At 39.0% G+C, this 72089-nt stretch overlaps 2 long non-coding RNA genes across 2 annotated transcripts; one reads left to right on the top strand and one right to left on the bottom strand.

The window, feature by feature from the left end:
- Nucleotides 1-4588: 4588 nt before the first annotated feature.
- LOC136202284 (uncharacterized) lies at nucleotides 4589-9626 on the bottom strand. The gene is made up of 5 exons (XR_010674398.1): nucleotides 9300-9626; nucleotides 7167-7307; nucleotides 5077-5173; nucleotides 4930-4996; nucleotides 4589-4779 (listed from the first exon to the last, which is right to left on the bottom strand). It is a non-coding gene; the product is annotated as an uncharacterized lncRNA (long non-coding RNA).
- Nucleotides 9627-25021: 15395 nt separating this feature from the next.
- On the top strand, nucleotides 25022-27711 carry LOC136203594 (uncharacterized). The gene is made up of 3 exons (XR_010674913.1): nucleotides 25022-25281; nucleotides 25659-26603; nucleotides 27163-27711. It is a non-coding gene; the product is annotated as an uncharacterized lncRNA (long non-coding RNA).
- Nucleotides 27712-72089: the final 44378 nt, after the last annotated feature.

A 72089-nucleotide genomic window follows, 5' to 3' on the forward strand; every position in this document is an offset into this window, starting at 1 on the left:
TTTTTTATCAAGATTATGATTTTTTATTGGCCTAATACATAAATAACCCCCTGAACTTGTCCAAATGTTGCAACTGTCCCCTCCAACTTTCAATTTTAACAACTTACCCCTCAAACTTGTCCAATTGTAAAACATAACCCTTCAAACTTGTCCAATTGTAAAACATAACCCCTCAAACTTGTCCAAATACAAAATCTGCAACGTTTGTGGAGTGTGATAATCAAATCTTTGGCGTGATACGAATCCGGAGAAACGTTTTTATGGTTGCTTCAAGTACGGGGTAAAGAAATTCCCAATTTGGGGTTATGTTTTACAATTGGACAAGTTTAAGGGGTAAGTTGTTACAATTGAAAGTTGAAGGGGGCAGTTGCAACATTTGGACAAGTTCAGGGGGTTATTTATGTATTAGGCCTTTTTTAGCACGATTAACTATCAATTAAATATAATTGCATAAATCAAGTCTCTATTTATGAAATTACATCAAATTTTAGTTTATTTGAAATTACATATTAACAGTTTAAAAATAAATTTTCATATTTATAATGCAACTTTAGCAAAGCTGTAAAATTTCACTTTGAAATAGTAAAAAATTTCAAGTATAGATAAAATGAGTCACATATTTCTACCGAGAAGTAATTGTCATACTTTTAAAAAATGGAGTTTCGAGGATTTGAACTCTCGACCACTTAGTCTAAGAGGTTCTGATACCATGTTAATGAACTGTTGACCTAAATGGCTAAGCTAATAGGTAAAATGTATCACCAACAGTGTGGAGCTATAGTTTATCAAGAATTTTATGTGTCAAATTGTAAAATAAAGAGGTTATAAAAAAAAAATTAAAATACCAGGGTTGAATTGACTGTAAAATTGTATATGTTAATCTGCAGGATGTTATGAGATTGCCTCATTGGGAAAATTGTCATAGTATAATTTACGTGGTAAAGGGTGAAGGTCATATTCAAGTAGTGAATGATAATGGAAAAAATGTGTTCGACGACATTGTAAAGGAAGGACAACTCCTCCTAGTGCCGCATAGCTTTTTGATGGCGGAACAAGCAAATAGTGAGATATTCGAATACGCTACCTTCAAGACCAACGGCAACCCAATTACGTCTCAGCTTACTGGTAGAAATTCAGTCATTAATTGCTTGCTATTGGAGGTTCTTGTAAATGCATTCGAAATTAACAAGGAAGAGGCTAAGAATGTGAAGTTAGGAAGGAATGAGACATCCTTAGTTAAAATCATACCATAATATACATAATATACCCAAAGAGGAAGACATGTAACCTTTTTCTTGAAATTATGAATAATTTTGCAAATGATATAGATTAATGACGAGTGTTTACTTCATGTTGTAATAAATAAAAATTCTTAATATGTATTTTTGTGAAAAGAAAGGCACATGACCTTTTACTTAACGTAAGTTTTGTTTTTTTATGTCATATTTCCTTAAATTAAATTTTCCCCAAACTTTAAACACATGATTGTAAATAATTCTATATTTATTCTATAAACTTTCAATATGATTAAAACTTAGTTCTCCTCAGAGATAAATAATTCATCAAGTTTAGTAATTACTCATTCTGTTTCACAATACATGTCTTTTAAAGTTAAGGCATAAGAATTAAGAAAAATTATTAATTTTAACTAAAAGATTTTGTTACTTTTGTATTAATTGCATCCGCTAATTATTTTTTATCTATTCTCAAAGTAAAAAGGAAACTTAAATGATGGTATATTTGGACCCTGTTTGGTAAAGAGCGTTTTGGGATAAAAAGAGCGGTTTTGACCAACTTTAGAGGTTTGACCACTGAAACCGCTAATTGGAGTGTTTGGTGAAGATAGTTTTGGGATGAAAACGCTAATTTAGAAAAAGCCCTTAAAATGAGCTTTTTCGATTAGCGTTTTGCAATATTAAAATTAATGGACTTCTTTAACCCTAATAGATAGACTCCCTCTTCTCCTACGCCAAAATTAATGTCCTTATTCGTCTTTTTGCACAAACCGCTATTATCAATCAGTTAATTTTTACCAAACAGGTCTACACAAACAGCTAATCAAATCAGCTAGTCAAATCAGCTAACAGCTAACAGCTAATTCCAAAATAGGGCCTTGGTAAAAAAATCAATTAATGTGCATGGATTGAATCAAAATGATATGTATTATGGAACAAAAAAAATCTCTAGAAAGACATATATTATGGAACGGAGAGAATATATTGTTAAATATTTGTATTTTCTCTTAATTCCCTCTTCAATCTACATGGTTGCCACTTTGTTAAGTTCTAATTCTACCTTAGTAGATGATGTTAAATCTTCATTTAATTAGTTGGATCCAAACACAATAAAAATGTGCCGGTTAGAATAAAAAACATGAAATTAAAGGATCCCAAACTTTGGATTTATTTTTTATGATTCTTAAACTTCAAAACTGGATATCAAAGTCTATGAACTTTTTTCTTCACTAATATAAAGTCTTTTATGAAAATAAACAACCAGAAAATATGGTTGATGATCTCCAATAGAAACATATAAGGATTAAAGTTGTTTAGAGAAAAATCTCTCATACAATCACATTTTTAATTTTAAAAAAGTACCATTTTCATATATTTCTATGTAAACAACATCTTTTTCTATCCTAACCAACCAACAACTAATGGCCTCAAATTAAATTTCCAAAATTAAATCCATGGTTAGGTTTTAATTTAGGAATTTGTGTTTTCATTGATTTGCATATTAACGCATTTGGTTTTTTTATTGCAAAAAGAGAATCGAGATCAATACCCATTTGCAAAACCAATGATTTTTAGATTTACACAGCCAATTTGATGGTTAATAACTTTAAGATATAAAATTTCAATAATTGATGATATTCTATCAATTTTTGTCTTTTTAGTTTTGAAATCATTTATGTGTTGTTTGGTTAGGAGCTATGAAGCACAGATACGTGTACGCGTACGGGTACGGCAAACGATATTTCTAAAAAATATGAGATATAGGTACGGCGGGGATACATAAAATTTTATATATAATTAATAATATATATATCATTTGTAATGAAAAATTGAAAAGATACATAAATATATAAACCGTAAATCACATTCATAAAGTCATTATAAAACCACAAATAACACTCATAAATTATTATAAAACCACAAATAACATTTATAATATTAACTAATAAGTCATTAATTTATGAAAAGCAAACACTTAATTTTTAAACTACTTGAAGTCGAAGTTGAACAGAAGTCGAACAGAACAAGTTATGCAAATAGAATCTATAGGAGATGGAAGTTAAGGTTCGAGACAAAACTAAGAACAATTTGGGTGGGGTTTTCAAAAATTTTATATCTCTGTATGTTTCAAACGGTGAGTGGGTGGTTGGTTAATATTACTTTATCCTGGGCTGATCAAACTGAGTTGGAGGATGGTGTTTTGGATGAAGGTGTTTGGTAGACGGTGGTTCGGAATAAAAAGCACTCTTCGTTACCAGATCCTTTTGACAATTTACAATCTCGCTCTAAGCGAGTCAGCAAACCCCCAGCCCGTTTTAAATGAATGTTCTTTACTGGAACTCCAAGGGTATTCATAATTTGGATACCCAGAGATACATTTTTTTCTTTGTGTACTAGGCATAAACCGGACTTTCTCTGTATTGTGGAACCTATGATTGATTTTTATTTTATTCATTAGTCGTATTGGGATAGTATCGGCATGGTTTTTCTTGTGGAAAATGAGAGGGACCGTCAGACTCTTTGGGTTTTTCAATCTGTAAATTTTACTCTCCCTTCTACAGTTGTTTTATGTCATGATCAGTTTGTTCTTCTCCGCTGCTCTGTCCTTGATTCTGTACAGTTTGTTTCCTTTGTTTATGGTCACTACAAGAAAAAAGGTTTTCTGTGGGGAATTTTTTTGTCACAAAATGTCCAGTTTGCGTCACAAAAGGTTCTAGTGGGGAAAAAAAAATTTGCCACAATAGGTGCGCCAGTAAAGCCTATAATGGGGAAAACTAAATTCGCCACAAATAGGTTATATTTAGTGGGGAAATCGAATTCGCCACAAATGACAACTGCGCCACAACAGATCTAACAACTATGGCGAAAATGGTGCCACTAAACACATGATTTTTTGTGGAAATTTTTTACCCCCACAATAGATAGAGCTAGTGTGGCGAAAATGATGACACAAAAAAGTTATTTCAATGGCGAATTGCACACCATAATAGCTCTTCTCTTTTGTGGCGCATTTATTTGCCACAAAACATATATGTTTTGTGGTGTGAGATGTGCCACAAAAGTGTATCTTTTATGGCGTAAAAATTTGCCATAAAAAGTATATCTTTTGTGGTGTAAATGTTTGCCACAAAAACATATCTTTTGTGGCATATTTTTCGCCACAATAAATTCACATTTTATTTTATGGCGAGTTTACTTCCCCATTAAATATTACATACTTGTGACGATTTAGTTTTCATTAGGTCCTTTAATATTGGACTTTTTGTGGCGAATTCTAATACACCTTTAGTGGTAAAAGATTGACAAAAGAGTTCTATTTATTATCATAAAATTTCAAAATATAAGAGGAAATATTGATTCAGACAAGTTTTTAAACATTGATAATAAGAGTTACAAGTTATATCCCATCACAATCTAGTAGCATAGTGAGAATTTACTCTTACAAAATATTAAGATATTGACAAAGTATATTAAAAAGTTCATACATGTACTTGACCATGTACAAAATTCAATTTCTCAAAGTTGTTCTTATTTGGATAATAACCTGTCAAAACAATTCAATAATTGAAAATTAGAGAATGAAAATGTCAAGTTCAACATAAAAACTTATTGTTTACAACACATAAGCTATATGAAGATTCAAGTAAATGTACAAATTGACAAATTTGTATACAGAAAAAAAAAATTATGTTACCTTAATAAACTAGATATTCTGACTAAGAATTCTCCATCATTTCACAAGCTATAAAAAACAGTCCAGCCTAGAAACAAATAAAAAGTTTAAGGAACTCGTATTGATAAAAATAAATCGAATAAATAATAGGGTATAATTGTAGTTTACTTCATCATTTTCTTTCATTGCAGAAGTTTCATTCACTGCCTTGAATCAGTAATGCCTTGAATCAGTAATGCCTTGAATCAGTAATGCCTTGCTTAATCTGTTCATACAAAAGAGCTTGATTAGTCTGTGTCGTAATGCCTTGAATCAGTATATCCTATTTCCTATTCGGAGTAGTATTGGGTTTCGGATTCCTAGTTGGATTAGGATCATGGGTTCCTAGTTGGATTGGGATCATGGGTTCCTAGTGGGATTAGGTTAGATTGGGTATTATAAATACACATTATGTAAACCTAATCATTGTAATCTGATTTTTCGCCTCCTAATAATACTATTCTCCTTCTGCCCGTGGACTAGCCAACACAACGTTGGTGAACCACGTAAATCTATGTTTTTCGATTGTTTGTTTATTTATCTTTCATTAATTCCGCACAACAGTCTGTTCATACAAAATATAAAAACTAAGGTTGTCCTGTTTATGCTTTTATTGCACAACATGTCTTGTACATCTTTACAATGTTGTCCTGTACCTATTCCATCTATAACTAATGTTGTCCTGTTTTTTTTTTCAATTACAAGAATGCCCTGTAGAAATATAGCAAAATCAACAGCAACCATGCAATTTGAATTGAGAGATCTCATGAAGCTAAGAACAAATATGGTTTGTTAACAGAGTAAAAAAAGTGCAGAAATTATAACTGACATATAATCAAACTATAGAGTAGGTTGTGCATTGGAAGTGCCTTACCTAACAACTTAGATTACTTTGACAATTAGAGTAGCATAATTGACTCATAAAAATTGAGTTGGTTAACCAATATAGCTAATAATTTGGTAATTAAGAATGGAGGATAGAGTAAGAGTGATGAGAACATGATAGAAGGTCATTAATTGAAACAGAGCCAATAACTCTCCGAGTTTATCAAATAGATAATGCAATGGCATGTACAATTAATTAAGGGATAAGGAACCAAAATAGGTCTATGGTTTTTGGCTAAGTATCAATTTAGGCTCCACGTACAAAATAGCACCAATATAGCCTTAACTTTAAAAAATGTATGAATTTAGGCATCGATAACGGATTGGACACATCATTCCTATTACTCCGTTAAGTTCTAATTTCTTCCTTCACGTATAATTAACAGAACTTAATGGACTAATATCAATGATGTGTCTCATTCCGTTATTGATGCCTAAATTAGTATCTTTTTTAAAGTTAAGCTTATATTGGTGCTATTTTGTGGGTGGAACCTAAAATGATACTTCCTTAAAAACCATAGGCTTATTTTAGTACCTTATCTCATTAATTAAATATATGCATGCATGATTTAGGAGATGAAGGATGACTTAATTCATGACATTGTCATGTGCAGGAAGCTGCCATATATGTGATGAATACAAGGAGTGCTATGTATGCTTAATAAGTTTTACATCCAAATCTAACAGGTTGCTATGTATACGAACAAGCTATGGGAATCTGAAGAGAACAAGCAACTCAAGCCAAGTTCATTTTTAGATGAAGCTCCAGCATCAACTATAGGTAGTATAACAAACGCTTTCTCTGACAAATAAAATGAATGATAAAATTAATAAGAGAAGGACTCCTCTATCTCTGTATTTCTAATTAACAGTTTGCAATAATAATACCCAAAACAGAGTTTCGAATCCAAATCCTAGGCAAAGGAGAAGAAGGTGCATCAAGTTCAAGTACCATATTGACTGAAAATGCGGAGGAAGACTCTATATCTCCAGCTTTGCTATCAGATATATATAAAGTATACAAAATGCTTCATCACTTCCTCCCACTTTAGCCATTCAATCTACTGCAATTTTTCTTGATTATACTTAAATTTTTCTGTTAAAGTTTGATGGCTTATTCTTCATCGAAACGGCTCTGGGAGCATCTCAAAGAGCAACAAGAACCCTTTATTTTACACATTTGCATCTTAGAAAGAAGGATGATTATGTCTAACCACACAAAAAAGAAATGCATATGCAATTTGAACAAAAGGCAAATTTACACAAAGAAGATCCTCAAATTAGTTAAATGCAGCCTGCAGGATTTAAACTACCATAAAGTTCAGAAACATAACCTTATATCTAAGCTGGCTAGAAAGCTCGGGGAGATTCGAGGAGCAGAAAGGTGTTCTGAGATAGACAGTTCAGTTGCATATCATGACTTTTCCATATGCGGCATCAACGATTCACTGAACCATGAAAAACAGGCCCTGCACCTTTGGAGGAATTCTCAGAACAATAAATATAGCAGTTCTATAGAGGAAGAGGTAAAGTAGCATCTAATCATAAACATATATCACCAACAAAAACAAGGGTGCCTAATTAACTTAATTTCTTATATGCGCATTCACAAAAACATTGTACAGTGTTGTTGTATGCTTAATAAGTTTTACATCCGAACCTAACAGGTTGCTATGTATACGAACAAGCTACCGGAATCTGAAGAGAACAAGCAATTGCCAAGATCATTTTTAAATGACGCTCCAGCATAAAACATAGGTAGTATGACAAACTCTTTCTCTGACAAATGAATTATGAATGATAAAATTAATAAGAGGACTCTTTGATATTCTCTTAATAGCAATGTCTCTGTGTAATTCTGTCCAATATCCTCTGAAAACTGGACCGAATCCTCCCTGACCAAGCTTATTTTTTTCATTGAATTCATTCGTGGCGCGAGCTAGGACATTGTACGGAATGTCCTTGGCTCCAGTTACCCTATTAAATTCATGGTTCTGGGATTTCACAACGGATGAATATGCATCCGTTTGAGCTGGAGCCGGGATGTTTTTGTCCGGTTTATGACAAAAGTAAACTGTAATGACAGATGCAAGAAGAATCAAACCTGCTGCTGCTACTGACCAACCAACTATCATCAAAGTCTTGAACTTTTTATCATCTGTACTAGATGATGAAGCCGGAGATGGAGAAGGCCGAGAAGGAGAATGAAAATATGAATCACAAGACCACGAATGAATCTTGTGAAACTCAGAATACATTCCTGTTGCAGCTGAAAATCCAATCCAAACCCACTCAGGCAAATAATCTCTTAGATCAATTTCATAACAGAGATTCTGTTGGACAGGAAAACCTTCTTCCACTCCAGTGAAGTAAACACAGATGTTTCGAACTCGAATCATAATTAATCGAAGCATCAAATACTCTTCCTTCAAGAACATTATACCATTTCAGACTTTTGGAAGACTGCAAAGAATTCACATCAATACCAACATGATCATCCCCCAAATCATCCCAGGCGTTATGAAAAGTATCAAACTCCACTGCTACAAACAGATTAGCAGTGGAGTTCAATGTCTGGTTTCCACTGGCAAGACCAATACCACTACCTTGTTGGAGATCAGGCATTTTGTAAACAAATTGAGTTGTACCTCAGAATTATCTTCGTGTTAGTCAGAATTATCTTGAGTTGTACCTCTTCATCGCCTATTGCAGCCAAAGGAATAGAAATTCTAGACTTAACCTCTAATATGAAGACCTTTGACTTCCTGAATCTCAAAGTGTATACTCACCTCATCCACCTAAGTTTGAATACACACATAATAATAACCTTCCTTGCTTATTCGCTTAGTAATTACTTCTCAAACACCTATATTTAGTTAGTTTTAATAGATAGATTGAGAGATTTGGCTTCAACAAGGGCTGCAGTGATATTCACAAACAGTACATATTGCAAGTGGCACAGCATCAAAACACTTTTTTATGAACTTGGAGCAAGCCTTGCAGTTCATGAGCTAGATCGGGACTCAAATAGGAGAAAATGGAATGGGCTTTAAGAGCCCTGGGTTGTAATCCTTGTAGGAATATAAAGAAAGAAAAACCTGGAAAAAGCCCCAATTTTTGGAGGCAAAATGGAGTTTGGACAATTCAGAATCCATGGATTCAGGTCAAGTAAATCCTGAAAATCAATAACAAGAACTTCATATTTATCATGGTGATGTATATTTAGTTCCAAAACAGAGAGAATATCTCTTTGAGGGACAATACCCAAAGAGTCCCTAGGTAATTCTTCAACACACGGAACCAACAAAGAGCTACATATCGCAAACATGAAAACAATAACTCAAAGCCCGTGAACGTGATTCTAAATCAGAAAAGTTCAATAAAAGCATCACGTCTAATGTAAACAATCAAATCCACGAAAGCCAATTAAACATAGATTGTAAAGGAAGAAGAATGCCAAAATATACCTAGAACTGTTTTGGGGCCTTTCACCGCACTCAAACACCAAATATGGAAGTTGTTGGAGCAGAAATTCTTGATGGCTTCTTGGAGGTCGGAACCAAAAAAAGGAAGCGAGATGAACAATAATTAAGAGAGGAATTCAGAATCCATGTTTAGAGCCGTGTAAATTTGAAGAGCATATATTTAGGGTTTAGAGGATATATCATGGCACACAAGAGGAAATGAAGGGGTTTTAGATGATTTTAGGTTTTTTATGCAATTCAAAAAAATTTAGGCGCAAAATGAATTTTGGTTTTGGCGCATTCTTATTTTCATTCTTTTGTGGCAATTTAATTCAGATCCCCACTATTGGTTCAATATTTTTGTGGCATATCCATAATTCACCCCAATATATTGTATTTTATGTGGGGATTTCATTAATTCACCACTAATACATCACTTTATGTGGCAATTCAAAAATTCGCGCCACTGACAGTTTAATATTTGAGGCACATTATTTATCTGCCACAATTATATTGTATTTAGTGGCGAATTTTAATTCCCCACTATTTTTTCCCCACTAAAGACCCCTTTTGTTGTAGTGGGTAGTGTTTGGGCCAATCGCCGACTTGCGTTCTTTGATTGTATTTCTCAGGCTTTTGGCGAGTCCCCAGGTCAATGGCTTATTATGGGTGATTTTAATGCCTTGCTTGGTGCGCATGAAAAAACTGGAAGACCTCCAGCTTTGCATCCCTGCTGTGATTTTCGTTCTTTCATGGATTGGGATAATTGGGTGGATGTTTTAGCTTCAGGACCTCAATTTACCTAGAGTAATGGTCGTCAGGGTGCTGCTCGGGTGTATAGTCGACTTGATCGAACATTGGTCTCAGAATAATTTGCTGCTTTTTGGAATTATAGCAGCTCCGTGTTAACTAGGCACCATTCTGATAATCATCCCCTCCTATTCCGTTTTCACAAGGGTAGGCCGCGCATTTCTAGGTTTAGATTTTAGAAAATGTGGATCTCGCACCCGGGGCTACGACAGGTTATTCATGACTTTTGGATGGGTGCTCATCTGATACTTGCTCTGATGCAGTTATTATACCATAAGTTAAGGGGCCTTCATCCGATTCTTAGGCAGTGGAACCGAGAGGTTTTTGGGAATTTGGACACTAACATTTCTATTTGTGAAGCAAAATTGCACAATATCCAACTTGAGATATCTTCAGTCGGGTTCTCTCAAGAGCTTTATGATCAAGAAATTTCTACTCACGGGGAGCTGGATCGTCATCTTTTGCAAAAGGAGATCTATTTGAAAGAGAAAAGTCATGTGCGTTGGCTTGAGGTGGGGGACCGGAACAACGAGTTCTTTCATCGTTCAGTCGCCCGTAAGAAAGCTTCCATCGGGATTTCAAAACTAGTTGTTGATGGTGATTTAGTTACCGATCCTGAGCAAATTTCTGAGCATATTGTCTTCTTTTACTCTGATTTATTCTCCAATCCTATGGATCATCCTAATCTTTCTCGTGTCCATGACATTATCCCCAACCTTGTATCTGATGACGAGAATGACCTCCTTACACGTCGGCCTCATTTTTCTGAAATAAAAGAAACGGTCATGGCAATGGATCCGAGTAGCGCCCCGGGGCCGGACGACTTTACGGGCCAGTTTTTCCAAACTTTCTGGATATTGTTGGTTTGGATGTTAGTCATATGGTGCTGTGGTTTTTTGATCATGGTTCAATCTCTTCGAGTCTCAACTCAAACATCATGACGTTGATTCCTAAGGTTAATGGAGCAATTAAAATTGATCAATTCGGCCCTATTGTTATGAGTAATTTTTGCTATAAGATCATTGCTAAAATTCTTGCAGACAGATTAGCTCAGGTGGCTAGTGAGATCATTTTTGAGAATCGGTTTGGGTTTGTGAAAGGTCGTAATATTCATCATTGTATTGATGTGGCCTCTGAAGGTGTGAATTCTATTGACAGGCGTTGTTTTGGGGGAACATGGCTCTAAAATTTGATATCCAGAAGGCTTTTGATACTCTTAATTGGAATTTTCTTCTTGAGGTTCTTCAAGCATTCGGTTTTTCTATGAAGTTTCAGGATTGGATTCTCAACCTTCTCTCCTCAGCTCGTATTTTTATTATGACTTCATCTGGCTTGCAGGGTTACTTTTCCTGCTCTAGAGGTGTGCGTCAGGGGGACCCATTATCCCCACTTTTGTTTGGGATTGTCGAGGACTATCTTAGTAGATTGATTACTTCTTTGGTGACTTCGGGTACTTTGGTGCCTATGAATTATTCTCGTTCCTCATAATTTCCCACACATCTCCTATATGCTGATGATGTTCTGATCTTCTGCAAAGCCTCTATTTCTAATATTAAAATTCTTCAGGAGACCTTTTCTCTCTATGGATCTCTTTCTGGTCAGCATGTTAATTGGTAGAAATCTGAGTCCTTGTTTAGTAGTGCCATCACAGACAGGAGGCGCTCTCGTCTTATTGATATATATGGTATTCGGATTGGTTCTCTACCATTTCGCTATCTTGGTGTTCCGCTTTTTCATGGTGCCCCGCGACTTTCTCATTTGGCGGGTATTGCGGATTGTATTTCTGGGAAATTCTCGCGTTGGAAAGGCAAATCGCTCTCCATGGTTGGTAGACTCACTTTGGTTAATGATGTGATCACTAGTTCTTTGACTCACTCTTTCATTGTGTACAAATGGCCTTCAATTCTTTTAAAGCGGTTGACTCGTCAAATTAGAAACTTCATCTGGACTAGAGATATTTTGGAGCAAAAATTGATAATTGTCCCGTGGCATACCTGTATCCGACCGGTCTCTGATGGGGGCTTGGGGGTGAAGGATTTATTCAGATTAAATACTGCTTTGATGGGTAAATTAGCTTGGGGATTTCTCTCATCTTCCTCTTATTAGTTCTCTTTGCTTCGCACCCGTTTTTTGGAGACTTCTGGTTTACCTCGTGGCAGGGTTGTCAGTTCTACCATTTAGGGATCGGTCCGTGCTGTGTATAGTCTCATTAGTCAACATTGTATGTGGTGGATTGGAACTGAAACGAATTTGAATTTTTGGTCTTCCGAGTGGATTATTCCAATTGTTGCGGATCGTCTTGGCCTCTCTCCTTTAGTTCAACGCCGGCTCTTGGATCCGGTTGCTAATTTTTTGCTTGGTGACACTGATGCGCCTACGTAAGAAGGCTCACTAAGGGATAAGTGTACCCCGTCGTTATCAAGTAATAAAATCTGGACAAGTCCAGGTATCGAATCCACATGATTTATTCCTGCAAATATCGAGCTACTTGGTCTCAGGTGTTATCTAGGCTGTGTGGGTTTTGAGTTGGTTTTGTTTAAGTTAATCTACTCCTAGTTGAATTACTCTACTCCTAGCTAAGTTATTCTAATTCTAGCTAAGTTATCCTACTCCTAATTAAGTTATTCTACTCCTAATTAAGTTAAACTACTCCTAGGTGATCTTTCACTAATGTAGTTACCCGAAGGAACATGGTATGAACGATAATAATGAAGATAGATTATTAGGTCAATTGATTAAAAACCTAATCTAAGTCACTTGTATTCAAGGCGATTAACCCTACTTACCCTCCTGAAGTCCCTAGTGCGTGATTCCCTTATAAGGCCGAAACTAGGTCTAAGGCTCAGCAATTTGGGCTTAATCAACTAAGAGGTCGTTAATCTCCTAGGCTCTGACTAGGTCAGATTCAGCTCACAATATGTGCCAACTAGATTTTGGGGCTTTTGAATGAGTTAAACCAATTGAATAAAGCGTAAGACAAAGATTAAATAAATAAATCATTGAACAAAACAAGAGCTAAATATTATTAAAGATGAAGAACATTGTCACGGGATACAATTAGCCTAGGATTCATAAACTGTATCAAAGGGTACAAACATAGTTAGATGAAATGAGATAAGAAAATCCCTTTCAGGGAACCTGTCTACCCTGCGGCCGGCTTCCTATGACTTAAGGACGGACCTTGAATAATCATCGATGAACGGAGCTTCGAAGGTGCTTCAATGGAGGTTGAAGGAGATGGAGGAGGTGGAGAGGATTCTTCAAGGGTGAAGGCTAAAGTAATTTACAATAATGAAAGATGTCTAATTTACAATTGCGAAATCCTATTTATAGACGCAGTTCGGGCCCTCTTTCTGACCTAATTCGTATCCTTATGCAGGTGGGAAGTCGTGGGGTCGATCGTGGCTTCGTGGGATCGGGAATCAGTCCGTAGGGCAGCTCGCCGAGCTGGCATCCAGGGGCCAACTCGGCCGAGATGGCCCTTTAAAGGCCTGCTCGATGGGCTGGCAGTGCCAGCTCACCGATCCGTCCCCAAAAAGGCCATTTCGACGAGCGGGAATGCCCAGAATGCCTTGTGCGACTACTGGATGTCCCGAAACGCAACTTTCACCCGAACTCGTTCCTATTTTAGCCTGCACATGCACGAAAACTCCAAATAACATTAGTTCCGATGCTAAATTGACCCGCCAATCGCTCATTTTGAGTAAACACTCTATTTGGTGTGACTCTTGGCGGATCAATTAGCTATAAAAGATAATGGAAATTTAACGCACATGCCAATTTGGCCATATTTGCCTAAAATAACCAAAAAACGAGCCTACAACGAAAATTAAATAGAACATATACAATTTCTAACTAACTCACATAAAAGCATATAAATGCGAGAATTGCTCGCTTATTCATAAAATAATGCTAAAACCGTCCTAAAACCGTACCCAAAGATAGGGGTTTTTTACCCCTATCAACCTCCCCGCACTTAAAACTTTACTTGTCCCAAGTAAACTAAAAACTAAACCTGCAATCACAAGCAAGCTAGAAAACCTCCTGGTTTGACTAGGTGTTTGACACAATTTCGAGCATCTGTAATTACATGCATTCGGAATTACAAAGTAGAGACACGATATCCAAAAGCCGCATTTCAATTATCACAGGTCATATGTTTAAGAAAAAGTACACATGTTCAATTAAACGAGCTTAAGGGGATAGCTAAGTAAAACACCTCACTATAGGTAGTTCACTCAATTCACACAATTTTGGTGGCTAAAGTGTTTACTCTCGGCTTATGTTCTTGCTTAGGATTACGTTGACTTTGCACGTTCATCCGAGTTCCTCTACTATACTATATGACTCCGATGATATCAAAAACAGCCTCGAATTGGGGTTGTAATGTGGTTAGAGGGTTAAAGGTACAAAAGGTTAGGAGTTCTAGCGCTAGAAAAACAAAGTTCAAAATGGCTTTAGCAAATTGTGAAGTGATTGAGCTTTTTATTCATATATATTTTTTCTGAGATGTTCTAATTTTAAGAACTGGGAGATAGAGTTCTCCCTTTTTTGTTTGTCTCTTTTCTTTTCTTTTTCTATTTTTCTTTTTCTTTTGGATAGTAATGCTCATTCACTTCTTAGCCTTTTGGCTTGCTACTATGATGCCATAAACAAAGATAAAGCACTAGAGGAAAACAAAGGCTCAATGTGAGCTTTGCAAAAACTCGGGTTAAGTAACAAACTAAGTGATAGTTTGCAAAAATTGGGTTAGAACGAAAGAATACAAAATACAAAATACATGCTCAAAGGGGCTTTCTAGAGTAGATGAAAAAAAGATAAAATAAGGTAATGAAAAGGTTGATTCTAATGAGGCTGATTCATCGTTTATCATCTCAAATCAGTGCATGCAGGTTCAACTCAGTATTAGGTGCAAAATCTATAATCTTTCCACAAGTCAAAGCATTCACACAAAAATATCAAGAAAAAGAGCTTTTTGATATTCGCTCTTAGGCTCAAATTCAACTCACAATTCTTTGGGTTTCAATTTTGTGCTTATTAGTTCTCCCCAAATTCAAATTTAATATCACATGCATTCAATCCTTAAGTTATCTACCTAAGTACTGATTTTAGCATTTCTTCAAAAGTATGGTCTAAATGCAATCTTTAGCTCATGCGCTTACAAATACAAGGATTGTGTCCTACACCTAAACTAGTTATCATGCAATTTTAGATTCGGTTCTCAGCCCCTAGAAACAAATAATGAAGTTTAGATTCGAAGGAAGTTCTCGGTTTTAGGTCCTAAACATGCACAAACATAAATAAAGCATAAATAAAACCTAAAATCGCAAAACTAAACTAGACATGACGCAACAAAAATTAAATTTTTTTACAATTTTTGTAAGTTTGTCTACCCCTCCTCCTCACACTTAAATCATACAATAAGTTCCAACATTGCATCTAAAAACCATAAAACACATGTGCAAGAAGTTAGGGTGGAGAAGACAACTTACTGATTACCTTGCAATTGCCAAAACTTGATTATTGGCGCTGCTCGTTTTTTTTTTAGTTCGGAGATTTTTTTTCCCAAACTTCGCCCGTCTCGGTCGAGCTGGCCAGCTTGGCCGAGCAGCTCGGCGAGCTGGGCGGTAGTGCCCAGCTCGCCCGAGCTAGGTGCCTAGCTCGGCGAGCTGGGCACCCCGGGGACGAAAACATGATTTTTTTTATGAAGGTTAAAAGCAGAAATCTATAATTAAATTAAAAAGAAAACAAACCTAGAAAAAGTCAATCCAGAGTTGGGTTGCCTCCCAAGAAGCGCTACTTTATAGTCGGTTAGCTCAACATAGAGTTCCTTCCTAGGTGTAAGCTTCTACTCACGTTAGGAACTTGAACTCCTTAACAAATAACCCATACCTACAAAACGGATTAAGAGCCTCAAATAAGTTTAATGAAAGTAGGAGGCCGAATTTAAACATATTATGAAAAAGTTTGGTTTGCTCCCTTTGGGATTCTCTTGGTAGGTCGAAGAGAATGAAAACTTCTGAGCATGAAGCAAACCTAAACTTTTCTAACTTTTGAGGAAAATGTAGTTGAGATACACAAGTTTTGATTTGATCTTTTATCTCTATCACATGATTTAGAATTTCAGATTTTGAATCGGGGTTGCTTACCGCTTCCGGTTCCTCACTTACCTTGAGTGATGCATGTGACAGTGGACTTGGTTCTACCTTTTTGTCATTCCTCAAAGAGATGGCTTGAGCTGATTCCCTTTGTGGGATTTCTATGTTTTCCTTCATGCCTAGGAGAGCATCTCGGGATTGCTTTTGCATCTCATGGTTTATTTGAGCCAATTGATTGCTCAAGTCCTTGCAAACCTCCTCATTGATTGTAAGTCGGGCCGATATTCCTTTCAAAAGGGACAACACCTCATCTCGTGAGCTAGAGGGTTGTGGAGGATCTTGGCTTGCTTGTTCGTAAGGAAACATTCCCAATTCATTTTCCATGTGCTCATTAACAAACCTATTTGGAGGCCTCAACATGTTAGGGTTCCCGTAGGACAGATTTGAGTGTTGAGGTCTCCTCCAATCACTATCATAAAAACTGTAAGAATTGCGGTTAGAATTGTACCTTTGGTGATTACCTACAAAACTTATGCTTTCATTGGTGTTGAGGCTCAGTTTCGCCATCAAGATATCCATTTTCTTATTTAACTCGGCCATGGAGGGATTGGGAGCCTCATTCTCCAAGGCATGAATGTACTGTCTTGATGGGATAGTAAACTTTTGAGCTTGCCACTCGACTCTTTCTTGCCAATTCATTGATCAGAGAATGCTGAGAAAAAGTGAAGTTCTAGCACAAAAGTTGATAAGTAAAAGTGTACAGTTATGAAGAAATACAAAATATATGAACAAGTATAGAAAAGTATAAAAGATTATATATCAACAAGTATAGATAATTATATATAAACAAGTATAAACGATATAAACAAAGATATTCACAAACGAATGCATAAACTAACAAATCGACCTTTGGTTCGATATTGCAGAAGAAATAAATCCCCGGCAACGGCGCCAAAAACTTGATGCTCCTCCGTAAGAAGGCTCACTAAGGGATAAGTGTACCCCGTCTTTATCAAGTAATAAAATCTGGACAAGTCCAGGTATCGAATCCACAGGATTTATTCCTGCAAGTATCGAGCTACTTGGTCTCAGGTGTTATCTAGGCTGTGTGGGTTTTGAGTTGGTTTTGTTTAAGTTAATCTACTCCTAGTTGAATTACTCTACTCCTAGCTAAGTTATTCTAATTCTAGCTAAGTTATCCTACTCCTAATTAAGTTATTCTACTCCTAATTAAGTTAAACTACTCCTAGGTGATCTTTCACTAATGCAGTTACCCGAAGGAACATGGTATGAACGATAATAATGAAGACAGATTATTAGGTCAATTGATTAAAAACCTAATCTAAGTCACTTGTATTCAAGGCGATTAACCCTCCTTACCCTCCTGAAGTCCCTAGTGCGTGATTCCCTTATAAGGCCGAAACTAGGTCTAAGGCTCAGCAATTTGGGCTTAATCAACTAAGAGGTCGTCAATCTCCTAGGCTCTGACTAGGTCTGATTCAGCTCACAATATGTGCCAACAAGATTTTAGGGCTTTTGAATGAGTTAAACCAATTGAATAAAGCGTAAGACAAAGATTAAATAAATAAATCATTGAACAAAACAAGAGCTAAATATTATTAAAGATGAAGAACATTGTCACGGGATACAATTAGCCTAGGATTCATAGACTGTATCAAAGGGTACAAACATAATTAGATGAAAGGAGATAAGAAAATCCCTTTCAGGGAACCTGTCTACCTTGCAGCCGGCTTCCTAGGACTTAAGGATGGACCTTGAATAATCCTCGATGAACGGAGCTTCGAAGGTGCTTCAATGGAGGTTGAAGGAGATGGATGAGGTGGAGAGGATTCTTCAAGGGTCAAGGCTAAAGTAATTTACAATAATGAAAGATGTCTAATTTACAATTGCGAAATCCTATTTATAGACACGGTTCGGGCCCTCTTTCTGACCAAATTCGTATCGTTATGCAGGTGGAAAGTCATGGGGTCGATCATAGCTTCGTGGGATCGGGAATCAGTCTTTTAACTGATTCCCGCAAGGCAGCTCGCCGAGCTGGGAGAGCCAGCTCGTCGCGAGCTGGCCATGCTAGCTCGGCCGAGAAGGCATAGCCAGCTCGGCGAGCTGGCCTCCAGGAGCCAGCTCGGCCGAGCTGGCCCCTTAAAGGCCTGCTCGACGGGCTGGCAGTGCCAGCTCGCCGATCCGGCCCCAAAAAGGCCATTTCGACGAGCGGGAATGCCCAGAACGCCTTGCGCGACTGCTGGATGTCCCAAAACGCAAATTTCACCTGAACTCGTTCCTGTTTTAGCCTGCACATGCACGAAAACTCCAAATAACATTAGTTCTGAGGCTAAATTGACCCGCCAATCGCTCATTTTGAGTAAACAATCTGTTTGGTGCGACTCTTGGCGGATCAATTAGCTATAAAAGATAATGGAAATTTAACGTACATGCCAATTTGGCCATATTTGCCTAAAATAACCAGAAAACGAGCCTAAACAACGAAAAGTAAATAGAACATATACAATTTCTAACTAACTCACACAAAAGCATATAAATGCGAGAATTGCTCGCTTATTCATAAAATAACGCTAAAAATCGTCTTAAAACCGTACCCAAAGATAGGAGTTTTTGACCCCTATCAGACACCTGGACGGGGCTGCCTGATCTCCCACATGATGTTCATAGTGCATTCACTTCTATCCGAAGGAGTCATGAGTCTTCGGATACTTGCATCTGGCGACCGTCTGAAAATGGAAATTTCACTGTTAAACTATTTTATTCATGGATGGGGCAAGCACCTTCCTCATTGGCAGTTTATCGCTTTCTTTAGAAGAAATTTATTCCTCCGGCTCGCTCTTTCTTGTGTTGGCGTGCTTTTTTTGGCTTTTTTCCCACTCATGATGCCCTCAAGGCTCGCAACATTAATGTGACCTCACGGTGCTGCTTGTGCCTTGATCATATGGACTCGTTGTAGCATATTTTTATGGATTGTAGCTTTGCTCATGCTCTTTGGCATAGTGTGTCCTCCTTATTTGGACGTCGAATTGATGTTTCTATCTCTCTTGTAGATTTGCTCTGTTGGGCCGTTGCCCAGTGTTTTAGTGGCCAAATTTATGATTTATGGTGCAGCACTATTCTTTATGTGGTTTGGGTTATCTGGCGAACCCGCAATGATGCAACTTTCTCAGATACGACTCCTAGCATTCATTCGGCTTTGCGCCTGTTATGGTTGTAAATCCGGCAGGCGGATCTTTTATCATCTGGCACTGTCTGGAACTCTACGGTGGAGTTGCAGATTTTAGAGACGCTTAATATATTGCTTCGTTGTACATCAGCTCCTCGGATTCTGCCTATTCGTTGGTCTGCGCCTCCGCATGGTTGGATTAAAGCCAATTCTGATGTATCAGTTACCCCGGTGAATTCTGGCTGTGGGGGTGTTTTCAGAAATCATTCTGGCCACACGATTGGTTCTTTTTCTTTCCCTTTATCTTGGCGTTTGGTGCATGTTGCAGAGCTTTCTGCTGCTCTTTACGCGATTCGCACGGCTTTCAACCTAGGTTGGTGGCACCTCTGGTTCGGGAGTGATTCCAGGTATGTGGTTTCTCTTCTTCATGACACGGGTATCACGGTTCCTTAGGAATTACGACAAGATTGGATCGAGTGTCGACGTATGATTTCTGGAATGCATTTTACAGTTTCACACTTCTACCGTGAAGGGAATTCGGTTGCTGACGCCCTGGCAAACTTTAGTAGGACTTGCTCTGATGCTATGTGATGGGACTCTTTTCCGATTTTTTGTTTTAGCTTTCTTTGGGACCATTTTAACGGTCGAGCCTTGTATCGGTTCGCTTAGTTTGTGGGTTGTTTCTTTCACTCTATTGACTTTATGTGAATTTTTCTAACTTTTAATTCGGGTTTGGGTTTGGAGGCTTAGGTGATGCCAACCTTGTTGGGATTCCTGGGTCTTCTTCCTTTGTCCCCCACTTTCAATCAAAATTTTTTTTTATCATATAATCCTTATATTTTTATTTTATTTTTAAAAACCTTATAATTTAACTAATTAATTATGAAAAGTATCATCGGCGTATCCCCGACGTATCCCCTGACTAAAAAAGAAAAAGAAAAATTGGGATACTTCCTAGCTGTATCCCGTAAGTATCTCGCCCTATTCCCGTATTCGGAGTATACGCGTTTGTTCACCTCCTAGAAGTCTTGGTTTTGTAAATGGGCGACAACCTCATTTTTTTCTTTTTGCAACAAGAAAAAACCCACAAACACTCATTTATAAATCAACGCAAGTAAATAGGTTATTTTTAGAACTATCCCTTAATTTTATTCATTTTAAATAGATTTTTCATTTTAATGAAAATAAAATTGTAAAATGATTGAAGTTTGAAAAAAATCATTTCGAAGTTAGGCTGAACTAAAATTGTAAAATGGTCCGCTGGTGTTTAAAGACGAGTCTGAGCCTATTTCTTTTTTTTTTTAAGAAGGGGAGTATGATGAAGATATATTTTCAGCAAGTTCCAAGCCAAGGTCATGGAAGTAGTAAGGTAACAAATTCTGTCAAATATAGGGGGAAGTAATTCAGAATAGGAGAAAGACACACCTAAAAGTTCCAATATATCTTTTTCTTTTGGGTGTATCTACTTGGACGGATCTACTTCGATGTATCTACTCGACAGATCTACTTCCAGTATGTACCTGGATAGATATACTTCGATGTATCTACTTTGACAGATCTACTTCAACAGATCTACTCGATGTATCTACCTGGGCGGATGTACTCGACGTATCTACTTCAGTGTATCTACTTCAAGTATCTACTTGGACGTATCTACTTCAAGTATCTACTTGGGCGGATCTACTTTGACGTATCTACTCAACTTATCTACGTATCTACTTCAGTGTATCTACTTCGACGTATCTGCTCAAAGTATCTACTTCAACGTAACTACCTCAGCATATCTACTCATTGACGTATCTACTTAAACGTATCTACTCCTAGTATCTACTTCGACATATCTACTTCAGTGTATCTACGTCAATGTATATATTTTGATGTTTCTACTTCATTATATCTACAATGGCATATCTACTCGTTGTATCTACGCCGTCGTATCTACTCATGGTATATATGTCGGTATATCTACTCGTTTTATCTACGCCGCCGTATCTACTCATGGTATATATGTCAGTATATCTACTCGTTGTATCTACGTTGGCATATCTACCTGTTGTATCTATATCGATGTATCTACTCGTTGTATCTTCGTCGGTGTATCTACTTGTTGTATATCTACGTCAGTGTATCTACTTCGACGGATCTAATTGTTGTATCTACTTTGACGGATCTACTCGATGTATCTACTTTGGTGGACCTACCTATGCGTATCTACGATGGCATATCTACTCATTGTATCTACTTGTTATATCTCCATTGGTGTATCTACTCGTTATATCTCCGTCGGTGTATCTACTCGTTATATCTACGTCGGTGTATCTACTCACTGTATCTACTTCGGCGGATCTAATCATTGTATCTACGTTGGCGGATCTACTCGATGTATCCACCTCAGACGATCTACTTTTGTGTATCTATCTGATGTATCTCCTCATGTATATCTTTTGGGGTTACTTACCCACCAAGAAGACTTCGGATTACTTACCCACCAAAGAGAATTGGGATTACTTGCTCACTAAAGGGGAACAAGTCTGACACCACCCTGCCCACTATATTTACTGTTTTGCATTAATAATTTGTTGTTTTGCCATTAGCTCTTATTTACATAGTTTGCCATTTGTTTTCTCTTACCCCACCTTACCTCTTTAAAGTTTATCTATTTAGCTATATGTATTTACCCTTTATGTCATTTCATTTTTAGATCTTAGGATGATAATATTCATCCTTTTCATTGTAAGAAGATCAACTTTTATCAATCAAATATAATTTCTCTTTGAGAGTTGTTTTAGGGTTTATCCCTCTTACAATAGGGATTTCTATAATTCCTACAAGTTTTAACTTGTAAATTTGGGGGTTTCACGGTTCCTTCAAGTTTAGCTTAAGAATATCTTTGATAGTTTACGATTGAAAACTATCACCCGTTACTTGATCTGTATCAACTAACCAAACAAACATGGTAATAAACTTCAATTATAATATAATGTACCAAACAAAGGCATGACACATAGTATTTTCTTGATGCATATAAATAAGTTGTTATTTATAAGAATTCTGTAAAATATTTACGGTTTACTAATGATGATGAAACTCCTCCTTCCTATAGAAAACACATAATAATTTAGAAAATATCATTCAATTAATGTCCCACCTAACTTTATGAGACAACTAACAAGTTTGTTGTATAAATAATTAATTATGAGTATACTGAGTTTACTCAATCAATCATGGCTAATTACATTTATTTACGAGAGAGATTTGAAGTAAAATTAGAGATTTAGACTATTTTTAAAGGTTTTGACTAGTTAAATCTATAATAGAGTGTTTAAGTAAGTTCCCTTTAAAATTTAATATATACATTAGCACTTGCATTTGAATTCAAAATTCTTAATCTAAACGATTTGATTTGAGACTTTTTTAACTGGCCAATCTCAATTGTTTGTTTGGATCAATTTAATTATTAGAACTTATAGAGTCCTATGTCATCTATATCCATATGCGTATCGAGTTATTAAAAAAAATAGGCTTAATAGACACCCAACCCCCTAAACTTGTAACTTTTTTTCACCTGGCTCCCTCAACTTAGGGGACAACCTCTCAACCCCTTCAACTTTTCAAAAACATCACATACAGTCCCTTACACCCCTATGTTCGGTCAAAATATTGACCCGTGTAGAAAACGCGCTTGACTGTTGACCACACCAATGTCACGTGTCATTTTTTTATTAAATTTTTCCAAGTGATTATTGTATGCGAGGTATTGTCGCTATTTGTCGTTGCAACCTTATCGAGGTGCTGAGGTTGGCAGTAGTGGTCGTCGAGGTGAAATCACTTGGAAAAATTTAATAAAAAAGTGACACATGGCATTGGTGTGGTCAACAGTCAAACGCGTTTTCTACACGGGTCAATATTTTGACCGAACATAGTGGTGTAAGGGGTTATATGTGATGTTTTTGGAGAGTTAAGGGGGTTGAGAGGTTGTCCCCTAAGTTGAGGGGGCCAGGTGAAAAAAAGTTACAAGTTTAAGGGTTTGGGTGCCTATTAAGCCAAAAAATAAGGTGTAAAAATGTCCATATTTGTATGGTTAGGAACAATTTTACCTTTAACATATAAAATGGTACAATTTTATCCCTAATATTATAAAGTTGGGTAAATCTGAGAAATAATTCATCAAACTATCTACTCGGTCATAAATCTTGTCATCTATGCTTCACATGGGAATCATTTTTATTACTCATTAGTAACAGATCATTAACATATGATTAGACGTGAATTTTAAAAAAAATTAAAAAATATACTATCTATTGTACGAATTGGACAAAAAAATTAAAATATTTCACTGAATTTATAAATATTGATCTCCAATTTTATTATTGAATCACAAAAAAATATGACTTTTTTTTTAAAACGAACTGATATGCAGTTGGTGTAGAATAAGGAACAAAATATCTGTATTTTATAATAATGTTTGAAATTGATCAAACTTGTCAATTTTAGGAATAAAATTGCTTTTAACTACCAACGTTATGGGTAAAATTGTTAGAGGTAAAATTACTCCTAACTGTAAATGTTAGGGTTTTGTACCTTATAAAAAAGGTAAATATTAATTTGGAAAGAATTTATAAACACGAAGTATAGTATTGTCTTGATAATGAAATATTATGGAAAGAATTTATAAGCACTGAATTTATAAACATTATGATAAAGAATTTATTAAGTTGCTATTTCTAAGAATTCTTTTAAACATTTATGGTTTACTAATGATAATGAAACTTTTCCTTCATATTGAAAACACATAATAATTTAGAAGTCTCATTCAATCACAATGTCCCACCTAGCTTTATTACAGGGTATTTGTTTCCGCCTCTTGTTGCCTTTTCATACCTGAAAAGTAGCATTTTACAAAAGCATGAATCCGTGTTTTTCCAACAGCAAACGGCAGTTAAACCAAACGGGTCCTAAGGGTGTTTGTTTTAACTTTTCGGGAGAAGCGTTTAGCGTTTCACTCCAAACCACATTAAAATATAGCTTTTGATTAGAGTTATACAACAACAACATTTAGTATTTTTTTTGGAAACAGAAACTTTTTAGAGCTTTTCACAAAAAAAAATTAAAAATGAGCTTTTCGTGAAAAAAAAATTATTTGATATTGACAAAAAAAATTATCGAAAAAAATAGTTCCACAAAACACATTTCTTCTTTAATGCTTTTTTCTATTTCTATAATATTATTGTCGAAACAATAAAGTTTTACTTCGTTCAATAAATAATTATTTTTAATTTTTAGATTGTGTTTGGGTTTAATATTTTGTTAACACGGACCCAAAAATGAAACTACACAACACGAATACGATAATTACCAGGTTTAAGATTCATACGGGAACCAAATGACCCCTAAAAGTATAGTATTGTCTTGATATGTATGCTATTTATACGAATTGTTTTAAACATTATGGTTTACTAATAATCATGAAACTCTTCCATCCTATTGAAAACAAATAATAATTTAGAAAGTCTCATTTAATTATAATGTCCCACGTACTTAATTACGATTTAATTATAGCTTTATGAGATGTTGTATAAATACTTAATTATGGTTTAATTATCATATCCAAGTTCCAAAATCATGGCTAATTATGTTTCTTCTATTGGTCTTCTTCTTCTCCTTCTCCTTGCTATTAGTTCTAATACTAATTGCCAAGTGATCCCTCATCTCTTTGCGAGGGAACCTAGTACGAATACTCCTACAGTAGCTGGTTCTATCGAAATCTGGAATCCAAACACCGACTACTTTCAATGTGCTGGTGTACAGGCTGTTCGGTACACCCTTCAATCCAATCGCCAAACGTTTCCATTTCACACCAATACTAATAGACTGTATTACATCGTTCAAGGTTATTAAATTAATATATCAAATTAGTTTTAACGTTTTTAAGTCTGAGTTTAGCCTGAACAAATGTTGAGTCGCCAGGTTCGGTTATCAAGACTAAATTGGTACCATTTTACAAACATTGATGTTAAAATAGTGTTATTTTATACATTGGGTTCAAAAATATTGTTTAGTTTCAATATTTCGAATACTACCTTATTAAAATTTCTTTTATTCAACAGCTCCATTATTTAAATTACAAATTTGTGATTTACTCATTATGAGTAAACTATATTAATGTGTAAAATCCAATATACTTGGACAAATCAAATTTAAATATCAAATTTAGAATTTATTAAATTTCTCTTACTTGTCATAAATATTGTATTTTTGAATATACAGGCAATGTGATAATTGGTCTGACAATTCTTGAATGCTCTCAAAAATTAGATGGTAAGAAAAATAAGTGTCACCAGATTCTTCGTGTTCACAGTGGTGACGTGTTTTTTTCTCACGCTGGAGAAACCATTTTATTCAATAATGATGGAAATGAGAGTTTGATTATCATTGGTATCTCTCGCATCTCCAACACTGACCCCTACCGAGTAAGAAACAATAATATATCAAATTTACAAATTATCACTAGGATAAATAATTTAAAGAACACATATATGAACAAAGATTGTCATCGTTTTATAAAATAACTTATATTTTGTTTTAAAATTCTTTTATCTATTAAAAATGTTTATTTTAATTCGTCATGAAGTTAATTTATACACTGTGAAATACTAAAGAAATATATATAAAATCTGATATATATTTAAAGAATCTTATAAGTTACGAACAAAATTTATTATATCTAAATATAGGATATTCCTTAAAAGTAGAAAAGATTGACTTACTTTTTTTTTTCTTTTCAGTTCAATGCATTTAACTTTTTGTCTATTTAATGTGTTATAGAGGTTCTCCCTAGGAGGTCTCACAAATATCTTAGCCGGATTTTCTTCAAAGTTTATCACTAAAGCTTTCAACGTTACTCATGAGTTGGCTAGGAAACTTCAAAGGCAGATTGACCTTAGGGGTAGCACCAAATATATGACTAGTGGTGGATTTCATTTATCCAGTTCAACAACTGCCCCATCATCTTCAAAACAAGAGCGAAAAGGTCCCTACAATGTCAATGATGAGTCTTTATGCAACATTAACACGAGGATAGCAAAAATCTCTCATCCTTCAAGGGCAGATCTTTTCATTCCAGGAGTTGGGTAATTGACAACCATCGACGTCCACCAACTCCCTATTCTTGAGTCGAGCCAACTCAGTGTTACCTACACCCTTCTTCTAAAGGTGAGAAAATTTCTATTATGGTTTTGGACCTAACTGTTCATGGACTATTTTTGGCGTATTTGAGGACATAGTTTAGGAGCAACCGGTGAAAAAACAAAATCTAAGGATTCACGTTTTTTTTATCAAAATTTTTATTCTTTTATTTTAGTACGATTAACTATCAATAAAATATAATTGCATAAATTAAGTCTCTATTTATTAAAAAACGTTAACGGTAAACATCAAAATTTAGTATATTTGAAATTACATTCTTAACAGTTTAAAAATAATATTTCATATTTATGATGCAACTTTAGCAAAACTGTACAATTTCATTTCAAAAAAATGAAATTTCAGGCGTGGATAAAATGAGTCACATACTTCTACCAAGAAGTAAATTTGTCATACTTTTAATAAATGGAATTTCGAGGATTTGAACCTTTGACCACTTGGTCTAAGAGGTTCTAACTATGTTAATAAAGAGCTTATAAAAAAAATTAAAATACCAAGGATTCATGATGTCTTTTCCCTTAATTATTAGAATTGAATTGACTATAAAATTGTATATGATAATTTGCAGGATGTTATGAGATTACCCCATTGGGAAAATGGCTATAGTGCAATTTACGTGGTGAAGGGTAAAGGTCATATTCAAGTAGTGGATGACAATGGAAACAATGTGTTCGATGACATTGTAAAGGAAGGACAACTGCTCCTAGTGCCGCATAGCTTTTTGATGGCGGAACAAGCAAAGAGTGAGATAGTCGAATACATTACCTTCAAGACCAACGGTAACCCAATTACCTCTGAGCTTACTGGTCGAAACTCAGTCATTAATTGCTTGCCGTTGGAGGTTCTTACAAATGCATTTGAAATTAACAAGGAAGAGGCTAAGAATGTGAAGTTAGGAAGGAATGAGACATCCTTAATTAAAATCCTACCATAATATATCTAAAGAGGAAGGCGCATAAGCTTTTTCTAGAAATTATGAATAATATTGTAAATGATGGAGACTAATGTCGAGTGTTTTTACTTCTTGTTGTAATAAATAAAAATTCTTAATATGAATTATATTTTTACGAAGGGAAAGGCATATAACCTTTTGCTTAATGTAGGGTTTGTCTTTCTGTGTTACATTTTCTTACATTATATTTTCTATAAACTTTTAAAGGAAAATTATAAAATTGGACTAAATGAGAGATTCGTTACATATTAAGATCCATTTGAAAAAAAACAGATATGCCCTTACGTCAAATAAACCCACAAAACTATCTTTAAATTTTTCACAAACCTGCAATTATACCCTAATCTAACAGACCTGTTTATTTAGTATAAACCGCATTTGGTCTATTTTTAGATCTTTTCATCATCTGCTCTTTACCTTCTTCAACCTCCTTATCACTTCCTTTATTAGCAACCCTATCTGTCTCTCAAAAATCATTTTTTTAATCACATTTCACTCTCTTCTTTTTCTCCCCAAATCTCATAAGCAATCATAAACCGCGTTGGACATCATTCCGGTCAACTCTTCTCACGAAGGGAATCTCTCATTTTCCACCGCCCCTTTCTCCCTCTTCCCCCACTTATGCGGTCAGTGATCTTTTTATCCTAATTTACATGAAATTGATTAATTAGTTAATTAGCTTTTGTAAATTCTCTGGGCAGTAGCAACTTCATCTACTTTTTCGACCTCCTTCTTTGGATACAAACCACCTCTAGAGTATGTGATTGGTTAGTTATTAATGTAATTAATTAAGAAAAAATGAGGGAGGGGCAGCGACGGTATCTCCTTAGAAGAGTTGTTGAAATTTTAATTAATTAAAGAATTACTCTTGTTTATAGATGTTGTCGAAGTTGCTGAGGGAAGCTTTGAGTTTGAACTAATATAAGGGCAAATATTTGTATTAACCCTATATAGTTATATGTATAAATATAAATATAAATAAATATATTTTTATGATAACACAAGAGAAATTCTGATCGGATCACGTCCTTGTGAGGCGCCGTTGGGATCGGCCGGGGACACTCCGATGCCAAAGTCAGTAGAATATAGGGAGAATAAACTATATTGACGAAGCTTAGAGAATATAAAAGTAAGTGTACTTTGATAGCATGGAAAGGTAGGCTATATATAGTTGAGGAATTCGTAACCCCTAGGTAACTAGAAAGCCTCCATTAATGCTCATTTAATGGCGGTTACAAGTTACTCTTAATTTGGCGGTTTGAGACTATTTAATGATTCATTTAATAATCATTTATGGCCGAGACGGCGGCCAGCCGTTATCTAGGTAAATGGAGAGATTCGCCTAAGAGATCCGCCGACGGATCTCTTAGAGCTGATCTAGGATGATCCGCCAGACGGCTTCCTTTGCTACATGGCATATCTTAAGGTAATTACCCCTTTTGGTCCTTATGATTATATCCTAATGTTATCAGAAGCCCCCCCAAAAATGCCTTTAAAGTCCTTTAGGGCTTTTGGACTTCTGCGCGCCGTCTTATGCTTCCGCATTTAATGTGCACTCTGTTCAACGTCCTTTGATGATCGACACGTGTAATAGCACACGGCCCTAGGAACATTTCAAAAACCATCTTTCATCTTCCGGAGTTTCTCTTCCTTTCTCATTTTCCATCTCCTCCCGTTTTCGAAGCTTTTCCTCAGAAACTTCAAAGATCCTACTCAAGCTTCTACATTTCCATGTAAGTGCTTTTTCTTTTACTCTGAATGTTTAGAAGTTCATCTTCATCCTCTGGGTCAACTTCCGAGCTCTTTAATTCGACGCCTTCTCCCAAGATTGAACTAGATTTTAGTTGGACCACATCCTAGTCGGAAAACTCCCAATCTTCTGTCGGCGAGATTAATTCTGGTTCAACTGAGTTCAATAACTCGGTGCGTAACCCTTACCAGACTCGTTCCACCGGAAACCCATCTTTCTTTTCCGGTTTTACCCCGGCCGGTTCCCATAACCGGTTTCTGGGTTTAATGGCCTCTTCTTCTGTTCCTGTTAGAAAAAAGAATCCTCGAGCGGAGTCTACTTCGTCTCGTATGAGTGCCACGGATTTGGCGAGTCTATCGGATCGCTTTCCGTGGATCAAAAATTACGAAACCCAACTCCCAGCTTCTCATCAACGCCCCTCCAATCCGCCGGTGGGCTTCTTTACTGTATTTTGTAGTCATATTGAGAGAGGGTTTCGCCTTCCTCTTCCTCAGATGTTGGCGGATATCCTCTCGTATTTTGACATCACCGTCAGCCAGCTACACCCCAACGGCTGGCTTGACATGGCGTTAGATTGTTATCTTGCGTCAAATTTAGGTGTAGTGTATAATGGCCGAATCTTTAGAGCTTTTCACAAACCCTCCAGGAGGAAGTCGGAGTCTTATCTTACATTTGCTAAATTTGGTGTTTATTCGCCCTTTTACGACAAAATGTCCAACGTTCATAGCTGGGACGAGAGTTTTTTCTACGTGAAGATAAAGGAGGATGACCCGTTAGGTTTTCCTTCTGTCTGGAATTCTCGTCCGCTACACATGGCGGGCGATATGCGAATCTTAACACACAGTGATGAAAAGGTGGCGGATCTCATGAAGCAAATTAAGGCGGATGCATGGACGTATGCGGATGCCTTAGCCTTCATGATGAGTGACATTCCTCTGATCCGCCGAGTGGAGGATCAATTCATTTATTCAAAAATTACTCAGTTTGATCAAGGTACTTTGTATAATTCAGGAGCTTTAATTATTCTGATATCTTCTTTGACAGGGGTGTGTCTAAGGCAAATCGTGCTCTTGCAGAGACGCGCAGGATCTTTCAAGAAGAGGAAGCCCGCAAGAAAAATCAGGCGGCTAACCCTCAACCTGATACGGGCAAACGCCCTATGGAGATGGCTATCGATCCGCCGCTGAAGAAGAGGCGGCCCAATAATGTTGGGAGTACCAAGATAATGGCAGACGCGATTAAATCCGCCAAACCTACTGAGAAAGTGGCTCAGGTAATTAGTCTCTTGATTTTGTTTCCTGCTCATCTGATTTTAAAGCGGCGTATAATTTTTCCTGTTTAAGCAGATGGCGAAGCCTGATATCGACGGATATTGGTCCGCCAAGTTTGGGGTTCAAGGAACTTTTGAGAATGAATCTCTCTTAAATGACCTGGACGAAGCTTTAGGGCAGGTGGGAGAAGTACAAAAGGATTATGACCAAATTCCTGAATCGATCCACGTCCATAAGGGAAAGTCTGAGCTTCTTTCGGTGAGTTTTTAAAAGAATGTGATGATTTGTTTCGTTCTTAGGCTAAATCCTTTTGTTTTTTCTCAGCTGTATGCTCGTTTGCGCACTCTGGAGAATGGAGTTCTTCAGAATGTGGCGAATAGGGCAACTATTGAAAAGCTAGAGAAAGAGATAGCAAATGCCAATTCCACTATTGCCACTGCCAACGCGAACCTAGCCTCCGCTACCGCTGCTTTAGTCCTCCGAGACGAGGAGATACAAAACCTGAAGGCAAAAATAGCTTCTGATGCTAAAAGCCATGAAGATGCTCTTGGGGAAGCGGAATACATAGCGGGCGAACATGCCTTCTTTTATGGAGAGATGCTTATGGCGTACTTCTCTTTATCCCATCCTGAAGTTGATTTCACAGATCCTGAGTTCGCTGTCCCCGAACCGGAAGATGTGGCAAGGTTCAAGAAGATGCCCAATGCCAAGGAGTACCTTCGCAACTATGTGCGAAAATGGATGAAGGGAACCCTGCCGGACGTCAAACCTTCTACCACAGTTGCGCTGGATGACCTCCAGGAGATGCCGTCCAAAGCTGATTCTGAACAAAAAGGGGATAAGGAAGTATCTCTTGAAGGCGGATCCCTGACTGTGGAGAAGAAAGACCCTCAAGTGAGCGTTGGGGGCGAAGGAAGCACAAAAGAAGATGCCCCTATTATCATTTAGTTAACAAGTTTTTGTAAAAACTTTTCAAGCATAATTCCAAACATTGCTATGTATAAACATTATGCTACTTCTATCCTTGCGCAGGACAGTGTTTTTTAATGTGAGTATGTTTAGGATTTTTGTTTGAAGTAGGTGGCCAGCCATACTTCATTATATGAACCTTTGTGAAGGTTTGGAGCTGTTCTATTCCTTCTTTAGAGGAAGTAAAGCTGCCCAGGGGTTCAACTTGCTACCTATCTTTGAGGTGAAGTGAGCCGCCCGTAGGACTTGTGAATTCCTTTTTGAAAAGGATAAGAGAGTGTAAAGACCTTGCGTCCAAGGATCGTTTTAACTCTTATTGAAGATTGGGATCCGCCCAGAGACGGATCCGCCCATAAGATTGATCCTCTTATGTGCTTTAAGATAGCGATATATTGCGAATGTGGAGAACGTTGGGTGCCTCCCCTTTCTTTTTAAGACTGGAATATTGATATTGCAGCAGTAAATTATAAAAAGAACATGAATAATAAAACCAATGATATTTATTAATGGGATGAACACCTTATTACAGCGGACAGGTCTTTTATAGATGAGCCTCGTGAAAACCTTTAACAAGAAAAACCCCATGGGAAAAAGCTTGTTAAAGGAAAAAGAGTACTCAAGACCACACTTTATTTTCTAACAAAGTATTTGCGGAGATTTTGGAGGTTCCAGGTGCGTGGCAAGGTGTTGCCCTCCGTATCTTGTATTTTGAATGTGGCTGGTCCCACCTTCTCCACTATCTGGTATGGACCTATCCAATTGATCCCCAACTTGCCCTTGCCTTCTCGAGATTGGACTTTATCAGCCTTACGAAGCACAAGATCTCCTATCTTTAGATCCACAAGCTTGGCATTTTTATCATGATAGGATGCGATCCGCTGTTTATATGCTGCCATGCGTACATAGGATTGATTCCTGCGATCCTCAACCTGATCCAGACGCTCCCTTAATCGCTTATCGTTGTCTTTTTCACAGTAAAAGGCCACTCGATCACTGGGGACTTGTATTTCAACGGGGATTACGACTTCCACTCCATGAGAAAGGGCGAATGGCGTTTCTCCCGTAGCAGTTCTTGGGGTGGTGCGATAGGCTCACAAAACACTTGTAAGCTGGTCCGCCCATTTTTTGTCGTGTTCACCCAACCTCTTTTTTATCCCTTTTACAATCGTTCGATTGGTCACTTCGGTCATTCCATTGGACTGGGGATAATAAACGGAGGCGAATCTGTTCAGGATGCCCAATCCCTCACAAAAAGCTTTGAATTTGCCACAGTTAAACTGTGTCCCGTTGTCAGTGATGATGGTATGTGGAATGCCATATCTTCCTACGATGTTATCCTTGACAAACTCCACTATCTGTTCTGCTGTAATGGAGGAAACGGCCTCGGCTTCTACCCATTTGGTGAAATGGTCCACTGCTACTATTACATACCTCTTTTGCCGACGAGTTGGAGGAAACGGGCCAACGATGTCTATTCCCCAAAGGGCGAACGGACGGCCTTCAATAATTGGTCTCTGAATGTGCTTGATAGTGTGTGACTCATTCGCATGAATCTGACAACTGTGACAAGATTCCACCAAACTTTGGGCATCTAACTCAGCTGTGGGCCAGTAGAAACCTGCTATCCTGGATTTCCTCAAGATCGTGGCGGATGCTTCATGCGACCCACAAGATCCTTCATGCAGCTCCTTGAGGATCTGCTGCCCTTCTTCTAGTAGAATGCATTTTAGCCAAGGATGACTAAAGGATTTTCTGTAAAGACCATCATTGATCAAGGAGAAGTAAGCTGATCTCCTGACAATCCTCTTCGCCTCTTCCTTGTCTTCAGGTAATGTTCCATTTAGTAGATATTGGCGGATGATTGTCCTCCAATCATCTTCCACCGCTGTGAGTACGGACACTTCTTTAGTAGCGAATGCTGGAGCCATTTTTACCTCGAAGGGACAATCTGGATCCGCCCAGTTTACTTCACAAGAAGCCATTTTGGCCAATTGATCAGCCTCTGTATTGGATTCCCTTGGTATGTGAACCAATTCCCACTTAGTTTCTTTAGCTTCAAGGTTATCTAGAATCTTTTTGACTTCTGCTACATACTTGGCTAGAACCTCGTCCTTCACCTCGTAATTCTTGATCACCTGGTTGACCGTTAGTTTAGAATCGCTGTATATCACGATCTGTTCCGGGGTGATTTCTTGAAGTAGGCGTAAGCCCAATATTAGAGCCTCGTACTCAGCAGCGTTATTAGTAGCATGGAAATTTAACTTTGCTGCGTATCGCAATCTTATATAGTGGGGACCTTTGATCACAACTCCTACACCAGCTCCATCTGTAGAGGAAGCTCCATCGGTATACATCGACCACTCTTCTAATGGAGGCTTGGGATGAGATATCCCCTCGTCAGTGAATTCATTCACGAAGTCCGCCAGGACCTGACTTTTCAAAGATGACCTGCTTTCATACCTTACATCGAATTCGCCCAGGCGAATCGCCCATTCCATCAACCTTCCCGAAGTGTCCGGCTTCTATAATACCTTTCTCATCGGTATATGGGTTCGAACTATCACGGTGTGCGCCTGAAAGTATGGCCTAAGGCGAATTGCCGTGGTTACGACAGCCAATGCCATTTTGTCCAACTTCGAATATCTGGTTTCAGCATCTTTCAAAACCTTACTCACGTAATAAATGGGGAATTGTTGGCCATCTTCTTCTCGCACCATGACTGTGCATACGGCTTTATCCGTAACTGACACGTACATGTATAGATCCTCCCCCTTTAAAGGTCGACTCATCATGGGTGGCTCTGTAAGGAACCGCTTGATTCCTTCGAATGCATTTTGGCAATCTTCATTCCACTCAAACGCCTTTTGTCCCTTGATAACTTCGAAAAAAGGCTGACATCTATGAGCTGAGCAAGAGATAAACCTGCCCAAGGCTATGATACGCCCATTGAGGCGTTGTACTTCTCTGATATTCCTAGGAGGTTGCATTTCTAGGACTGCTTTGACTTTGTCAGGATTTGGGCTAATTCCTCTTTCGCTAATTATGAACCCTAGAAATTTGCCATATGTTGCCCCGAAAGTGCATTTCTCTGGATTCAACTTGATGTTGTGGTGGCGAAGTACGTCCAGTACCCCCCTTATATCCTCTGCATGCTTCTCCACAGTTGTACTTTTAATGATCATGTCATCTACATAGACAGAATAATTATCAGTCTTACTGTCTGCAAATATCTTGTTCATCATCCTCTGATAGGTAGCTCCTGCGTTTTTGAGCCCGAAGGGCATGCCTTTAAAACAATAAGTCGCTTGATGAGTTACGAACGAGGTCTTGATCCTATCTGAGGGCTCCATCGGGATTTGATGATAACTTGACTTTACGTCAGTAAATGAATACATTGCGTGACCAGCCGTTCCATCTAAGCATGTCTATGCATGGCAAAGGATAATTATCCTTAGGGCAAGCTTTATTGAGATCCGTAAAGTCAATGCACATGCGGTAAGATCCGCCAGCTTTCTTGACTAGCACTACGTTCGCCAACCACTGAGTGTAAAGTACTTCCTCAATGGCATCCGCCTTTTGGAGCTTGGCGATTTCTTCTTCTATCGCTTTTTGCCTTTCTGGACCATGATTTCTCCACTTCTGAGCCACAGGAATTGCATCTTTATCGATTTTAAGCTTGTGGGTGATCACATCTGGGCTGATTCCCGGGAGAACTTCGTCCTTCCATGCAAAGACATCTTCAGCTTCACAAAGTACTTTGGTGATCGCATCCCGGATCTTGCCCTGTAGCCCCTTAGCTATTCGTACCTGCTTCTCTTCTGCCACAAAGTACATTTCGGTTTCACCTAGGGCCATTGTGACACGCTCTTCCTCATCTTCTTCTTTAGATTGAGGGCGAATCGTTAAGGATGCCGTATATGTTTCTTGGGCTACCTTTTGACAACCTTTGACCATCACACCTCCCTTGACCGTGGGAATGTAAAGTGTCAAATGGCGAATAGAGATAAGAGCTGCAACTTCGGAGATAAAAGGTCGTCCAAGGATAATGTTATAAGCTAATTGTCCATCCAAGATCGAGAACTCCAAATCTCCTCTCCAAACTTGATCATTATCAGCAAGCTCACAATCCAAAGTTACTTGGCCTTTCGTCTAAATGGTATGACCTGTCACTCCCAAAATGTCAACCACCGTTGGCTCCACCTGGACGGGATCAATCCGGAGTTTGGCGAATGCTCCTCGGGTAATGACATTACATGAACTTCCCGTATCGATCATTACCCTCTTCATCTCCCAACCTTCGACCGTCATAGTGACGACCAGTGCGTCCGCATGGGGTAAAATCTCAGGACCCGCATCCGAGAAGGGGCGGTTTAGCGATGTCCTATCAAGGGTGGTTGTCTTCGCCTTTTTCAATGCTGGCTGATAGCCAGGTCCGCCTGCTATGACATTGATGGTACCCTTTCCTTTCTTCTTTGGGTCCTCCTTGGATCTATCATCTTCCTTTCCTTCTGTTTGGATGAACCGATCCAACTTTCCTCTTTCAATGAGTCGCTCAATTTCTCGAGCTAACTCCCAGCAAGCGTCTGTATCATGGCCATTTTTCCTGTGATACTTGCAATAATTTTTAGGATTCTTTCCTTTATTGGTGTATTCCCCTCCTTTTGGCTCGGGGTATGAAATGCTCCGTTTGTGTTGACTATTCTCGATCCACATAAGAACCTCGCTCTTAGAAGCATTGAGAGGTGTGAAGGAAGTGACAAACGTCGATTTGTTCCTAGAATCCCTTCGTTTGCTCCGAGAAGAAGAATCTTGACGTTTGTCTCTGTCCCGATCTCGGGGACGAGATTCGCGTTTGTCTTTTTTTGGCGATGATGGAGAACCTCGGTGAATATCGTCAACCTCTATAAAGTCTTTGCAACGCTCCATCAACTCTGCCATGCTGGTAGGCTTTTTGCGGATGAGGTCCTCTTGTAAACTTTTACATGTAGTGTTTCTCACGAAACATTCCACAGCTACGGAGATATCGACATCAACTATTTGTATACACAACTGGTTGAAAGTGTCCACATAATCTCGGAGGGGCTCATTCGCCTTTTGCTTTAATTCGAAAAGCTTTCCGGATTTCACCACTGCAGGGATGCATCCAGCAAATTTTGCACAAAATTCCCTGCTCAATTGATCAAGGCTGTTTATTGAGCCTGGAGGTAAAGATTGAAACCACAAATAAGCTGGACCTCCTAGTGTGGTGACAAACATTTTGCAAAGCACGGGTTCAGTAGCTCTATTGAGTCTGGCTAAGATTCGATATTTTCGAATATGAGCCTCCGGATTATCTTTGCCTGTGTATATCGCAAGGTTGGGAATCTTGAAAGCTCTGTCGGTTTCCTCTGCCTCGATCCAGGCTGCAAAAGGCGAATCCCTATTGGCGAATGGATTATGCCTAGCATTTTCTTCGTTCATTTGGAGTACTAGGGCCCTCACCCTATCATCAAAATTCTTCGGATCCGCCCTGGGGCGACCCCTTCGTGGCGATCTACTTGGAGAAGAAGAAGAAGAAGAACTTGACTCAGACGATGGATCTGATGGCGAATGTCTTCCTGCATTACCACGTCCGTTCCCTCCCCTTCCTCCCCCATCTCCTCCACTACCTCCTCTGCCTGGTGGAGTTGGACAATTTCCTCCTTGCTGGCCTCCTGACGAGGTGTGTCCAACAGTTCCCGAAGATGGATGCGGTGGTGGTCCACCTATATGAGATGTTATTTCTGGCCTTTTACTTCTTCTATGACCAGTAGATGGAGGAGATCTGCCACGGCGTGGGGATCCTGCTCGCTTATTTTTATTCTTTTTATGCTTTTTACGCATGGGCTCCTTGAATCCGCCAAGAGACGAATTTGTCCGTGGATGCCTGGGTACATTTGGTCCATCGAGACTAAACCTTGGAACCCCCGATCCGCCAAGAGGGACCGTATCATTCCTTCGACTTCCCTCGCCAAGAAATAACTCCCTGTTAACCTGTCGTCCGTCACCTGGTGCCGTAGTGGTTATTATAGAATCAATATTATGAGCTTGAAGGAATGAAGAGCCATGGGCACCCGGTCCCAGACCAAAGTTTAAAGGAGGTAAGGATGAGACAGATGTCGTAGATATTGTACTCCAACGCGGAGGGATAGTCATGGATGCCCGTAGGCGGTTCCCTATCTCAAGTCCATATCGTGCCTCAATATCCTGAACACACATATCGATGAAAGAGGCAGTGGGCATATTTCCATCAATATTTATTATAGGAGCAGTTGTGCTTATGCGTCCAGCACTAGATGGTGTAATTATCGGTGATTCAATCCCAGAGGAGGGATTTGGTCCTTCATCGGTCATGATGTTTCATTGTGAACGAAAAAATCCTTTATTTGATCAAGGATTCCACGCTCACCGCACCAATTGATAACACAAGAGAAACTTCTGATCGGATCACGTCCCTGTGAGGCGCCGTTGGGATCGGCCGGGGATACTCCGATGCCAAAGTCAGTAGAATATAGGGAGAATAAACTATATTGACGAAGCTTAGAGAATATAAAAGTAAGTGTACCTTGATAGCATGGAAAGGTAGGCTATATATAGTTGAGGAATTCGTAACCCCTAGGTAACTAGAAAGCCTCCATTAATGCTCATTTAATGGCGGTTACAAGTTACTCTTAATTTGGCGGTTTGAGACTATTTAATGATTCATTTAATAATCATTTATGGCCGAGACGGCGGCCAGCCGTTATCTAGGTAAATGGAGAGATTCGCCTAAGAGATCCGCCAACGGATCTCTTAGAGCTGATCTAGGATGATCCGCCAGACGGCTTCCTTTGCTACGTGGCATATCTTAAGGTAATTACCCCTTTTGGTCCTTATGATTATATCCTAATGTTATCATTTTATATATTTAATTGATTTCGGTTGGTTTTGGTTAACTGTAGTTTTTAGAAAAGAAAAACCGTAACCATAACCATTAACCACTATTTTTAAAATTAAAAACCGTACATTAATCCATTGATTTCGATTAACCTTATTTTCGGTTTGGTTTCTCGATTTTTATGTGCACCCCTAGTTACAGTCTAAGGAACAGGTAAAGGGTGATAGTAAAGGGTAAAGGGCTCATGCCATATGTGAACTAACGTGGCTCAGTAATATCCTACTTGAGATTAGAGTAAGCACCGAAAGTGAAATGCATTTTGTACAAAATAAGGTTGATAACATCCAGATATTATCTACGGGACTAAAAAGGAAATTAACCAAACGACCGCATATGAAGGCAATCGGAAAAAATATGGCGTATCAAGCAAGTTACCGAAGTGGCGGATCACCTAGATTCTTCCACACGCTATCCGTAGTCAAACCTATGGGAGACCCGCCATCTCATCTCGATCTGCCCCTAGAATGGCTGAGCCGATTCCCGATAAAGGCAACTGATAAACTCATTAATAAGCTAACGGTCACCCTTGAATGAGATCAGTAACCACTATTAATGAAGCATTAATGGAGACTTTCTAGTTACCGAGGGTTACAACTACATGATTATAAATAGCTTGCATCCCAAGCTATTGAGGTACACATTCACGCTCTCCTTAACTCTATCTTGTGCTTTCAGTTTACTCTATTACCATATACTGACTTTAGCATCGGAGCTTCCCCCCGCCGATCCCAACGGCGCCCCCCACAGGGAAGGACACCGGTCAAGAATTCACCACCAGTCATCAATTGGTGCGGTGATCGTGGAAGTTCTAATCCAAAAAAAAGGACTTAGTTCACAATCACAAACATGGCAAGCTGCCTTTTATAGACCTGGAGCCTTTCATGATTCGGCGTACTTGCTCTCTCAACCCACAGATTCAATGGTCGTTAATCTAGAGCTCGCAAGTAATATACCAATAAACAAAAGGTTATTTCCGGACATACCAGAGGGAAGTCGAAGGAATGATCAAGCTCCCTCGAGGCATACTGCAAACCCAGGAATCAATATTGGCGGACCTCGAGTTCCTTCGGTGCAAACTGGAATGCAGGCGGGTCAAGAACAAATTAATGAGATTGCAGATCATGAGCACCCAAAAGGCGGACATGACGATCGTAGACATAGAAGGCGAACCAGATCACATGAGAGAAGACGATCCAAATCCCGTTCTCATCACAGACGTCGAGCTGGACCACCCCGACGGGGAAGATCGCCTCCACCTCCAGGGCGAAGGGAGGACGGACGTCGAGCTGGGTCACCCCGCCAGGTCATACCACAGTCGCCACCAGATCAAGGAGGAGATGGACGGTCCAAGAGGGCGTGGCAGAGGTGGAATCAGGTCACCATCAGATCCTTCGTCAGAATCCAGCTCCTCCTCCTCACAGCGGAGTAGATCTCATAGTAGGAGACACCCAAGAAGGAATCAGGGCTCTATGGCTGATCAGATCAGGGAGGAAATACGTAGGCAGAATGAGGAGAATGCAAGGCACAATCCTTTCGCCAACCGAGAATCGCCCTTCACAAGGCGGATCGAAGATGAGGAAACTTTCAAGATCCCAAATATACCAGGCTACTCTGGGAAGATAATCCTGAGGCACGTGCAAGGAAATATCGCATGTTGCTTGGACTTAACCGCACCAGTAAAGCAGTGTTGTGCCGAATGTTTATAACCACGTTAAAGGGACCGGCGTATGACTAGTTCTAATCTCTCCCGTTGGGATCGATAGATAGCTGGGATCAATTGAGCAGGGAATTTTGTGCGAAGTTTGCAGGGAGCATCCCGCCAGTCGTTAAATCATGAAAATTGTTCAAGTTGAAGCAGAAGGAAAATGAATCTCTTAGAGATTATGTCAATAACTTCAACAAGTTATGCATTCGCATGGTAGATGTGGACGTTTCTACATCCGTTGAAGCAGTGATGAAAAAATACGACCTGCAAAAGTTTGCAAGTGGATCTAATCAGAAATAAACCAAAAACCATAGCTGAGTTGATGGAACGATGTAAGGATTTCATAGAAGTCGATGATATCCGAAGAGAATCTGCTTCTCCTCCCAAGAAAGGGAAAGGCGAATCTCGAAAGCGGGATAAGGAAAAAGAAAGGCTCCCCGATTTATCCTCCAGAAATAGGCGGAGAGGCTCCAGGAATAAATCAGCATATACGCCATCGTTTACGCCCTTAAACGCTTCCAAATGTGAAGTGCTGATGTGGATAGAAAACAGCCAGCACAAACGGAGCATTTCATACCCCAAACCAAAAAGGGGGGGATTACACCAATATGGAGAGAAACCCCAAAAATTATTGCAAATATCACATGAGAAATGGCCATGAAACAGACGCATGCTGGGAGCTGGCTAGGGAGATTGAAAGGCTTATTGAGAGAGGAAAGTTGGACAGGTTCGTCCAGAATGACAAGAAGGGAGATGGTGATAAATCAAGAGATGATCCGAAGAAGAAGGCTAAGGGGGTCATTAACGTCATCGCTGGCGGACCAGGGTATCATCCTACAGTAAATAAATCGAGAACTACCGCTCTTGATAGGGAGTCACTTAATCGCCCATTTGCAGACACTAGCCCAATGATCCCCCCCCCACATGCAGATGCTCTCGTCATCACCATGGTGGTAGAAGGATGGGAAATGAAACGAGTGATGATAGACACTGGAAGTTCATGCAATGTTATCACTAGAGTAGCATTTGCCAAACTTAAAATTGATCCTATCCAGATCGAGACCACCATCGTAGACATCCTGGGAGTAACAGGTCACACAATCCAAACGAAGGGACAAGTAACTCTTGAATGTGAGCTGGCGGATGAGGATCAGGCATGGATTGGAGATCTTGAATTCTCCATTATGGATGGATAGTTAGCTTACAATGTCATCCTGGGACGCCCTTTTATCTCAGAAGTGGCGGCTCTAATATCGATACGCCATTTGGCAATATACATCCCTACAACCAAAGGAGGAGTAATGATCAAGAGGAATCAAAAAGTTGCCCAAGAGACATACTCAGCATCTTTATCAATCGCCCACAGTCTAAGGATGCTGAAGAGGATGAGCTTGTTACAACGACCCTTGGAGATATGGAAATGTTCCTCATTGTGGATGGAAAACAAGTATGGATCGCCAAAGGATTGAGAGCTGAAATCAGGGATGATGTTAAGGTTCTCCTTGAGTCAAAGGACGTGTTCGTATGGAAGGATGAGATCCTCATAGGGGTCAGTCCAGATGTGATCACTCATAAACTCAATATCGCCGAAGATGTGGTTCCTGTAGCTCAAAAGAGAAGGAATCATGGTCCGGAGAGGCAGAAAGTGATCGAGGAGGAGATATCTAAACTAAAAAAGGCGGACGCCATTGAGGAAGTAATTTATACATAATGGCTGGCGAACGTGGTCCTGGTTAAGAAGGCAGGCGGATCATATCGCATATGTATTGATTTCACAGACCTTAATAAGGCTTGTCCCAATGACAACTACCCTTTACCTTGCATTGATATTCTAGTCGATGGAAGTGCAGGACACGCCATATATTCCTTCACAGATGTGAAATCAAGCTATCATCAGATCCTCATGGAGCCATCTGACAGAATCAAAACTTCCTTTGTAACTCACCAGGCAACCTATTGCTTTAAGGTTATGCCTTTTGGGCTCAAGAATGCTGGAGCTACTTACCAGCGGATGATGAACAAGATATTTGAAGGAAGAAAAGGTGATAACTTCTCGGTGTATGTGGATGATATGATCATTAAAAGCACCACCATAGAAAGGCATGTCGAGGACATAAGAGAAGTCTTGGGAGTCCTTCGCCGTCACAACATTAAGCTAAACCCGGAGAAATGTATTTTTGGGGCAACTTATGGGAAGTTCTTGGGATATATGATCAGCAAGAAAGGAGTAGGCCCTAACCCTGACAAAATCAAAGTTGTACTGGGCATGAAGGCTCCGCAGAATATTAGAGAGGTGCAACGCCTCAATGGGCGAATCATAGCACTTGGCCGATTCATCTCATGCTCTGCTCGTAGATGCCAGCCCTTCTATGAAGTGATTAAAAAACAGAAAGCGTTCGAGTGGAATGAAGATTGTAAGCAAGCCTTCGAATGGATCAAGCGCTTTCTCTCAGAACCGCCTCTAATGAGCAGGCCTCTAGAAGGTGAGGATCTATACATGTATGAATCTGTCACTGACAAGGCAGTCTGTACTGTCATGATAAGGGAGGAAGATGGCCAGCAATATCCAATCTATTATGTAAGCAAAGTCCTAAAAGATGCCGAAACTCGGTATTCAAGATTGGATAAGATGGCATTGCCTGTGGTCACCACCGCGATTCGCCTTAGACCCTATTTCCAGGCTCATACAGTCATCGTTCGCATAAACACACCTATGAGGAAGGTATTACAAAAGCCAGAAACTTCAGGAAGGTTAATGGAATGGGCAATTGATAGGGGTCAAAAACCCCTATCTTTGGGTACGGTTTTAGGACGATTTTTAGCGTTTTTTCATGAATAAGCGAGCAATTCTCGCATTTATATGCTTTTGTGTGAGTTAGTTAGGAATTGGAAATGTTTTATTTAATTTTCGTTGTTTAGGCTCGTTTTCTGGTTATTTTAGGCAAATATGGCTAAAATAGCATGTACGTTAAATTTCCATTAACTTTATAGTTAATTGATCCGCCAAAAGTCACACCAAATGGAGTGTTTACTCAAAATAAGCGATTGGCGGGTCAATATAGCCTCGGGACTAATGCTATTTGGAGTTTCCGTGCATGTCCAGGCTAAAACAGGAACGAGTTCGGGTGAAAGTTGCGTTCTGGGACTGATGGGTGCCGAATCTGTTGGTCCCTTGTTTAGTTGCAAGTATAGTTCCAAGGGGGGGGGGTTAGGAACTATTTAAACTTTTTTCGCAATTTAGGCAGACTTCTTTTTCTAAAGAAAAAGGTTTGAACAGCGGCGCTGAGTAAACAGCAAGATACTGGCTTAGTCAACAGGTGACTAGGTCAGTTCCTCAGCTTGAGTCAGGAGATAGCACTTGGAGTCTATTCCTGAACTCAGACGTTCAACGCGCACAACTCAACTTGACCTCTTTACTTGGTCAGTTTTGATTATTTAAAGCAAGCAATATAAATTAGGAGTTAAGGTTTAGAAATACTTCACTCAGCAGATTTATCCAGGTTCGGCTTCTTCTAAGCCTACGTCCTGTCCCCGGAACACTTCCGAGATTTCGAATCCTCTACTGAGCTCTTTAAAGGTAGAGCCTCAAACCTTTTACAATATCAGCAATTGAGTATGACAAGAGTACCTTCCTCTATACTTCTACTCAATCCTAATCTCTCCGCTGAGTACTTAAAACCGAGTACTCAGCCTCTCCTTTCTACTTCTAGAAATGATAAAGATTTTGTCCTAAACAACAATTGCTAGAACACCTTAGATGATTGAAAAACAATCACTCTAGACTTTTACACAAATGAATAGACTTTGTAGTGTAAGAACTTTGCTTTGCTTCTTGCTTGCAGAACTTGTAGAGATTTGGTCAGCGTAATGGCTTGATCAAGTTCTGTGTATTGTGAAGCTTGTGATGGCACTATTTATAGAGACGTCTGGTCATTCGGTCATTTCGAATTTCGAAATAACCGTTGGAGGGGAAACGGCTATATGTCGTTCTCATCCTGACTTGCACAGAGCTCTCAGCCAATCATAATCGTGTATCTTCTGTCCTCGGTCAGCACAGCAGATGGTCTCTCCTTTTATGGTAAAGTCAACTGGATAGCATACTGTGTCGTCTGAACTTTGCCAAAAGAGGAAACACTTTGTCTGGAAGTTTTCCTTTGCCAGCTGCTGTCTTGTACGCTTTGTCGAGACTACTCAGCAGCTTCATCTTGAAGTTGTTCCCGAAGGTCTTTTAGATCCTTCCGATTGCTGAGTTGCGTTTTGAACAAAAACGGCAGCGTCTTGACATACGCGGGCCGAGTGTACTGAATTGTTAACTTGGGCCTTGGTTTCCGTATTGGGCTTGGGCCTTCCAATCCTTATGACTTATAACATTTATACTCAACATTGAACAAACACATTAGTAGAATAAATCAAAGCACTTAAACTTAGTGTGTTTAGGATATGTGTTATAATTTATATTTAAACAATTTTGTCAAATCAAAATTATGTGGAAAGGTATTTCAACAGAATCCACCAAAAATAATCCCAACTTTCCTAAACGAAAAATTTGTAATAGAGCAAGTAGAGGTCGAACCCAAGGGAATAATATTGACTTAAAACGTCTAACGACCTAACAAAATAATTAAATGGGGGGTTGAAATTGCGAAACTTATTAAATTAAAGGTAGCAAGTAAAAGATATGGCAAAAACAAAACAGAGCTTGAATATGGTTTGTGAATAATATTTGGAAAAGTTCAGTTAAGGGGAATCCCAGGGTGCTTCATTCGTTAGCGATTATTGACAGATTAGGTTATATTCTCATGTTTTTACCGGGTCAGTTTGAATGTTCTTCCTTAATAATGAACTAATTAAGCACGACAAATAACTTGTTCCTAATCAACAAACAATCCTATCTCAGCGCCTAGGATTAAATTTACTGACAGCTTTAAGAAATAGAAGAACCTGATCTTAGTTAATCGTCTCTCAGCGTCGGCGATTATAAACTAACTTATCTGTTCATTCGACTTAGATAAGCCTAACTTGATTCGTGTTAATGTCACGTGGAATACGAATTCTGGTTTGTCAGATTTGGATCCGTTCTTCCAAACACGAACCTAGCTTGGTTCAAATAGTCAGTAGCTACTTAGTTCGGTTGTCCTAGGTGAAACTCTAATAAATCAAATCATCCTTATGATTATTCAATCTAATAAACAATCCTGCAGTAACCATTCATGGAACAAATAATCAATTGAGAATAATACTCTGAACACAATGAACAAATAAACGACTTAATAAATGAGAACAGTGAAATACAACGATCTCACGATAACGGAGAAGAATCCCTTGAACTATCCCTTAACCGAAATTAAAAAGTTAGCTATCAATAGCCATGAAAAGTATGTGTAATTCTGCTGGAATAAAAAATGAAAATGTAAAACTCCACACTCGGGTTTGGAAAATCTGCCTTTCTTATGTCTCTTATGGCCCTCAAAATAGGGAACTCAATCCCTTTCAATTTGCTTCAGAATCTTCTTTCAAATTTGAAGTTAATTGCCTCCTCATTTGTCTCCTACAATTTCGTGCTTCAGCTGAAATTCTTGTTCTCAAATTGTTCAATCCGGATCAGGAAAGCAATCCTACTCGAACCAGGAAACTGTCAGCCCGTAACTGCCTTAGTCTTGTGCAAGACTAACTCTGACTCAGACCAATATCTGCCCAATCAGCTCCGGATCACGACCCGACATCAGCTCGGCCCAAATTGAGCGCAATTTATCTCTTTTTAGTCGTCATTGGCCTGTAGAGATGGAAATACCAAAAACAAACAATAAAACCCGCAAAAATAACAAAACACGACAATTATAAAGCACAAAAGCGGGGTAGTTTATTGTTGAATTATGCACTTATCAAACACCTCACACTTGCCCAATGCTTGCCCTCAAGCATACCAGATCATGGCATTAACTCCGCATACTCTTAAGTTGCCTTGTCATTCGTTCCTAATTCCCCTAAGCATTATAAAGACATTGACTACCAATCATCCAAGTCAAGAATCTTTCGAATTTTAGAATACTTCTAACTCCCAAAACGTCTCAACAACACTGCACGTAATGTGTAAAACAAGAAACTAGAAGCAACAACACCCTCACGTGATCACTCTATGCACTCTTGTGTTTAGGCTTATAATTCATTTTTGAGGATTCACTCAAGTCACAATCATAGAATGTAGTTACCATAGGCTTGCCAATCAATCAAACCTCCACCACATAGTATGAATTCAAACAGAAAATCAAAGGGACTTAACAAGGGTGTAACGTAGGTTAGGCTCCTGGGTTGGAAAAGAGAGAGGGGAAACAAAAACTTTAGGGGATCCGAGAGTAGTAGAATAGTGCAAACTACTCCAAACTAGGCCAAAACGAAAGTAAAACTGCATATTTGCAAGTACGAGGTTAACACAAAAGACGACAAACTCATAATCTCACATGAATATCTAGAAAACAATCCGAGATATTCATGAAAACTAATGAGAACATAAACAAAAGAAACTAAGACAGTAAACGAACTAGGACAGGAAAATGTCTGTAACCTATTTATTCTTTTCTTTTCTTCTCTTTTTTTTCTTTTTCTCTGTTTCTTTTTTTCTTTGAGGCTTTTTCTTTCTGTTTTTTTTTTCATTTTTATTTTTTTCTGCCTCTATTTTCTCTTTTTTTTTTCTTTTTTTTTTTGTAACCACAATAAGTAATTATAGAGCACAACAGTTTGTTGTCTCTTCTTTGAAGAACTGGTGGTTCAGAATATGACGCGAAACACAAAATCAAACGACCCAACACTTTGTACAAACTTCAACTGGACTATGAAGGTTTAAAACTTATCCTTGGCCAAAGGAATAAACAGGGTATCAAGAATGGGGAAAAGGCTCAAATTGGCAGTCTAAAGGCTGGTTAAATTTTTTTTTCTTTTTCAGGGTTCAAAAGTGTGGAAAGGTTAATAACAAAAAAAACCTAATGCCCTTATCATTTTAACAGTTCGAATTCATCAATCGGGTCTTGAAATGTATATCATGGCAAGTTCTAGAACTAACATACTATGCGGACGCACTCAGAAAAGAAAATAGAGCAAATGCGTGATGTGTTTGCTCTTTTCATTAGGCTCAAATGCTTATCAAAAATAGGGTGCAAAGTGGTGTTGCTGCTTCTAAGTCAGCTTATTAAAACGGTTTTCATGCAATGTTGGAAACAATTCAGTTCGTCAGCGTGTAAGCAAAGCATTTACTTGACTCCGACTATTCAGAAAGGTGTTCGCAAGACTCGATAATACTTAGGGGGCTCAGTACTAAAACAACAAGTAACTTTGTCAAGCATTTGGAAGGTAATGAGCTAGCAATGGTAAAATCTCGAAGGGACAAGGCAAAGGGTAGCCACCTCACACTGTTCTAGACTTATCCCAACAGTTGCACAATTTTCAGCTTAAAGAATGTGTTAAACATCGCAAAACTACTAACAAAATAGACATGGACAGCAAAACATCTACAGAAAGCAACAAAAAACAACAACCATATTCACACGAAGGCACTTCTAGCATATCATCCCTCCCCCTCTTTTCTCCTCGCACCGTCCTCGGTGCGGAATTCAATCAAATAGGGGCAAGGGCAGCAATCTCAACAACCAACTAAATGAAAAGATAAAATATTAACGAGTGATTGAGAAGCTTACTGCCCTTTTTTAGGGGAGGGGACCCCGATCCTTAATCTTTTCGAGGGAAAGGTGGGTCAAAATTGACAGTCTTGAAATAGGCCTCTTGGTTAGCACGCATTTCCTGGATTTCTTGTAGTATACGCTCTTGGGTGCGTTGAGATGCTTCCACGGTGGTTGTAGAATCTTGAACGAGTCCTCCTAAGGTTTGTAATTGCCTTTGCAGAAACTGAAGCTCCGGAGGGGGCAACTCAGTTGTGGCTTTCCTTGCTACCGCTGCCTTGGTGAAACGAGGACGTTGGCTTGCTGTCCCATCAGTACCATCATCTGGCTGTAGCTCCTTATCTGTTGCCAATTTCCCTGCATCCACAAACACAAAATTTTGCCCTTCTCGGCGTAATAACTGCATGTTCTATAGAACTTTCAAGTTAAGAGGTGGTGTAGAGCATGCAATGTGTTTGTCAGTGTGTGCAACATCAAATCCACATAGGTGTACAGCCAACGATGTTATCAAGTGTCCTAAATAGATGCACTTGGGTTTTTGGACTAGCTTTTGGAATTTGTCGGCTAGCCAATAACCCAAGTTCACCTTTTGACTTGTAACCATACAGCATAAGAAAAACAACTCAGCTTTTGAAACTTTGGTTGAATCCCTATTCCTGGCCGAGTAATTAACCGCCAAAAACCTATGCATCACCCTAACAACGGGGTTGCGAAAGTAGTGGGCCGAGGTTTTAGAAGGGACAAACTCTGGTGCAGACTCAATCGTGTACTCATTAAAGATGTGTGCATCATCAAAATTCAAGGGATAATCACAAAGCAAGTCAAGGTAATCATCGGAGGCAGCATAAGTGGCATCCATAAGTCCTAATGCAACATTGAACTCGGTTATGGACAAGTGGTGTTCTTTATCTAAGAGCCTAAAATGAATGCATTTAGAGTGTATATCTAACCTCCTCGTGTCACAATGAAATGCGTATGTGCTATATAACTCGTGAACCAGATCAACAAACACAGGAAATGTCATGGCAAATAATTTTCTCCAACCAATCCCATCCATTAATCCATAAAAGTTATCATGCATTTTTAAATGAGTCAAGGTGTCTTCATCAACACTGTAAGCATGGACAATTTGTAGGGATTTTAGAAATTTATACCTGGCAGTGTGTTCGGAGTTGGAGAACTTCAGGTCGCTTACGTACGGAGTGGTGAGGGAACCATATTTGCTCTTTCCATGTCCGAGACGAGCACGTTTCTTTGATGGGACTTTTAGTTCGGGACTAGAGCTGTCCGAGCCGTCTGAACCCTCTGAACTAATCGAAACTTCTGCGGTTTCGTCGTCTGAACTCGAAGCTGGAGCTGGAGTTTTCGCCTTTGGTGGCTTTGACACTTTTGTTGTCGTCTCTTTGCCGGACTGAGATCTCGTAGACCTCCTAGTTGTTGTGGAGGGGGCGGGGTTCGACTTCTTTTGTCTTAAGGTTGCTGTGGTTCGAGCAGGAGGTTTTCTTTGTGTTTTTGCCTTCTCTGTAGTTGTTGCGACTTGAGCAGGGGGCTTTCTTCGTATTTCAGCCTTCTCTGTTTGAGTTGGTAGAGTGGTCGGCATTTGAGAAGGGCCAACGATTGGAGCAGGTTCGATAAAAGCCACCATGCTCGAGTTCGCCGGTGATAGTCGTTCAGGTGACAGTGGCACTATCGACAGAGGCGGCGGTTGGTCCTCCATTTGACGTTGACGGTAGTGATCGGAGGAGCGAGGTGGAGATGGAGGAAGCTTAGGGTAGTGAATGGATGAAATGAAGGAAAAGGAAAAATTAGAATCTGAAGGAAGTGGCGATGGTGATGATTTGAGGAGTGAATGGAGTCTTGAATTTGTGAATGGCGGAGTGAGTGAGATGGTGGTAATTCGAAGGTGAGTGAAGGAGGTGAAAAGAATTTAAAAAGTGGGGGTGGGTGAGTGAGATGAAATGGAGTCAGGAAGTGGGTGAGTAATTGAATGGAAACGGCGGTGGTAATTGATGAAAAAGGGAATGGCGTAAATTTGAATGGGAGATGAGGGGTTAAGGAAGGTTCTCTTTTTATTTGGTTTGGTCAAAAAGGTTAAGTGAGCCATTGACCTTTTTAGCCCTTATTCTCTCAATGTTGGGTCATCTCCTCTTCATTAAACTTAAACCACCTCTTAGCCCATATATTTAAATCACCATTTTTAACCTGCAAAAAAAATTATCAAAGGAAAGACAGAGCCCACTGAAGAAGAAGATGGCAGTTAAGTTAGTTAGTCTAAAATTAATAAAAATAAAAATAAAAGTAACAAAAGAAACAAGAACAAAGGATACGTGTTAGTCTTGAGCAAGACTAACTCTGGGCTGCCTCCCAGTAGCGCCTTTAGTTAATGTCTTCGGCTAGACACATCCGAGCACTAAGGCTCATCTCCTGGGTCAATGTACTGCACTGTTTCAGGGACTCCAACGGTGATGTTCTCGTAAAATAATTTGAGTCGTTGACCATTCACTTTCTGCACTTTCCCATTCTCCAAACTCTGAATTTCCACAGCTCCATGTGAATAAACTTGGACAACTATGAAAGGCCCTATCCACTTTGATTTTAATTTCCCGGGAAACAGTCTCAATCGAGAATGGTATAGTAACCTTCTGTCCTACCTGAAATTGTTTCCGGACAATCATGTCATCATGGAACTTTTTAGTCTTCATCTTGTATATCCTTGAGCTCTCATAAGCATCATTCCTCAACTCTTCGAGCTCCTGAATCTGAAGTTTCCGGGCTTCCCCTGCTTCATCAAGGTTCATATTACAACGCTTTATTGCCCAGAATGCCTTGTGTTCGAGCTCAACTGGGAGATGACAAGCTTTCTCGTATACTAGTCGAAACGGAGTGGTTCCGATGGGCGTTTTGTACGCCGTCCGGTAAGCCTATAAAGCTGCTTCTAGTCTGGTACTCCAATCCTTCCTAGTGAAATTCACTGTCTTTTCCAGGATGGACTTCAATTCTCTGTTTGACACTTCCGCTTGGCCATTAGCTTGGGGGTGGTAGGCTGTTGACGTCCTGTGTTGTACGCCATATTTCTTCAAGAGGGATGTCATAATCCGGTTACAGAAATGAGTTCCTCTATCGCTTATGAGTACTCGAGGCGTACCAAACCTGCAAAAAATGTTAGCTTGAACAAATTGAATCACCGTTTGAGCATCATCGGCCCTGGTGGCCTTGGCCTCGACCCACTTAGACACGTAATCCACAGCAAGCAATATGTAAAGATTACCAAACGAAATGGGGAATGGACCCATGAAGTCTATTCCCCAAACGTCAAAAATTTCACAAGAGTAAATCGGTGTAAGTGGCATTTGATCTCGTCGTCCTATATTTCCTGTTTTTTGACAACGAAAACAAGATTTGCAAAATATGTAAGCATCGCGGAATAAATTAGGCCAAAACAAACCACTATCTAGTACTTTGCGAGCCGTTCTCTTTGGGCCAAAATGGCCTCCACAAGCCTCTGTATGATAGAATTTCAACACTGATTCCACCTCACTTTCAGGAATGCACCGTCTTAACAACTGATCCGAGCAGTGTTTCCACAGGTATGGGTCATCCCAAATGTAATATTTGGCTTCAGCTCTGAGTTTATCTTTTGCGTGCCTGCTGAGATCGTCTGGTACAGCACCTGTAGCCAAATAATTCACTAAATTAGCATACCATGGGGTTATTTCACTTACGCTAAATAAATTCTCATCCGAAAATTCTTCACTCATCGGTGGTGCTTCTTCGCTGTTGGGTAAATGACTTAGGTGGTCCGCCACAAGATTCTCGGACCCCTTTTTGTCTCTAATCTCGACGTCGAACTCCTGGAGGAGTAAAATCCACCGTATTATCCGAGGTTTGGACTCTTTTTTCTGCATTAGGTACCTAAGTGCTGCATGATCAGAATAAATTATGACTTTAGTACCCAATAAATATGAACGAAATTTTTCTAAAGCGAAAACCACGGCTAAGAGTTCTTTCTCTGTTGTTGAATAATTGCATTGAGCATGATCCAAGGTTCTCGAAGCATAGTAAATCACGTGTGGACTCTTTTCGATTCGATGCCCTAGCACGGCTCCTACCGCGTAATTACTTGCATCGCACATGATCTCAAAAGGACGATTCCAGTCAGGTGGTTGGATAATCGGTGCTGAAACCAACTTGTCTTTCAACAAATCAAAAGAATCCTTACATTCCTGGTTGAAATCGAATGGTACGTCATTTTGAAGCAACTTACACATTGGTTGAGTGATCTTCGAGAAGTATTTTATAAACCGCCGGTAAAAACCTGCATGGCCAAGAAAAGAACGAACTTGCCGAACACTAACGGGGTAAGGTAAAGTTTGGATAACATCAACCTTTGCCTTATCTACCTCAATTCCTCTTGCTGAAACAATATGGCCTAAAATTATTCCCTGATCGACCATAAAATGGCATTTCTCATAGTTCAAAACCAGATTAGACTCTAGGCATCTTTTTAAAATTTTAACGAGGTTAGACAAACAGTGATTAAATGAGTCTCCATATACTGTGAAATCATCCATGAACACTTCAATTATTTGTTCAACATACTCAGATAAAATACTTACCATGCATCACTGGAACGTCGCTGGTGCATTGCAAAGTCCGAACGGCATCCTCCGATACGCGAAAGTGCCAACGGGGCAGGTAAAAGTGGTTTTCTCCTGATCTTCCGGTGCCACTGGAATCTGGTAAAAACCCGAATAACCGTCAAGACAACAATAAAAACATTTTCCGGCTAAACGTTCTAACATTTGATCAATAAATGGAAGCGGGAAATGGTCTTTTCTAGTTGAAGTATTTAGCTTCCTGTAATCGATACAAACCCTCCACCCATTCTGAACTCGGGTGGGAACCAATTCTCCTTTTTCATTAGCAACCACAGTGATTCCGGTCTTCTTTGGTACGACATGTACCGGGCTTACCCACTTACTGTCGGATATCGGAAAAATTACACCGGCGTCGTACATCTTCTGAACTTCTTTCTTAACAGCTTCCATCATAGGCGGATTCAATCTTCTTTGTGCTTCCCGTTTAGGCTTTGCATCGTCTTCGATGTGAATTTTGTGCATGCACGTAGCGGCGCTGATTCCTTTAATATCTGCTATGGTCCACCCTATAGCCTCCTTGTACTCTTTCAAAACTTCAACCAGCTGCTCCTCTTCATTTGGCTCTAGTTTGTTGGAGATGATAACTGGAAGAGTGTTCTCGCTGCCCAAAAATGCGTATTTTAGATGGCTGGGCAGCAGCTTTAATTCCAGCTTTGGCGCCTGCAAAATAGAGCGTAAAGGTTTCTCGTTAGAGGCTGCTAACTTATTAACTTCATAAATCTTACCATCTTGTTTCAAGGCTGCCAATTCATGCATAACATCGCATATATCTTCTCCCATCTCAAAGTTGATTTCACTCTCGATTCCAATGCTTTCTTCGATGACCGCCTGCAACTCATCTTTACAAAAAAACTCAAAAGCTCGTTGGGTTATTGGTTCGAGGATATCTATGCCACAGACTGAAGATACTTCACTAGGAAATCTCATAGCATCATAAACATTGAATTGAACCACCTTACCATCGAATTCCATAGTGAGGGTCCCTTTCTTAACATCAATCTTTGTGTTAGATGTCTGCAGGAATGGTCTTCCCAATAGGATCTCTGACGACTCCGATGAACAGCCGTCATCTTCCATATCGAGAACAAAGAAATCAGCTGGGAAAATTAACCCGTTAACCTACACCAAAACATCCTCTAACAGCCCCTCAGGGTAAACAACAGACATGTTAGCAAGTTGAATAACGACTCCAGTTTTTTCAAGAGGACCAGCATTTAAAGAAGAATAAACAGACTTAGGCATGACATTTATAGACGCTCCTAAATCACACATCGCCCTTTTAATACTAGTATTCCCGATTTGACATGGAACAGCAAACATACCTCTATCCTTACTTTTTTGGGGCATTTTTCTTTGAAGTACAGCTGATACATTGGCACCCATGGTAATCTTTTCACACCCAACCCTTTTAGTTTTATTAATGCACAAATCTTTAAGGAACTTAGCATAGCGAGGAACTTGTTTAACAATATCAATTAATGGAATATTTACCTCGACCTTGCGAAATACCTCGAAGATGTCCTTCTCTTCCTTTTCCTTCTTTGATTTGTCAAACCGATTCGGGTAAGGTGCTGGAGTAACTAAAGGAGGGACTCTATCTCGCTTTTGCGCTTCTTCTTCAAGAATTTTATCCTCTTTGACGATGTTCTTCTTGATGGCCGGTTTGTTTAAAATGGGCTGTTCTATTTCTCTTCCGTTACGAAGGGTGATTACGTTCACGCTTGGCTTTGGGTTGTCCACCGGTTGAGAGGGCATCTTACCTTGAGACTGAATTTCACTCAGAGCAGTAGCTATTTGAGCCATCTGTTTCTGAAGTTCCTGCACGTTAGTTGCGAGATTATGGACAACATCAGTTAAAGGCATACCTGAGTTTTGGGTGGATTGGTGAGGCCGTGGTTGATAGTTCTGCTGTGATTGATAATTTTGCTATCTTGGTCCGTAGCTGAGGTTTGGATTATCACACCACCCTGGGTTGTACGTATTAGAGTATGGATCGTGCTTCCTTTGATTCTGCCCTTGGTACCCATTAAGTGCATTGGCTTGTTCAGCATTATCTTCATACAAAATAGGGCATTCATCAGTGGCATGTTCAGTGGCAGTACAGATCCCACACTTTTTCACCTGAGCCGCCTTTCCCATAGCTAAGTTCTGCACAAGACTAGTCAGTCTATTCAAATTTTCTTCGATGTTAGAACTGCTTGCCTCATACGCCCTATTGGGACCTTCCTGAGATTTCCCAAACTGTTGAGAAGTTGCTGCAATTACTCTGATCAATTCCTTAGCCGCGGTTGGCGTTTTGTCGAGGAAACATCCCCCACTTGCTGCGTCCACCATTTTTCTTTCCATGCTAAGCATCCCTTCATAGAAATATTGGATTAAAGAATTTTCAGCTATCCCGTGTTGAGGGAAATTTTCACATAACTTCTTGAACCTCTCCCAATACTCATAAAGTGACTCCACATCCTTTTGCTTGATTCCACTGATTTCCATTCGAATTAATGCTGCTCGGGAGGTGGGAAATATTTGTCCAAGAAAGATTGTACCATCTGATTCCATGTAGTAATGGTTCCTGATGGCAAATTTAAAAGCCAATCCTTGGCTGCATCTTCTAATGAGAATGGGAATGCTCTCAACTTTACTTGTTCTTCCGTTACTCCTTGTGGTCTCATGCTTGAGCACACCACATGAAATTGCTTAAGATGCTTGTGAGGACTTTCACTTTCCATGCCGTGAAACTTGGGCAACAAATGGATCAACCCGGATTTCAGCTCAAACGACAAATCCAAGTTGGGATATGTGATGCAGAGGGGCTGATTATTGACTTCCTGTGCTTGAAGTTGTCTTAGAGTTCTGTCTGCCATTGTCTCTTCTTCGGACTGTTCACTTTCGTCACTGGAGATTTCTTCTTCTTCACTAGAACTCGAATTCCTGGCACTTTGTAATTTCTGCAACCTTACTTCTTTGCGAAACCTCCGAGCCAGTAATTCAATTTCTGATTCAAAAAGAAGTTGTTCTGAATTGTTAGACCTGGTCATAAAAGAAATCAAATCAGATTAGATTACTCCCCGGCAACGGCGCCAAAATTTGATGGGTGCCGAATCCACCAAAAATAATCCCAACTTTCCTAAACGAAAAATTTGTAATAGAGCAAGTAGAGGTCGAACCCAAGGGAATAATATTGACTTAAAACTTCTAACGACCTAACAAAATAATTAAATGGGGGTTGAAATTGCGAAACTTATTAAATTAAAGGTAGCAAGTAAAAGATATGGTAAAAACAAAACAGAGCTTGAATATGGTTTGTGAATAATATTTGGAAAAGTTCAGTTAAGGGGAATCCCAGGGTGCTTCATTCGTTAGCGATCATTGACAGATTAGGTTATATTCTCATGTTTTTACCGGGTCAGTTTGAATGTTCTTCCTTAATAATGAACTAATTAAGCACGACAAATAACTTGTTCCTAATCAACAAATAATCCTATCTCAGCGCCTAGGATTAAATTTACTGACAGCTTTAAAAAACTAGAAGAACCTGATCTTAGTTAATCGTCTCTCAGCGTCGGCGATTATAAACTAACTTATCTGTTCATTCGACTTAGATAAGCCTAACTTGATTCGTATTAATGTCACGTGGAATACGAATTCTGGTTTGTCAGATTTGGATCCGTTCTTCCAAACACGAACCTAGCTTGGTTCAAATAGTCAGTAGCTACTTAGTTCGGTTGTCCTAGGTAAAACTCTAATAAACCGAATCAGCCTTATGATTATTCAATCTAATAAACCATCCTGCAGTAACCATTCATGGAACAAATAATCAATTGAGAATAATACTCTGAACACAATGAACAAATAAACGACTTAATAAATGAGAACAGTGAAATACAACGATCTCACGATAACGGAGAAGAATCCCTTGAACTATCCCTTAACCGAAATTAAAAAGTTAGCTATCAATAGCCATGAAAAGTATGTGTAATTCTGCTGGAATAAAAAATGAAAATGTAAAACTCCACACTCGGGTTTGGAAAATCTGCCTTTCTTATGTCTCTTACGGCCCTCAAAATAGGGAACTCAATCCCTTTCAATTTGCTTCAGAATCTTCTTTCAAATTTGAAATTAATTGCCTCCTCATTTGTCTCCTACAATTTCGTGCTTCAGTTGAAATTCTTGTTCTCAAATTGTTCAATCCGGATCAGGAAAGCAATCCTACTCGAACCAGGAAACTGTCAGCCCGTAACTGCCTTAGTCTTGTGCAAGACTAACTTTGACTCAGACCAATATCTGCCCAATCAGCTCCGGATCACGACCCGACATCAGCTCGGCCCAAATTGAGCCCAATTTATCTCCTTTTAGTCGTCATTGGCCTGTAGAGATGGAAATACCAAAAACAAACAATAAAACCCGCAAAAATAACAAAACACGACAATTATAAAGCACAAAAGCGGGGTAGTTTATTGTTGAATTATGCACTTATCAGGGACATCCAACAGTCGCGCAAGGCATTCTGAGCAATCCCGCTCGACGAAATAGCCTTTTTGGGGTAAGATCGGCGAGCTGGCACTGCCAGTCCGTTGAGCAGGCCTTTAAGGGGCCAGCTCGGCGAGCTGGCTATGTCAGCTTGCCGAGCTAGCCCTCATGGGCCTGCTCGAGCGAGCTGGCCCTCAGGGGCCAGCTCGGGCGAGCTGGAGGCTAGCTCGTGACGAGCTGGCCTGCGCAAGGCCAGCTCGGCGAGCTGCCCTGCGGAAATCAGTCAAAAGACTGATTCTCGGCCCCACGAAGCCACGATCGACCCCACGACTTCCCACCTGCAAAAGGATACGAATAAGGTCAGAAAGAGGGCCCGAACCGCGTCTATAAATAGGAATTTCCAATTGTAAATTAGATATCTTTCATTCTTGTAAATTACCTTAGCTTTTCACCCTTGAAGAATTCTCTCCACCTTCTCCATCTCCTTCAACCTCCATTCAAGAAGCTCCGAAGCTCCATCCACCGAGAATTATTCAAGGTCCGTCCTTAAGACCTAGGAAGCCGGCTGCAGGGTAGACAGGTTCCCTGAAAGGGATTTTCGTATCACCTTTTATCTTATTATGTTTGTACCCTTTGATACAGTCTATGAATCCTAGGCTAATTGTATCACCGTGATAATATTTTTCGCCTTTAATAATACTTTAGCTCTTATTTTGTTTTATGATTTATTGTTTAATCTTTGTCTTACGCTTTATTCAATTGGTTTAACTCATTCAAAAGCCCCAAAATCTAGTAGGCACATATTGTGAGCTGAATCTGAACTAGTCAGAGCCTAGGAGATTGACGACCTCTTAGTTGATTAAGCCCAAATTGCTGAGCCTTAAACCTAGTTTCAGCCTTACAAGGGAATCACGCACTAGGGACTTCAAGAGGGTAAGTAGGGTTAATCTCCTTGAATACAAGTGACTTAGATTAGGTTTTTAATCTGTTGACCTAATAACCTAACTTCATTATTATCGTTCATACCATGTTCCTTCGGGTAATTGCATTAGTGAAAGATCACGTAGGAGTAGCTTAACTTAATTAGGAGTAGAATAACTTAATTAGGAGTAGAATAACTTAGTTGGAATTAGTATAACTTAGCTAGGAGTAGCATAATTCAACTAGGAGTAGATTAACTTAAACAAACCAACTCAAAACCAACACAGCCTAGATAACACCTGAGACCAAGTAGCTCGATATTTGTAGTAAATAAGTCCTGTTGATTCGATACCTGGACTTGTCCAGATTTTATTACTTGATAACGACGGGGTACACTTATCCCTTAGTGAGCCTTCTTAACGGAGGCGCATCAAGTTTTTGGCGCCGTTGCTGGGGAAAAGTAGATTAATTCTATAAATACCCGACAACCGCCAATAATCAAGTTTTTGGCGCCGTTGCCGGGGAAAAGTAGATTAATTCTATAAATACCCGACAACCGCAAATAATCAAGTTTTTGGCGCCGTTGTCGGGGATTTATTTCTTCTGCAATATCGAACCAAAGGTTGATTTGTTAGTTTAGGCATTCGTTTGTGAATATTCCTTGTTTATATCGTTTATACTTGTTTATATTTATTACTTGATATCATTTATACTTGTTCATATTTATACTTGTTTATATTTATACTTGTTTATACAAATACTTGTTGATATATTGTCATACAATCGTTTCATACGATCCGTAGTATTATACTTCTTATATACTTGTAAAATCTTTCTTTCAGCGATTATGGACAACAGAACTCCAAAACCGTCCATGACTGACCTCAACAAGAAAATGGATTCCCTTGTGGCCTCCTTTGGCCGTAACAACCAAACAAGGACAGCATTTTGTGCAAGATGTGGCCAGAATCACCCCGGTGAGGTATGCCATGTCAACCACCATGTACCTAGAGGTGAGAATGTAAGTTATTTGGGTAATCGTCAAAGGTATAACTCTGAACCCCCAACTTACGACTTCTATGATCGAGAGCACACACGATATCCGTCAGGGCCATACGTGGCACCCATGGATAACCTTCCATATCCCCCTTCTAATTCTGATTTTTAAGACAGGCAAACAGAGCGCTCAGAAGGAATAATGGCTCTCTTAAAGGAGATATCCGTCCGACTTGCAGCCAACAAGGAGGCGTGTAGAACCCTGAGCAACCAACTCACTGTGATCAGACAAGAGGAAAGGGAATGCCAAGAGGCGTTCCTCTCACGAGAGGAAATGGTTCAAGCCATCGCCTTGAGAAGTGGCAGGGAAGTGGACACACTCGTACCACCCCAATCACAAACACAACCGTCACCTCAGGTAAGTAAGGAACCGAAAGTGGTAAGCAACCCTGGTCCCGTGTCTGAAACTTCAGCTCCTGGAGTAGCTGTAGAAAAAATAGTTAGGCCTTATGCACCAAAATTACCATTTCCCCAGAAACATAAAAAGGCCAACTTAGATAAGAAATTTGCTAGATTTTCGGAAATCCTTAGTAGATTAGAAATCAATATTCCATTAATGGAAGCACTAGAGGAAATGCCAAACTATGCAAAATTTCTTAAAGACATGTTGTCGAAAAAAAAAGTTTGGGGAAAATGAGATAGTAGCCTTAACAGAACAATGTTCGACCATAATCACTCATAAATTTCCCCCCAAGCTTAAAGATCAAGGGAGCTTTACCATCCCGTGCAGGATTGGCAACATGCATATAGATAGGGCACTATGCGATTTAGGAGCAAGTATTAATCTAATGCCTTTATATATTTTCAGGAAATTGGGACTCGGAGAACCCAAACCAACAAATATGACATTACAGCTAGCGGACATGTCAATCGCACGACCTCGGGGCATAGTTGAAGATGCATTGGTAAAGGTGGATAAACTGATCTTCCCGGTCGATTCCGTGGTCCTCGACATGGAAGAAGATGACTCTGTCCCTATTCTCCTCGGGAGACCGTTCCTTGCAACTGGTAGGACACTGATAGATGTCCATGGAGGTAAACTGGTCTTAAGGGTGCAAGACGAAGAGGTAACATTTAATGTTTATGAATCTATGAAATTTCCCCAGGAGCATTCCAAAAGCTGTAATTTTGTAGATGCGCTAATAGACGAATGTGTTGAGGAAGTTAACCATAACATGAGAGAGGCCTCTTTAGAACTTGACTTAGGTAGTGAGGAATGTGAGAACTTAAATGAACCATTCGAAGACCTCCCACCTGAAAAATGTTATTGGGTAAAGGGTAGAAAAGAGGACCTTGATCGTGAGATCAAGCCTAAACCTAAAAGCTCACTGGAGGAACCTCCAGAACTGGAGCTCAAGCCCTTACCCAACAATTTAAAATATGTTTTTCTTCAGCCTCCCACAGATTTACCCGTTATTATCTCTTCTTTATTGACAGTTGAACAGGAAGTAAGATTGGTGGAAGTGCTGAAAAAACATAAAGGAGCCTTTGGATGGTCGATCCATGACATCAAATGTATCGAACCCAAAATCTACACACATAGGATTTTTCTTGAGGAAGAGATCAAGCCATCTGCTCAACCTCAACGCCGGCTCAATCCTAACATGAAAGAGGTGGTAAAAGCCGAGGTCAAAAAACTCCTCGATGCAGGTATCATCGTTCCAATTTCTGACAGCCAATGGGTAAGTCCGGTGCAATGTGTGCCCAAAAAGGGGGGAACAACGGTAATGGAAAATGAGAAAGGGGAATTAATCCCAACTAGAAAGGTTACGGGTTGGCGTGTATGTATTGACTATAGGAAATTGAATGAAGCCACCCATAAAGACCACTTTCCTTTACCATTTATCGATCAAATGTTGGAACGTTTGGCAGGGCACGAATTCTTTTGCACCTTAGACGGGTTGTCCGATTATATGGAAATTCATGTAGACCCTTTGGACCAAGAGAAAACCACATTCACTTGTCCCTATGGAACTTTTGCATATAGGCGAATGCCTTTCGGATTATGTAATGCTCCTGCCACATTCCAACGCTGCATGATGGCTATGTTTTCTGACATGGTTGAAGAGTTCCTAGAAATTTTTATGGATGATTTTAATGTTGTAGGACCTACTTTTGATCAATGTCTTGAAAACCTGGACCAAGTCTTAGAACGTTGTAAAGACAAGAACTTGGCACTCAATTGGGAAAAGTGATAGTTTATGGTCCAAAATTGTATAGTGCTAGGACACAAGGTGTCGGGAAAAGGGATTGAGGTCGATCCGGCAAAAATTGAAGTGATTGAAAAACTGCCTCCTCCTACCAATGTTAAATTAGTTAGGAGCTTTTTAGGACATGTCGGGTTTTATAGGTGATTCATAAAGGATTTCTCAAAAATCACTAAACCCCTCACTCAATTATTGCTAAAGGATGCTGATTTTAATTTTAATAAAGAATGTATGTCTGCTTTCAAATTGTTGAAAAAGAAATTAATTGAAGCACCTGTTATGGTAAGCCCGGATTGGTCCCTTCCCTTTGAATTAATGTGTGATGCCAGCGATCTAGCTGTAGGAGCCTGTCTTGGACAGAGGGTGGATAAACTTTTTCGCATAATCTTCTATGCTAGCAAAACCTTAAATGATGCACAACAGAATTATTCAATAACTGAAAAGGAATTGTTAGCTGTAGTTTTTGCCTTTGATAAATTTAGATCGTATTTGGTGCTCTCTAAGGTGATTATTTTTACTGACCATGCAGCTTTAAGATATTTGATGAGTAAGCAAGATGCAAAACCTAGGCTGATCCACTGGATTTTACTACTCCAGGAATTTGGCATCGAGATCAAAGATAAGAAAGGAGTGGAGAATGTGATAGCGGATCACCTATCCAGGTTAGAGTCAGATCAGCAACCCTTAGAACATGAGGCAATCAAGGAGGTATTTTCGGACGAAACATTATATTCGGTAAAAACTCTCCCCTGGTTTGTAGACATCGCGAACTACAAAGTCGGTAACATTCTTCCTCCTAATTTAGATACAAGCAAAAAACGTAAGTTTATGTTTGAGAACAAACAATATTTTTGGGAAGAACCGTATTTATTTCGATTTTGCACTGATGGCATGATTAGGAGATGTATACCTGAAGAGGAAGTAGATTCAGTGATTAATATGTGTCATTCTAGAGAACCAGGTGGCCACTTCGGGCCAGATAGGACAGTGGCAAAAATCCTCCAAAGTGGGTTTTGGTGGCCACAAATGCATAATGATGTTAGTAGCTATATTAAATATTGTGATGCATGTCAGAGAGTAGGGAATATCTCTAGGAGAAATGAGATGCTTCAACAAGGCATACTCGTATGTGAGCTATTTGATGTTTGGGGCATAGATTTTATGGGACCCTTCCCCATGTCGCACAACAACCAATACATTCTTGTAGCGGTTGACTATGTCTCCAAATGGGTAGAAGCTGAAGCTCTACCCACAAATGATGCTCGAGTGGTGCTGAGATTTCTGAAAAAGAATATTTTTACCAGATTCGGCACCCCTCGGACCATCATCAGTGATGGGGGATCCCATTTCCGCAATAGGCAATTTGACATGTTGCTCCAAAAGTATGGCGTAGCTCATAGGGTTACAACACCCTACCACCCTCAGACTAGTGGTCAGGTAGAAGTGTTAAATAGAGAGCTGAAACGTATTCTTAAGAAAACAGAGGGAATGCTAGAAAAGATTGTAGTCTTAAGCTGGATGATGCTCTTTGGGCATACCGGACAGCTTTCAAGACTCCCATAGGAATGTCCCCCTATCGTTTAGTTTTCGGGAAATCTTGTCATTTACCTGTTGAACTAGAACATAAGGCCTATTAGGCACTGAAATATTTAAATTTTGACCCTAAACTTTCAGGTGACCTACGGTTAACTCAGCTGCATGAACTGGATGAGCTCCGGTACAATTCCTACGAGAATGCCAAGCTATACAAAGAACGAACCAAAAGGGTGCATGATAGGAAAGTACAAAAGAAAACCTTCCTTTTAACCATAGGATCCGTTAATCGTTATTTCATATAAGGAGGGATAAGAAGATATACCTTTCGATGATCAATCTACCGTTGCAAACGAAGTGCCCACAACTTCAAAGGAGACGTAAACTGTTTACCAATCTGCCCCTATTCGAAACAGACCTTCCAGACCTCCGAACGACAATCCCTTCGGTGGAAACGTAGAAGAATATGTCTAGAAGCTACTGTCCAAAAATCGCAACGATCCGACAGTTCAATCTCCGGGAATCCTCGAAATAGTGAACTGACCTGATGTAGGCGAAGAAAAACGAATTTCTCCCTTTTGATTGTTTTTCTTCTTTCGTGAACACGGTGAGGTTAAATTAGAATCAACCCTTATGAGATGTAACCAAAATAGATTACCTCTAATTAACCAACACAAGATCAAGGAGAAAGAGGGATGAATTAGATTAATCAATCGATGGAATGCCGAATGAATTCTTGTCCACGAACTTGGGGATGGGAATTCTTTTCTCTCTCTAACTAAGCAATTTCGAAGGGGGGAGGAATTAGTGTGTCGAAATTCATTAGGGTAGGGGTATATATATTAGGTTGTATCTAAACCTAGTTAGATAGGAATAGGTCACTTAATAGGAATCCAATTCAGAATAGGATTTCTAATTATTATCTTACTATATGTCTAATATAATTAGGATAATAATAAGTAACCTAGTTAGATAATAATAGGAGCATATTAATCTAATTAAAACTCCTACTTTAATTATCTCTTAATTAATTTAATTCATAATCCTAATCAAATTAGGATTAGTGGAATAAATTAATTCCTTCCCTAATCATATATATATAAATTTCGACCCTATGTGGGCCTTACTGGGCTCAATTGGGCTTCCATCTATTAATCAGATCCATCTCTCTTTTGTTTCCAAGTCTTATGTGTGATCCATTAGGTCCTTACTACTTCTGGCCGTATGCAACTATTAAATTAATTTCTTCAAGAATTATATTTAATCCTTGCATAACGGAATGATGAACAGAGCATGTTATCGGCATGTCCGTAATCATTCCCCCAGAGTCCGTTAAGAAGACAGGTTGATTCTGCCATTAACCCTTCCGTATTAGTTACGGTATAATACGATCCTTTATCAACTACATCCTTGAACTGAATCTTATGACTATGGGTAATGTCAAGTCACATATAGTGAGACGTTCATTTTACTTGTTATTGGCCGAGTCAACTCAAAAGATAGGTTAAGTGAAATCTGAATTTCTACTCTTAAGCTATCACATTGCAAGGTTTTAGACTCGAGTCTTCCACAAGCGATCCTTGGATGTATCTCCCATTCATCGGGAGTGATAAATGCTCAATCCAATGTATAACTACCCTGACATTACCTCCTGTGACACCCAACCTTTGCAGTTCACACCCCAGAGTCATCTCTGTTAAGGATCGTGGGACCACGCGATCAAAGTCTCACATTCAGTAATTCAGGATGACCAATTAACATTCCTTTGAGTCTGAGGATTAGTTATACCTATTAATACCAATGAGATGAACATGTGACAAGGATGAATCTATCCATCCTGTTATCTCAAGTCGGATCCCCAATCCTAATGAACAACGTTTCACCGGATCTATGTAACTGTCCAGATATCTATATATGTGAAGCTTGTGAGATCAGCTTTCTGTCGGACAGAAGACATTGTTACATACAAGTCTCAACTGTGATATATCAATCCTAAATATATCACTTGACTTGGGGTGGTTTTAAGTTTATTAGTTTATTATAAAGTTTTGTCTCACTTCATGCTTGTATGAACACTTTATAATCACTTTAAACAAACTTACGGATTTCCTTTTATTAGACTTTATTTAGTGCTTAAAAGGGATTGCCTTTATATAGTTATAAAACATATATCTCATTAAAACAAATGATATAAAGAACAATTCATTTACAATAAGTTTGTATCCTGCAACAATTGACTATAGGACACAAAACCCCAACATACTCCCACTTGGACTAAAGCCAATTGTTTCTAAAACTTATCCCAGTAGAAGTTAAATGACGATCATGTACTTTCTGGGTTAAAGGCTTTGTCAACGGATCTGCAACGTTGTCCTCTGTAGGTACTCTTTCTATTCTCACATCTCCTCTAGCCACAATCTCTCTAATGATGTGGTATCGCTTTAGGTAGTGTTTGGATGCATTATGAGACCGTGGTTCCTTTGCTTGCGCAATGGCTCCATTGTTATCACAGTACAGAGTAATGGAATTGACAATGTCAGGCACCACTCCTAGTTCTGTAATGAACTTTCTAATCCAAACCGTTTCCTTTGCCGCTTCCGCAGCAGCGATGTACTCTGACTCGGTCGTAGAGAAAGCCACGATTCCCTGCTTGGAACTCTTCCAACTGACCGCGCCCCCATTCAAGATAAACAGGTATCCTGATTGGGATTTAAAATCATTCTCATCTGTGAGATGACTAGCGTCTGAAAATCCTTCAATTTTTAGATCTCCTTCTCCGTACACTAGGAACATATCTTTAGTCCTTCTCAAGTACTTAAGAATGTTCTTGACGGCAATCCAATGCTCGTCTCCCGGATTCCCTTGGTAACGACTCGTTACTGATAACGCGAACGCTACGTCAGGTCTAGTGCATAGCATAGCATATATAATCGAACCGATCGCGCTGGCATACGGGACTACAACCATGCGTCGTTTGTCATCATCAGTTTTAGGACATTGATGATTGTTTAACTTCACTCCATGCACCATGGGTAAGTTACCTCGTTTCGATTCAAGCATGCTAAACCGATTTAGCACCTTTTCAATGTATGTAGCCTATGAAAGACCAAGCAGTCTACGCGATCTATCTCTATAGATCTTTATACCAAGTATATAGGCTGCTTCACCAAGGTCTTTCATTGAGAAGTTACCGGATAACCAAACTTTCACCGATTGTAATAGAGCAATGTCATTTCCCATTAACAGTATATCGTCCACATATAGTATGAGAAATGCTATAGAGCTCCCACTTGCTTTCTTGTAAATGCAAGCTTCCTCGCAATTTTGTTTGAAACCAAATTGTTTTATGGTTTCGTCAAAACGCTTATTCCAGCTTCTAGATGCTTGCTTGAGTCCATAAATGAATCTCTAAAGTTTGCAAACTTTATTTGCATCATTTGATATGAAACCTTCAGGTTGCATCATGTATACATCCTCAAGCAGGTTTCCGTTTAGGAAAGCTGTTTTCACATCCATTTGCCAAATCTCATAATCAAAATGAGTGGCAATTGCAAGCATGATTCTGATTGATTTGGACATAGAAACGGGAGAGAAGGTTTCATCATAATCAACGCCTTGTTTTTGACGATATCCTTTCGCTACCAACCTAGCTTTGTAGGTGCTAACCTTTCCATCCATGTCAGTCTTCCTTTTGAAGATCCACCTGCACCCAATGGGTTTTATCCCCTCGGGTGGATCAACCAAAGTCCACACTTGGTTAGTATACATGGAATCCATTTCAGAATCCATGGCCTCAAGCCATGCTTTAGAATCTGGACTAGTAAGAGCCTCTTCGTAGTTTTCGGGTTCGTCGTCTAACACGGGAACCTCGTCATCATCTCCCACTAAAAAACCATATCTAACTGGGAGTTCACGAACTTTTCGTGATCTACGAATAGGTGCCACTGGAGTCTCATCTAATGGGACTTCTTCGGGTACTTCAACCGCTTCCGTTGTTTCAGCCGGCGTCTCTTCCTCTTGAACTTCGTCGAGTTCAATCACGCTTCCCTTTTGTGTTTCTTCGAGAAACTCTTTCTCTAAGAAGGTTGCGTATCTGGATACTATTACTTTCTGATCATCTGGATGATAGAAGTAATACCCTACGGTCTCTTTGGGATATCCAATGAAGAAATATTTATCAGATTTAGAATCTAATTTGTCGGACGCAATGCGTTTGACATATGCCGAACAACCCCATACTCTCATAAATGAGAACACAGGTTTCCTACCAATGAACAATTCATACGGTATGGAACTAGCGGATTTAGTTGGTACTCGATTTAGGGTGAAGAGGGCAGTTTCTAAGGCATAGCCCCAGAACATCTTTGGAAGTAAGACAATGCTCATCATGGACCGTACCATATCTAATAGGGTACGGTTTCTCCTCTCGGATACACCATTGTGTTGTGGTGTATAGGGAGGTGTCCATTGCGAGCATATCCCACATTCAGTTAGATAATTCAGAAAATTATCAGAAAGATATTCGCCACCTCGATCGGATCGAAGCGTCTTTATTTTCTTTCCTAATTGATTTTCTACTTCATTCTTGAAGCATTTGAACTTGTCAAAGGCTTCTGATTTGTGCCTCATCAAGTAGATATAACCATAGCGAGTATGGTCATCTATGAAGCTAATGAGGTATCTGAATCCTCCTCTTGCTTGGACTGACATAGGACCACATACATCTGAATGAATGAGTCCTAGAGTGTCTGATACACGCTCACCTTTATTGCTAAAGGGTGTCTTTGTCATTTTACCTTTTAAACATGATTCGCATGTTTCCAATGATTCAGAATCGATTGGATCTATAAGCCCATCTGAATGTAGCTTTAGCATGCGTCTCTTGTTTATATGGCCTAAACGACAATGCCACAAGTAAGTTGAATTATCTAGCTTATGTCTTTTGGTATCAATTGCAAAAACATGAGTTTTAACACATAAATCCCATTTTGTGATATTCCTGAAAAAATAGAAAATCCCATCTCTATAAAAATCACAATGTTTGTTCTTTATCGAAATATAGAACATACCAGATGTTTGGAGTACCGGCTTTTCCTTTCTGGAGGGTAGCTCGGTACAAAGAACAATTTCTCTTCCAATGCCCCATGTCACCACAATAGTGGTACTTTCTTTTAGGCTTCTTAACTTCCTTTCCCTTGGACACATCTTTCTTACCTTTCTTGGGATGTTTAGAATTGGGAAATTTCCCTTTTCTTTTCTATGATCCCTCTATGACAATAGCCGGTATTGCCTTGTCTTTCTGAATATTGGGCTCAACTAACTTGAGCATATTTGCAAGCTCTTCAAGAGAGGTTTGCAAGTCATTCATCTGATAGTTCATGATGAACTATGAATAACTCTTTGGGAGGGATTGAAGAATTAAGTCTACACTTAGTTCGTTATCCATCGCGAATCCAATACTAGAAAGTTTGGTAATATAGCCAATCATCTTGACATAATGTGTCATGATTGATGTGCCCTCTTGCATCCTGCAACGATATAACCATTTGGATATCTCGTAGTGTTTGCACCTGGTTTGTTTCCCAAACAATTCCTTTAGGCGCATGATGATGGAACAGGCATAGTTGCCTTTGTAATTCCGATGTCATCGATGCAAGTATGATGCATCCGGCATGATCGCCATCAGCCTTGTGCTTCTTGTAAGAATCGATTTCCTCGATTTGGAGCATCATAATTAGGGATAGGGGGTATCGATGTATCAAATACATACCCTATTTTATCGAACTTCAAAACAATTTTGAGGTTGCGACACCAGTCGGTGAAGTTTAAACTATTCAACTTGTTATCGGTAAATGTGTTTTGCAGATTGGTGTTAGTTATGATTTTAAGAGTGTTTCATTAAACTGAGAGTGAGAAAGAGTAAACGTATGTTATTCATTTGCTTTAAAGTATAACAATCTAAAATTATAGGCCTTTTAATTTATTTCAGATTGCTCCCACTATTTTGCCAAATTAATAACCCTCCATATTAATTCGAAGAATTTCACAAATTCTTTAGTGAGCTAGGATCCTAACTCCTGAGATTTCGCCTTAACTTTAGCCAACAAACTAGTCTCATTCATTAGGTAGATTCATTCAATCAATCACATCTCGAATGTGACTCCTAGGTTATTGGGTTACTAACCACATTAGTAACTAATATGTCATTCATATTAATCCCAACCATTTTGCCCATTAGTGTATGAACAACATGACTTTTGCCAACCAATTGTCATACTCTAATTTAAGTATTACCCCATATTCATGAAATAACTATTTTCGATAATCCAGGTGTTACCATAAGACCCCGAGCTTGACTTTTGCCAACAACCCAAAGGCCCCCAGTACTGCCGGCTGAATTATAATATTAGGGAGGGGCAACCGATTTTAATAACTTATTTATTTACTTAACTTTTTAATGAGGGATTTTTATTTAAGTCTCATAATCTAACGTAGTCTTGATTTGCTTTAGCATACATCAGACATACATTCACACATACATTGGCGTTATGGACATATCATCTAAATTATTCCGTCGAGCCAGAGACGGAATAAAAAGGGCAAACCTAAGGAAATACTAACTATTACATATTTCTCTTTAGGTCCTCCGTCTTCTCCATGGCGTCTTGAAATTACATATTAATTTCTATACTACTAAAAGAAAACTTCAATTGAATTGAAGGGAATCAGATGAGAGGAGAAATTACAATAGATAGTAGAAAGGCAGGACGCGCATGCCCTATTTCAAAAATACCAAAAGACTAAAAGAGGGTCCAAATATGTCCATAACTCCAAACATGCAAAGACTCAATTAAATAAATTTAATTGGTTGATTACATAACTGTCTTATGTAATATTTAGGTTAATCACATTAACTTATCAAATTAACTTTCATCCAATTTTACTTCTAATCGTTTTATATCTTTATATTAATTCTTAGATTAATATAACCATACAAAACGTTGATTATGCATGTCCCAATTATTTTGATTTCAATTCATTTAACGCTTTGATTTACAACTTGGTAAAAACAAACTTTTAAACGAATTTTCATTCGATAATCAAAACAGAAAACTATTAATTTCCGAAACATGTATATATATTTTATATTCAAAACTAATTTTAAACACATATATATCAGTTTTTCAAAACGGTTGAAAAACGATTTTCAGAAATAGAAAAAACTACAATAGATTTCCGTTTTATCTTTAGAATCAATAAAACTAATTTTATTAATCTAACCATAAAACTAATTAGGAACATAAGCATAATCAGTTTTAATTAACAATTAATCAAAACTTTATTTATCTTTAGAATTAATCAATCAATACTATTTGTCAATTAAACCTAACCATAAATATTTATTCAATCTTATTGAAAACTTCTATATTTTCATATATGAAATAACGGATTTAACGATGGCTCTGATACCACTATTGGAAATAGGGCTAAGGTATAGCAGCGGAAATATAAAAAATTTTTAGCCTACTTCCTTTTAACCATAGGATCCGTTAATCGTTATTTCATATAAGGAGGGATAAGAAGATATACCTTTCGATGATCAATCTACCGTTGCAAACGAAGTACCCACAACTTCAAAGGAGACGTAAACTGTTTACCAATCTGCCCCTATTCGAAACAGACCTTCCAGACCTCCGAACGACAATCCCTTCGATGGAAACGTAGAAGAATATGTCTAGAAGCTACTGTCCAAAAATCGCAACGATCCGACAGTTCAATCTCCGGGAATCCTCGAAATAGTGAACTGACCTGATGTAGGCGAAGAAAAACGAATTTCTCCCTTTTGATTGTTTTTCTTCTTTCGTGAACACGGTGAGGTTAAATTAGAATCAACCCTTATGAGATGTAACCAAAATAGATTACCTCTAATTAACCAACACAAGATCAAGGAGAAAGAGGGATGAATTAGATTAATCAATCGATGGAATGCCGAATGAATTCTTGTCCACGAACTTGGGGATGGGAATTCTTTTCTCTCTCTAACTAAGCAATTTCGAAGGGGGGAGGAATTAGTGTGTCGAAATTCATTAGGGTAGGGGTATATATATTAGGTTGTATCTAAACCTAGTTAGATAGGAATAGGTCACTTAATAGGAATCCAATTCAGAATAGGATTTCTAATTATTATCTTACTATATGTCTAATATAATTAGGATAATAATAAGTAACCTAGTTAGATAATAATAGGAGCATATTAATCTAATTAAAACTCCTACTTTAATTATCTCTTGATTAATTTAATTCATAATCCTAATCAAATTAGGATTAGTGGAATAAATTAATTCCTTCCCTAATCATATATATATAAATTTCGACCCTATGTGGGCCTTACTGGGCTCAATTGGGCTTCCATCTATTAATCAGATCCATCTCTCTTTTGTTTCCAAGTCTTATGTGTGATCCATTAGGTCCTTACTACTTCTGGCCGTATGCAACTATTAAATTAATTTCTTCAAGAATTATATTTAATCCTTGCATAACGGAATGATGAACAGAGCATGTTATCGGCATGTCCGTAATCATTCCCCCAGAGTCCGTTAAGAAGACAGGTTGATTCTGCCGTTAACCCTTCCGTATTAGTTACGGTATAATACGATCCTTTATCAACTACATCCTTGAACTGAATCTTATGACTATGGGTAATGTCAAGTCACATATAGTGAGACGTTCATTTTACTTGTTATTGGCCGAGTCAACTCAAAAGATAGGTTAAGTGAAATCCGAATATCTACTCTTAAGCTATCACCTTGCAAGGGTTTAGACTCGAGTCTTCCACAAGCGATCCTTGGATGTATCTCCCATTCATCGGGAGTGATAAATGCTCAATCCAATGTATAACTACCCTGACATTACCTCCTGTGACACCCAACCTTTGCAGTTCACACCTCAGAGTCATCTCTGTTAAGGATCGTGGGACCACGCGATCAAAGTCTCACATTCAGTAATTCAGGATGACCAATTAACATTCCTTTGAGTCTGAGGATTAGTTATACCTATTAATACCAATGAGATGAACAGGTGACAAGGATGAATCTACCCATCCTGTTATCTCAAGTCGGATCCCCAATCCTAATGAACAACGTTTCACCGGATCTATGTAACTGTCCAGATATCTATATATGTGAAGCTTGTGAGATCAGTTTTCTGTCGGACAGAAGACATTGTTACATACAAGTCTCAACTGTGATATATCAATCCTAAATATATCACTTGACTTGGGGTGGTTTTAAGTTTATTAGTTTATTATAAAGTTTTGTCTCACTTCATGCTTGTATGAACACTTTATAATCACTTTAAACAAACTTACGGATTTCCTTTTAT

Source organism: Euphorbia lathyris, chromosome 8 (assembly GCF_963576675.1).
Source record: "Euphorbia lathyris chromosome 8, ddEupLath1.1, whole genome shotgun sequence".
Lineage (NCBI taxonomy): Eukaryota > Viridiplantae > Streptophyta > Magnoliopsida > Malpighiales > Euphorbiaceae > Euphorbia > Euphorbia lathyris.